General features: G+C 37.8%; 5 protein-coding genes and 2 non-coding genes across 19 annotated transcripts in view; 3 read left to right on the top strand and 4 right to left on the bottom strand.

Annotated features, from left to right (window-relative positions):
• Positions 1-13,721, top strand: part of LOC148817932 (tumor protein D54-like) — a 14,107-nt gene extending 386 nt beyond the window's left edge. Inside the window, exons 2-9 of one of the 13 annotated variants that reach the window (XM_088937132.1) lie at positions 1,491-1,612; positions 2,034-2,182; positions 2,760-2,819; positions 5,221-5,268; positions 7,980-8,081; positions 11,386-11,427; positions 11,937-11,985; positions 12,326-13,721. In XM_088937132.1, coding sequence (XP_088793258.1) covers positions 1,491-1,612; positions 2,034-2,182; positions 2,760-2,819; positions 5,221-5,268; positions 7,980-8,081; positions 11,386-11,427; positions 11,937-11,985; positions 12,326-12,412 — 659 coding nt within the window. In that variant the 3' untranslated portion in view covers positions 12,413-13,721. Of the gene's footprint in view, positions 1-1,463; positions 1,613-2,033; positions 2,183-2,759; positions 2,820-5,220; positions 5,269-7,979; positions 8,082-11,385; positions 11,428-11,936; positions 11,986-12,325 lie in introns of all 13 variants that reach the window. The other 12 variants (XM_088937131.1, XM_088937136.1, XM_088937135.1 and 9 more) reach the window with 12 other exon arrangements.
• A 1,055-nt stretch (positions 13,722-14,776) lies between these two features.
• trnae-cuc (transfer RNA glutamic acid (anticodon CUC)) lies at positions 14,777-14,848 on the top strand. Its single transcript has one exon. It is a non-coding gene; the product is annotated as a tRNA-Glu (tRNA).
• A 3,548-nt stretch (positions 14,849-18,396) lies between these two features.
• trnae-cuc (transfer RNA glutamic acid (anticodon CUC)) lies at positions 18,397-18,468 on the bottom strand. Its single transcript has one exon. It is a non-coding gene; the product is annotated as a tRNA-Glu (tRNA).
• Positions 18,469-19,154: 686 nt separating this feature from the next.
• LOC148817929 (pancreatic progenitor cell differentiation and proliferation factor A-like) lies at positions 19,155-22,793 on the top strand. Its single transcript, XM_088937129.1, has 6 exons — positions 19,155-19,236; positions 19,919-20,018; positions 21,156-21,248; positions 21,538-21,615; positions 22,165-22,264; positions 22,437-22,793. The coding sequence occupies exons 3-6, from the start codon at positions 21,194-21,196 to the stop codon at positions 22,555-22,557; spliced, it is 354 nt and encodes a 117-aa protein (XP_088793255.1). The 5' UTR covers positions 19,155-19,236; positions 19,919-20,018; positions 21,156-21,193; the 3' UTR covers positions 22,558-22,793.
• A 2,739-nt stretch (positions 22,794-25,532) lies between these two features.
• Positions 25,533-30,883, bottom strand: LOC148817928 (pancreatic progenitor cell differentiation and proliferation factor-like protein). The gene is made up of 4 exons (XM_088937130.1): positions 30,759-30,883; positions 28,055-28,142; positions 27,393-27,488; positions 25,533-26,569 (listed from the first exon to the last, which is right to left on the bottom strand). The coding sequence occupies exons 2-4, from the start codon at positions 28,107-28,109 to the stop codon at positions 26,469-26,471; spliced, it is 252 nt and encodes an 83-aa protein (XP_088793256.1). The 5' UTR covers positions 28,110-28,142; positions 30,759-30,883; the 3' UTR covers positions 25,533-26,468.
• A 6,610-nt stretch (positions 30,884-37,493) lies between these two features.
• On the bottom strand, positions 37,494-47,379 carry ptk6a (PTK6 protein tyrosine kinase 6a). The gene is made up of 8 exons (XM_088937504.1): positions 46,765-47,379; positions 44,654-44,775; positions 42,782-42,945; positions 42,086-42,254; positions 41,106-41,264; positions 40,783-40,964; positions 39,676-39,829; positions 37,494-38,985 (listed from the first exon to the last, which is right to left on the bottom strand). Exons 1-8 carry the CDS (start codon positions 47,154-47,156, stop codon positions 38,801-38,803), a joined length of 1,527 nt encoding a protein of 508 aa, XP_088793630.1. The 5' UTR covers positions 47,157-47,379; the 3' UTR covers positions 37,494-38,800.
• A 470-nt stretch (positions 47,380-47,849) lies between these two features.
• On the bottom strand, positions 47,850-64,193 carry srms (src-related kinase lacking C-terminal regulatory tyrosine and N-terminal myristylation sites). Its single transcript, XM_088937506.1, has 8 exons — positions 59,901-64,193; positions 56,375-56,496; positions 55,305-55,471; positions 53,680-53,827; positions 51,632-51,790; positions 51,037-51,218; positions 50,296-50,452; positions 47,850-49,772 (listed from the first exon to the last, which is right to left on the bottom strand). Exons 1-8 carry the CDS (start codon positions 60,242-60,244, stop codon positions 49,573-49,575), a joined length of 1,479 nt encoding a protein of 492 aa, XP_088793632.1. The 5' UTR covers positions 60,245-64,193; the 3' UTR covers positions 47,850-49,572.
• Positions 64,194-65,389: the final 1,196 nt, after the last annotated feature.

The following is a 65,389-nucleotide window of genomic DNA, read 5'->3' as shown; positions in this document are numbered from 1 at the left end:
GACTTTTTCTCGCTACATCATGGACACGTCGTCATAATATTCTTCCCTTTCGTTCCGATCGTGAGTAAACAATAGGTTGTTTGTTTTGCAGGATACTCTCAAGGGATTTGTCGTTGTCGTGTTTTTTTTATGTGTCAACGATCCCAAATGTCGCATTTTAAAAATGTCACAGTTTTAAAATACGGACACGAATCTAATTCATTTTTAAATATTCTTCAAAGCGAGGATTTTGTCGCATTTTGTAACTTTTTAAGTTTCGCTTCCGCCGTAACACGTTATTGCTTAAAGAGCATTTCTCCCAACTGTTAGTGTCGTTGACCATTGGAAGTAATTTTTTATTTAAAATAGTCACAGGTGCATAGCATGACTTCTGAGTTCTGAAGTCGAAGGCGATTCGAGAAGGATAGTATTCTAAAATATCTCGAAAGCTTGTGTCATTGCCGAGGTTGCAAGTTTGTAACATATTCATATGTCATCTTTGCGACAGAGCGTTAACGGATGACCGTGTAATTAATTTCATTTTTGTGATGAGAGTGTGAGGTATCGTACTGGGAACGATTTAAAATTAAAATGGTGACTTTAAAATATTTTTTCTTTGACTTGCCTAGTCTTCACTCTCTCTTTTGTAGCTAATGGTCAAATTTAAATGGATGATTAAGAATAGCATTGTAGCTGGAATGGAAAGAGGTGGAATTTATTCCAGTATTCTCCAGTAGTTCCCTAATTAATTTAGAACAACAATGCTTAACAGCTGTTGAAGACTTGTGGTTAATTTGAACTTCCTTCTTAAAAGCTCTATTTCAAAGAAATAACACTTTAAAATCAGTTGAAGGGGAAGTTGGTGAAAATGAGAAAATGACTGTGGTTAGTAATAGAACAATTGAATTTCACCATACTGTAAAATGATAGTATTGCTGTTGAGCTTAGAAGTATATATTGGATTCTGTTGTTTGTGACATATCCACATCCCACAATAACATCTGGAACATTTATGAAAATGATAGTGAAAATGATCATTATTGGTGTTTTATTTATGCAAATGCATTTTGTTATAACAAGCACCAGTCTAGCACTTTGTATATTTGTAAATTATATCTTACTCATGCACTCACTATTTACTTCCTGTTACCGCGCATTGCAGTGTCATCTCATGGCATGCTCTCATTGCACTCATGTAGGCCTCAATCAAGACATTTGGACAGTGATTTAATGCCTGAAAAATGTCATGTTGTTCCATTTTATGATTTTGTTGCACAAAGGTGCTTATTGATTTGTTTACATGGACTTTTGCTGGAGATATGTCTGCTCTGTGTGTCAGTCTGAACTACTGCACTGTTTTAATATTGATAACAACATGCAAACATTCAATAAACCTTTTTAAAAACAAGTCTATGTAGCTTCTTTATGTCAATGATATGCAAGACGTCTAAACCACTCTCTTTATGTATGTGCTGGGCATGCAGATATCAATCTCAACTCTCCCAACAAAGGTCTGGGGCCAGACACCATGACAGATGTGCCAGTAGAAGGAGCTGCGGGTAACCCCGGTACCACATTGCCTCCAGGCTTGAGTGAAGAGGAGACAGAAGAATTAAAGACTGAACTGAACAAGGCAATCTTGATTTTTTTTCTCTGTTTGTATTAGTCCTTTGTGTCTGAAAAGTCATACAAGAAGAAAACTTTTGCACAGACCTTAGGACAAAGTAACAAGGACTGATTTCCATGTCCTTGATCTATTTTTCTTTTCTCCGACCTATTCTAGAGTATTAATATTATCTCATCTGCATTACCTTGCCTGTGACCAATGCTTAGAATGATACAGTTTATTCCACTACTGTGTATTGTATAGTTTATACCACTGACTTTTTGTCACTACTAGCAAATCTGTGGTATTTAAGTTTCAGAATTTGAACCTGGGTCATAAATTATGAGGGGGTTTTAGCTGACTTTTAAAACCCGATTGTACACTTTTCTTTCCTGTTTGTGCCCTTTATTGAAATCTGTGGTATGTAAGTATCTGCTGTGCTTTCTAGGTGGAAGAGGAGATACACACTCTGCGCCAGGTGCTTTCTGCCAAAGAGAAACATGCTTATGAGCTCAAAAGAAAACTGGGACTCACTCCATTGAATGAGCTGAAACAAAACTTAACCAAAGGCTGGCAAGATGTTCAGACCTCTACAGCGTACGTACTGTCAACATATACATTAATGCAAAAATTCCATTCCTTGCAGGTTAATCTTGCTTGCTGAAAGGTCTTTTGTATTGTATGGTGTTGGAGTGACGATCGTCCTAATAGCTGTTAGGATCTTGAAAAAGCTGCTTGAGTCATGCTAGAATAGTCTTAGAGGCTTCCTAGCAACTCGAAAGCAATTCAGTGTGTGTCCACAAGTGGCTAGAAAATCATGTCATTGTGGTAAGTGGTTAATTGCTTTTTCTACGTACAATATAATTTGTCTTGCCTCATTAAAAACACTTGCATAGGGAAATCTATGGAGAGAAGACAACACTGCTGAAGTGGTTTTCCTGACATTGTGGATTCCTGGAATGAAGAACTTAACAGCTGTCTTCCTTAGCTTAGAGCAAGGCACAGCATGGATGTCCTCTCTGCAGACAATTTCTGTACATTGGTTTTGAAATTTACAGTGGCGTGGGAAGAGACTTATTGCTTTAAATTGCTAATGCAGTATGTTTTCCAAAAAAGTACCACTGCCTGAAAAAAAACCAAGTGCCATTCTGGTTAACAATATTTCTGTTTTTAGCTTTGTGAAAACCACAGAGAAACTTGGAGAGTGGAATGAGAAAGTTACCAGTTCTGATTTGTGAGTCGCTTGTATAGTCAAACCTTGTCTTGTCCGCTCTGCTCTTTGCCTGCTTGCTGTACCTCTTTTCCAGGTTTGAGGTGGCTGTGTTAACCATTGAGACCCGTTTCACAGTACGGACTTCTTCACATTCTAGAAGCACAGTTGTTAGGCTGACCCAATTTGAACCAGGCTTGCATCTTGACAAATTTTCTTTTTTTCTTTTGACGTTGTGTAGCAAATCATTGCAAGCAATTGTTGGTATTTTATTTTGTGTGATTGGTTCGAGTGGTGTGATATTGGTCTCACGGTTACACTGGTGATATAACAGGACTAATAAGCAAGCTTTGAAGTCTGTTTGAGCTAACAGTGTGTTCAATTAAAAGTTTCAGATAGGACTTTAACCTCTTTTCTAACCTGAATTTTCTTTGTTGTGCTTCCATTTTTACATACTTGTAGTTACTGTGAATTGGAATTTATGATAAGTGTAGTTACTGCTAAGTATTTGTCTTTAACTACTCCTGAAAATATTTTCACCTGCTGGGTTTTTGGTGCTGTCTTCTTGTGGTGTCTCATGGGTATATTCTAGTGTACTTTTCATCTCAAGTTGATATTTCTCTATTTTTTTTTAACTTGTTCCGATTACAAGCCTCTTGACTTTTACTGTATCAGGTAAATGTTTCAAATTGACAATACTGGTCTAAACGAAAGGTATTATGTGACAGTTAATACAAGATTAGAATATCACTATCTTTAAACCTAATCATTTCATAACTTGTACAGAATAAATTCAAGAGGTCAGTAAGTAAACTTATCTCATAATGAAATGTGACTTTCTCATTTACACAACCGCTTAAAACTCTACCCTACAGGACCTGTAGTTGAAAACATAGTAATCCAATAATATTAATAGAATACTGGAGGCTAACAACTTGTCTTCATAGTTTGAGAAATTTCACCTATATTGTATATGTTCAGCCAAAGTAACAGGTTCTTGCGAGCTTTGTTTTTAAAGTAGTTTTGTCATTCACTTTCAGTTTGTTGAGCTCCTGATAAAATAACTCCATAAAAGCTACTCCATATTACATGTACTAACTTACAGTAGCTCAGTACTCAGTATATTCACCACCACTACCCCCATAAGGAAAACTTCCAAAATATATTAATTTTGTCACTGTAATTAAAAACAAATGATGGCATAAATCCATTAATATGACATATATTTAAATAAAAACACCTGGAAAATTATTTAAATGGTAAGTGGTTTAACTGGCTTTTTAGAATGTGTTCTCTTCTGATGTATGAAGAACATGGCATGCAGAAAGAAAATTCCAGTGAAGAAGTGTGGTTTGTTCAAAGATTTAAGAATCATTCAGAGTAAGAGAAGAAACTTTCAGTAGCGACAATCTGTTGTACACTACACTTTAAACTACAGTTCTTGAAACATGTAATGCAAGGGTTGGGCATAATTATTGCATCATGTGCAGTGAGTGACAAGTAATTCTAAGTCTTAAAAGTTTTTTTTTTCCTTCAGTGACACTCTAGAACATCTTATCCTTTTTTTAAAAGACCCAGTATAGTCTCAGCTGTATACTTGTGACATTTACCTAAGAAAGGTACTTGTTTAAAAACATAATTAATGGAAAAAACATGCAGTTAATGGAGATTCGTTAAAATAAAAAAAACAAAGCTGTCCATTGCTTCACATGACCTGCAAACTGTACATTGTCATCTGTTTAAAACCATATCGGTGTCTTGTCTTTCTTCCTTTTCAGAGCATTTTTGGAAAAATCCCTCTCAATTTAGAGTACATAAAATTGGATCAAATAAGTTTGAATTCTTTGATTTTTTTTATAGTGTTAAACGACTTCTGTTAATTTTTTACCGATCATAAGCTAAATGTTTTAAAATTAAATGAGAAATGCTTTTTGTGACTTGGTTCTTTCTTTGGTGATAAGGAATGCAGATCAGTGCCTTTACAAACCACAAACAACATAAGTTCAGCCAAGCATAAATTGTTAGTGGTCCTCTACTATTGTATATGTTCCCTTCTGCCTGATAAGATCCTATTCAGCTGGTCATTTTATGGTTATTCTTATCACGATATCCACGACACCTAAGACATTATGGTGCTGTTGTTTCAATATAAGTGAGTGTAAAATCTCACCATCCCATTTTATAGACAGAAGTACACACATGGCACACCATGAATTTATGATTTTTCATTACAATGATTTAACTACATACAGTATAATATAATATCAGTGAAAATGTTTAGATGTTCACACTACTTCTTGATGAGCAGAGAATTTTGCCTTTATGTATCCTTATATTGCAGGTTTAATAGCTTTTTTCCAGTGACTAACCTGGAACTTCTCGCTTAAAGGGTTTTTGAATTTAATGTTACACTGTATGTTTATAGATATGTATCAGCGAGGGAAACTTTGGAGGACATAAGCCAGTCTGAAGCGTGAGTTAGAATTTTTTATGCCTGTTTCTGTTGCTAAAACCTTCCATGGCTGAAGGGCAGTCAGTTTGCATTAACCTTGACTTTCTCTTGTGTCTGTGTGTTTTAGGGGAATGTGGGTCAATTTAAAATTTAGCCTACCCCTTTTTTTATATAGTGATGCGCCTAAAATGTTCATGTTTTCTAAAAACTCTTTATCAGGCAGGTTTTAATAAGGTAAATTTATTTTTTTTGATATTGGTTATATTACAGCTATAGGGATTCTTGTGTTTGTGTTAATTGTATGTCTTCTGTGTTAGGAGTATTCAAGTTAACAGACAAATCTTTTTACTTAACACTGTTAGATAAAGGGCGTAATCAGGTATTGGCACAGAAGACTGAAAAGTGAAATCTTTAATGTTATACAACTGCGGGTTTATTCAGTTTAGACTCACATTTGTTTCATGTAAATTAGTTCTTACACAAAAAGAAGGAATTAGCTGCTAGTCCTGTTTTTTTTCTAGAGGTTTTTACAGTTACCAATAAGCTTGAATGCCTGCTGCTAGGCAAATAACTTATCTTGAATAAGGTTTTCTTTTCCTCACTAGAAACACAAAACACACTTTGCTTCCTAATGTCACTACAAAGTTAAGTGATGTCATGCAATCATTTTTTGCTATGTTGATCTAATGTAACAGCTTCCTGCAAACTTCATTTTAATGTAGTTTCATTATTCAGTTACAATTAGTTGAACTCCTGATAAAATATGCTATACCTTACAGCCTGCACTACCTATACAGTAGCTCACTATTCACTATAAATTATTTGTAGAAAATATAAAAGGGATCAGTATTTTGAATTGGTTTATAGTTTTTTCACAAATAATTTAGTCTTCTAAACAATGATCTTTGATAACTCAAAGATATATATTTTAAAGTTACTAGGGCCACAAGAATTTTCCTTAAAATTGAGTCAACTTTGTAACTAAGACCCATTATACCTTTAAAATGAAACCTGATATGTTAAAAAGGATACCAGAAATCCCTGTGATTTGACTTGCCCAATGACAAGAACTTCACAGAAGCGCATGTAAAGTTTTGCCTGAAAAGATTTGAGAAATATTTACCATTTTGCTCTTCTGTAGTTGGTATATATTTCATGCTGTGCTTTGTTGCTGCTCCCTAGTGTTACAATATGCATATTTGAAAAGCAGCATGAAGTATTTTTAAGTACAAGTCATTGTCATAGTTTTCTATGATGCTTTATATGCTAACTACATCTGTGTACATGTAGTGCTGTGTAAATGTATAAGTATTGTATTACATGTATCTTTAGGATTATGTAGGATAATACCATACCGTTTCTGTTTTTTCTCATTAACAAAAATGTCCAGTGTTAAATGTAGGATTTCTGTGTGTTGACGTTTAAGGTCCTACTGATTTCACAGCAGCTCTCAGCTGGCTATGTTTATTTTTCTCAAGTGACACCTTTTTGCAAATACCTTTTATATTTGTTGACTGTTTAATCCTTTCCATTTCAGACTCATTCCTGAGCTTATTTAGTCATCTCTTTTGTTCATGGAGAAAATTCTTGACCTTTGAGTATAAATACGACTGTCTAGTATATTTTTATGATTTGGTTTCAGTAAGTGTGAAGGAGACCTACATTTAACTCATGCTGTCTTGGCCGATGTCCATTCGTATCCATTCATGACAGATATACTAGTTACCACACCTTTGTGGACTCAGCACTAGCTAAACAGTGTTTCACAAAGTCTTAAACGCCCATGTTTAAAGTTGTTTTGAGTACATTTAAGGTAAATGCTTTTACAACCTATAGACTTGTGCCTTTGGTCTTGTCTAACTTAACCATGTGATTTAAATTTTCTGGATGTTTAGCCTATATTGCAGAATTGTTTTCATCTAAATCTGGGGTGTCAAGACTGTGAATGTTATTTTTACACCATAGAAAAGATTAAGAAGTGCTGGACCAAGGGTTTGGAGTCTGAGATATCCAAAAAACCTTGAAAAGGCTGTTAAATTCTAACCTGTTTCTTTATGGATATTTTGTTTGTTAAATAGCACTCTGTTCTACAGTTATTGCAAAGTGTCTGTGTAATAGGGAATGTTTGAAAGTGAGTAAAGTTGTGTATTACAAGATCAGTACAGGAAACTTCTAGTGTGCATTCTGGTAATAAGTGGAATCTTTTTTAAAAATCTGATTATAATTAATACATTTTCTAAATTTGTAATTACTTTTTTAATAGCTGACTTCTCGGACAGCATTCAGTATACATGTGCTGTAAAATGCTGCAAACTATAAGGGTACATGAATTGCTAAAATAGTTTAAAAGACACTTTTTAAGCTGGGTACAATATGAAAGTAAAATGCTTGATACAGTTATTAATTTTAAATAAACTCCAAGGTTTAACATCTTTTTCCATGGCATAAGATCTGAAATGGTGTATAAAGCACGTTGTAATTCCCTTTAAAAAAGGATCGTGGTTTTTCGGCTTTGCTGGGATGCTGGGATGTTTTTGGTGGCTGCTTCAGTGCCTTGCTTTCTATTTTAGGGTTTGATTCTTTATTGATATTCTAACTTTGTTCTTTGTAGGTTTCCCATGATGCTTGTGTCAACTAACCCATTGTGTGGAGTAGCTTGTGACACAGATTTCCACCTAGTATCCTCATTGAAATACAAACAGACGTATACAAGGTTTCCTTATTTCCTGTAGGTATAAGAAGACTCAGGAGACACTTTCTCAGGCAGGCCAGAAGACCTCTGCAGCCCTGTCCACTGTTGGCACTGCTATCAGCAGAAAGATTGGAGATATGAGGTAACACTATAGACTTATCTGTAAACGCATACGTGCAAGTCATAAAGCTAAATCAGGTAAGCCTGGTGTTTAGAGACCCACCTTTGTTTAACAATACTGGACCCACAATAGATCATATAGAAATAGTGCACAGTGGCTAATATCTGTGTATGATGGCCTTTTCTGTGATTTATACTAGCGTATTGTTTGGTTTAGTCATGTTCAGTGGTAGAGCTAGCATTCTTTTGTTAAGCTACTTAAATATAGCAAATTATAAGACTATAGTTGAGAAATCTCTAATATTGCTAATGAATAAGTGTAAATTACCATTTTGTTTTCTACGAGTGTTTCGGTTACAATTATCAAGCATGCTCTAAACCTAGTTGTTGGGCTGAATCACTTTTCAGTTTCACTTCTCACTTTTGAGCATGAATTCAGCTGTGCCTTAAACATGTTTAATTTGAAAAGGCTAATAGTAATATCTAAAACTGGGTGCAATTAAACTACCAAAGACCTTTGGAGTTCTTGGCTGCCTACCTCTCCAAATGAAGCTGGTTATAGAATGAATAAGTTCTTAAATGCAAGGAAATATGCTCATTATTAAAATGGTAAAATGTAACCTGTAAAGGAGACCATCCAGGTAGTTTTACTTTTACTCAACTGTATTCTTTTTACTCATGCAAACTGGGAGAGTTTTTAATAACCAGACACTTAAAACCAAAGAGATTGCAACTGAATAGTAGTATAGGTTGAAAGAGAAGTTGCTGTAGGAGAGGGATTCAAAGGAAGGGGATTGATTTCAATCAGTTTATCTTGGGAGAGTTTACTGAAGTTATACAACTCTGCTGTAAGCCTCAGTGCCACACAGAAAACATAAGATATAAAACATGCTGACACCCCAGAATAATCCTCTTCATCTGGGCAATCCTACAGCAACGGTGATGTGTATGGCTCTCCATTAATTACATAAAGTAGAATTTAATATCTCTCTTCTGGCCTCCAGAATACCAAAACAGCTTGTGGTTTTTGCTGTTTCACTGAATCAGATCATCTGCCTTGCTGAGAAATTCAAGCCTGTGCTGTATCTATGAATGAAATGAGGGGGGCAGGTCCAGCTCTTGTCTAGCAGTAAAATACAGTCATCCACTAGCTAGTTATTGCTCCTCTGCAGCTCGGAGATGAATTTTTCCACTTCACTTGACTTGTGGAACAGCCTGCATTGGCCAGCATGGAGGATTGTCACCTTGGCTGGGTATAACAGGAAGCTTTGCACTATCAGCTGGTAAAGGGACTTCTGCACTGTGGCAAAACACTGTGCCTTGAGACTTGAATGTTTTGGAATGAACTGCAGTGATGCTTCTTCATGTCAGAAAGGCGCATCTTAATTTACGACTGCCTGAATCATGACTTATTAATCACTATAGCAAAGGAATTAAAAAAATAAAGGTACAAGGTCTCTCTAAGCACTGTTGCCATCCTGTATATCCCAGGTATGCACATGACGTTAACGGACCTGGTGGTTGCGGGCAAGAGCAGGCATTTTAGTAGATGTTTATGTAAAAAGTACATAGAATTGTCTACCTCGTTACTAGCTGGCAGGGCAGTATATAAGTTTGATGGCTTTTGTCCTGCGGTCCAGCAACATGGGACTTAAAAAAGGTTATCTCCTTCTCCAACACTCTGGTACTGCGGGCACCTGGACATCCACTAGCTTACTTTTTTTGTTGACAGATCACGGAGCAGTTGCATAATTCTCCGCTCAAGCTGAGACTGGAGGGTCTCCAGAGTGGACATCAGTGAAGAGATCAGTTTTATCAATGTCCCTGAGACAACTGACAGTAAAATCCCTCTCCAGTTGGAGCTGAGCATTGTAGAGTCATGGTCGTAGCACTGTTCAGGAAAGAGCAGTGACCGCTCTGGCCTCAGAAGGAAAGGTTGATTTCTGGATTTCTTGCCCTTGACTGTGGGGAGGATCAGCCATGCTTCCCATGGACTTCATAAACCGCTTGTAGCTGTAAAGGCTGCACCAAACTAAATGTTAACTATTTTTAGAAAACAATGTGTGAAAGATCTTTACTATGCTGTGATTTTAGCTGCAAGCCACGTTATTTTATGTGTAAAATGTTTGTTTATGCATAGAGCTTCAATTGCTCTAGTACAATGGCCATAGATAAATCTGTCAATTTATCCTTCCCTTGTTATGAATTCTAATCAAAATTAGATCATGCAATTCTTAACCTGGATTTGGAAAGCACAGGCTTCGATTTTAGAACTCAGCTAAGGGATTGCACTCATGCAATGGCTCGTGGATCTGTTCAGCTTTGTACTTGTTTGTCATGGTGCATTCAAACATTTTGTGGTTAGTAACAGTAACCCGTGACATTCCGATATTGAGAGGCATTGGTCACTGATTGTTAGTGTTGTTTTCCAGTGTAGACATCAAAAGCCTTCCCAAACATTTGAGACTGTTAAAAAAACACGTCATTACCTCCACTTGACTGAGCACCAGCAAGTTCAAAACTGATTTATTGTGGTCAGTCTTAAATGTTATTCATGATCTTTCATGTGACTCTGCTTCTTCTGGCATGATGCACACAATTTAACCAGTTCTTTCTTGATTTTATAGAGCTAAATGCAGTTGTTTGTCCAATCAGTATCAATGCTGACCAATTCTGTGTGTATTTTGTAGTAATTGGCATGCAGCTGCTATGTGTTTCCTCATTTTTATTTGGCTAGAAATGGCTTTGCTTACCTTTTATTTTTCTCCCTTTTTTGCTGCCTATTGGTTCTTCAGGGCCCTACCTTTCTCACATTCATTTGGGTAAGATAAAGGTGTAGTAGTACAAGCCTGGGTGGAAGAGTTAAATGTGTGTTTTTCATCAATCAGAAAAAGACCTGCTGTGTTTAACTGGCATGCAGGGAGAGAAATATTTTTGCTTCCGTTTTTTAACTGCATTTTTCCCCAAAAAGAAGCAGACGGAAAGGACTTTCCCTTTTTTGTCATTGGCAGATTTTCCTGCTGTTCATTATTTTCATTTTGGGGTTTGAATTCATATTAAAAATATCCAAATATGAGTTAATGAATGATTTTACTTTTGGCTGCTTATTGATATGTACATATTTAACATTGTGCAACACTTTAGAGAGTACAGTAAAACTGATTTTAATTATTTGAATATTAATAACTCCTTATTTCTATTTGCAGTTAGATTGCCTAGATTTTCTACCTTTACTGTTTACTGCAGTTTACTGCATTACTTACTGCCTTTCTGTTCTTGCCTGTCTTAACACTCACTTCTTTGTCTCCTTAATGCATTCCAAATAGCAGTTACTCCATTCGCCACTCAATAAGTATGCCTGCTATGAGGTAAAGTACTTGGTAGATTTGTAGTTAATTCCATTTCATAGTGATAAAAAAAACATTCACAGTCAGACTTCACTTCAGGACAGGTTTCTCGTTGGCTCTTTAAATTTGATATTAATGATGCTGGCATTTCAAAATGGAAATTGCAAGGGCAACATTTTTGGTCACCTGGTTCAGCAGCACTTTCTAAAAGGTCACAGAGATCAAAACACTAAGTTTTTTTTTCTTGCAGTATTTTTTCATTGTTTTCATTTGAATTTCAGATTTAATCTTGAAGTAAGTATTACTGATGTCACACTGACCAATTAAGTGGTATATAAATTCTTAAGACTTCAATTTTAATGTTAAAGAACTATTTAAAACTGAACCAGGTGCTCTTTTAGGTGTTATTACTATAATGTCAGTTCAAGTTTTTGCATGAAAGACTACTTATTTTATTGTAGTTATGTTTTAAGTTTATATATGCTTTTCTTTTAGTCCTTTGTCCAACATAACTTCCTTTATTTTTGTAGGAATTCGCCAACATTCAAATCGTTTGAAGATAAAGTTGGAAACTTGAAGGTAATACCAAGCTGCAGTGATGTAGTGGTAGATTAGCTTCTGAGAAGACTGGCCCTAGGCGTGCATGTGTTTGTGTGTGCCTTGGAATGGAATGGTGTCCCATCCAGGGTGAACCCTGCCTTGTGCCCGTTGCTTGCTGGGCTGAGCTCTAACTCCCCTGCAACCCTCAATTGGAAGAAGTTACAAAATGGAGATGGATCAGTTATAGCACATCTAGATGTTTATTCTATGTTTAGACAGTTATTATGAGCATAGAAGAGACATGTAGAAATTTGGCTTACCACACTTGCATATCTGTTCAAGCTAATATTTTTTTTCCTCCTTTTTTTTTCCTGTGTAGCTGAAGGTCGTTGGAGGCACTGGGAATGGGGAAGGTGCACGCTCGCCATCTGAAACCAGTCCTGTTCAAGACAAGGCTCCCTTCTAAAGCACATCTCCTAGGACTGTGTTCTCACTTTATCTGAAGCCCTTATGTAACATCTCAGCTGCAATGACACCCCCCAGTACAAACGCATGTGCATATATCTGTTGATTTGATTGTACAAATACAAATAGGATTATATACGATTGCCACAAATTGTAAAAATGTTAACCATTTTGTATTATAAACAATTTTACACTGCATTGCATAATGTTTTTACATAACTTTTATCAATATACTGCCTCCTTACTGGCACTTGTGGGTGAGGGCTTAAGAAAAAATAATTTAAAAGGTTGGTTATCTGCATTTTGTACTTGTAATAATACTCACACCAAACATTAACTTTAGTCCCTTTTTTACACTTAATAATATGAAGCAATGCTTTGATCTTTAAGAGGTGAATGTGGGATCTAATGCCTTTTATTTCACATTGTATCACTTTATGCTTTCTCAGTTTCATTTTAAAGGAGAGTAATTCAGTTTGGAAGGTATTCAGTTTAATAATAAGAATTACTGGGCAGAGGACCAGCTTGTGTAGCAGTAGGTTCAGTTGTGTGCCTCACACCCACTTTATGGTTAAGTAACAATTAGACCCCTACCATTGCTTGAAGCTTAATTAGAATGCCTTCACAAACGGGCACATCAGGGCAGTTTCCCTCATATACCAGTGCCACCTTTTGTTTTCTGCCTTAAGTCTTTATGATGTTAAAGTGCACTTTGGCCAACTTTTAACACAAAAAATTGTTTAAAAAAAACATGCTCGTGAAGGGCTGATCTTGCAGTTTGTTGAGTTGCTTTTTTAAAAAAACAATTGTCATGAATGGCTTCTTTTCATTCGGATGTTATGTTGAATCCTTCCAGAGCATTTCCTTTTCTGTTTGTTCCTGTTTTGTAGTTTAAAACAGTTAGGAAGTGTCGGTTGTAGTGAGTTGGGGCTTTAATGTCAGGTTGCCATCTCTGTATACTGCTGCCAATGTAAGTTACTTGATATAGTTTGCTTACTTTCCTCACTAAAACTACTAACTATGCCAACAAAATACAAGGCAGATTTATTGCTAGTTCATCTAGACCTGCGAAATATGATGCTCAGTAAGTTGCAAATACACTATGGGATGCTAAGGGTGAAAATATTAAACGTATACAAGATGAACTACATAGCCACTGTAGGCACAATGAGAATAGTTTTATTAGGTTGTGTGGGTATCATTAGAAATTAAAGGGATCAGTTTATGGTTCGGAGGTAAGATTGCTGGTTGAATTATGGTTTTGTTTTGACGTATATTTGAAGGTAAATAAAGCATTCCTTTAAACAATTGTTTCGTGTTTTTCTTTTGCGTTGACAACGAACCACATGATGCCATAGTGCAGCAGACTGAAGTGTTGAACAGAAGCTTTCCCACTTTCTAACCCGATATTGGCATGTCTCAGACGCTAAGCAAGGCTGCTGCTTTATTCCCAGTGGACCAGAATTTGCAAACAAATTCCCGAGCATCTCTCTGAGTAGAGACACTGGCCTGTATGAGGTGCTGTCCTTTGGATGAGATGTTAAGCCAAGGTCTTACCAACTTGTTTGTTAAACGTTTCTATTGCATGGTGTTAATCCCAGTGTCCTGGATCAGTTTCACATTGGGATTGTGCAATCCCAGTTTCCCTTTTAATTCTTTGTTAATGTCTTTTTTTCCTCAGTCTCATCAGCTTTTGAGGCTTCCCTGCAGCAGTATGGCCGCCGAGTCATCACCATCAGAACTTCAGCCCCTCAGAGGTGGAAGAAGTGGGTTAGAGTGTCTCTTTCTATACTTGAAACTGTTGGGGATATTTGGGATGTGAATTGTTAAAATGCAAGCAAACTGACAGTGTAAAACAATGTGATGAGTTGGTGTTCAGTACCTTGATGTTTAGAAAAAATAAAAATAAAAGGTCTGAGACGATCTAGGGGATAATTGCAGCGTAATAAAGGCTTCGAACGGCTGGAGGTAGTCTCGTAAAGTTAGGGAATTCGGAATTGTTTTTTTTTTTAAAAGCTGCCCCTCGATTTTTCTTGCAAACGACTGGGTTTTTAAAAAAACTGGGAGATGCGGTCTATGTTCTTAGCTTCATGCAAGTGGAAGAACCGGTTCGGTGACACGTTTCTATTTGCTCATTCCCGACCGCTTTCTAGGTGAGTCGCATCTCGCCTATAAATAGCTCGTTGACGTGATGGCGTCTGCGCATCACATGTAGCTCACCGGTCGTCTGGGATGTCAGGGGAGAGAAAGACTCCAAATTATCAAACGAAGAAGAAATATTATAGCGATCTAAAACGGTAGTTATGAAGACTATATGAATTGTTCTTCGAAATGTTGATCTACTCTAGAGCGAAGTGCTGCAAGTTCCCTGGTGGTCTAGTGGTTAGGATTCGGCGCTCTCACCGCCGCGGCCCGGGTTCGATTCCCGGTCAGGGAAGAGTTACATTTTTAAAAAAAAAAGTAGTCGTAATTATAGCTGTTGACTCTTCCTTCTTCATTAAAAATGTGCATAAACAATCAAGAAAAAAAATCATCTTTGTAAATACAGGTATTCACGTTAGACAGGGTGTATTGCCCTTTATCGCCGCTAGGGGGGGCTCGAAGAAGGATCTTTATACCATCTGCTACCCTGATAGTTCAGGGGGGGAGCTGCGTCAGCATGCGTAGGCTGTAAAGGAATAAGTAATAGGTTTATTCCATGCTGAAAAAAAGAAGAGAACACAACGTTTCGGCCGTGGAGCCTGGCTTCCCGAATACAAGTGTTTCTAGAACGCAAGCGGCAGTGCACGCGTTTGCTTGTAGCACCTCGATACACGCTCGACCTGTAGGAGTTTAGCACGAAGAGGTTCTACAATTTCACCTGTTAACAAATTACAAGTTCTGGAATGCATGAATAACATTTAGATAGTATTGACGGATAGATGCGAGTGTGCATTTTACAGATAACTATTCAGATCGCCTCTAAATGCCCTGCAGTATTTTTTAAGTGAACGACGTTTAGAGAACTAAAATACATCCAAAGTATGTATTTGACGCTTTTATTAGCAGACCATTCTTGCAATTAAAGGTACGATGAATTGGTTAGCACTGTAATGCGATTATAACAATTCAGTGTTAAGTCTTGTGGGAAGTCACGAATTTCTAAATTAGGTGCCTTTTGGCATCGAAAACTGTATACTATTTTCGTGGGTTTCATACAAGTTTAAAAGCATCATGAAGGATCAAACATGATCTTCAGAACTTAATATTTGAATACCGTCGCAGTTTTTATTCTCATGGCGCCTCACTCGATATTACCCTTGGGGCGATGCATTTACTCCAACCTCGGAAACCCATACGTGCGTGCACGTTCTTCTGGTATGTTATGCTCAAATCCGCTGAATATTTAAAGGCAAGGTAAAAGCTCCGTCAAGCTGTCCCCATTAAAGACAGCACAAACGATGAATCCCACCTCATTCGTTAGTGCTACGTTTGTGCTGTTGAAAGTAGCGTTTGTGTTGCTTTCGTTACCGAGATATAGCACTTTGTTTTTCCGGTAATCACCTGACCATGCACGGTGACTTTGACCTCCAGTGACCCCGTCTGTCGGGTTCAAGCGCTCTGTTACAGTTTAGCTCGTACCCTTAACATTTTAAAGACAATCAATGTCCATAAACATATAAGCCTCCTTAGATGTGAATAATACAAAGACATGACGCATACCAACAAGTTAACCATCTATGACATAAACCTGTGGTTGTGATGTATGTAAAATCACCGTGATTGTAAGATCTATGGTTTTTATTTTCTAAGGCACGTTTTCCTTTTCTTTCCCTACCGTGACACGCTGTTGCCAAACGCGTAACTGTGGGATACCATCGCGACAAGACCTCCGCAGCATGTCATGATAGGGACCCAATGTATATCGCATGTATATTGCGGCAGTGTATATCACGACTAGCGCCTTGCTTCCATGCCACCCTGGCACCGCTGTCGCAACAAAGGTCTCATATCAGGACATGATATACCAGATAGGCCGTGTAGCTATGTATAGACTTTGTGCCGTGACATGGGGTCAGCATATCCTGTCAGGATATGTCCTATCGCAACACATCGACTCCATGTCGCGACATGGGGGCAGCGCATTTTGTCGGGGTATGTCATATCGCGATATATGGGCTTCATGTCGCGACATGGGAGGGTGGGCGTTTTGGCTGGGCATGTCATATCGCGATATAGGGCCTTTCATGTCGCGACATGGGGCGGGGCACTTTTGTCGGGGTATGCCATATCGCGATATATGGGCTTCATGTCGCGACATGGGGCGGGGCACTTTTGTCAGGGTATGTCATATCGCGATATATGGGTTTCATGTCGCGACATGGTCGTGTCGGTTTTTGTCATATCGCGATATATAGACTCCATGTCGCGACATGGGGGTGGGCGTTTTGGCTGGGCATGTCATATCGCGATATAGGGCCTTCCATGTCGCGACATGAGCGCGGGGCGGTGGGGGGGGGGCGTTTGTCCGATATGTGGACTCCGTGATGCGACAGGGGGGGCGTTTTGTCGGGGGTGCGCAAAATAGCGACGGTGGCGCCATGAGAGGGATGCGCCAGTCGCAATGGGTATCGCGGTGTGATCCTATCGTGACATGCTATCGGAGTCGTGAACGCGCTGTGGATGCCATGACATTCTTTGTCTGCTATTCAGTTTTGACCTCATTGCGACGGCTCTTCGATTGTTTAGTAACTGGAAACCTATGGATGTGTTACTGTATATCCAGCGTGCTCATACAGCACACACGATACACACAGAACTTCCGCTGTGGCGCTTTACCCAATCAGAGTGTCGATTCTCACTCTTCACCCAATCGCGGCCCGAACTGTTCGGGGGTTTAGCCAATCACGGGGCTGAGAGCTGTTCAAGCCAGCAGCACCTGCAGGATCTGCTTGTTTACAGTCAATGAGAATCTAGTTTTAAAGTGATTTACTTCTTTGTAAAATAACTACATCGGCTTATTTTTTTAACGTCTTTATTGATTCACAGTGTCCCGTTCTATTCGAAATAAATACATTTTATATTTGCAATTTAACTGTCTCCGCTGCTTTCTGTAATGAAATATTACAGATATTTGAACAATTTTAATCGTATATATTTAAGGTAGGGGAAACACCTTCTGCTTTGTACTTAAAAAATGAATAGAAATGTAAAGTCTATGATAATTATATTATCATGCTCGTGCTTTCAATTTTATTTTTTATTGTTAAATTATATCGATCTTGAAACTAACACCTAAAAATGTGAATATGGGCTCTCGTGTTGTACCAGCGGTAATTTGGAAACTGGTGTCTCTTCACCAATGAAAGGACAAGCGGTACATTTTCGAGAACATGGTTAAAAATTAAAAGAAAACACCTAAACCAATGAACTAACATAGTAACTCCTCCCTAAATGTAAGACTGTTTATGTGTGTAAAGGCTGCAAAGTCTGGGGTCAACTGATCAAAAGATCACAACTGAAATAATAATAATAATAATCACTTTATTGATGTTATTCATGTCTCATGGAGAGCAAGCTGGGGTATGCGAAAAGATAATTCCTAATGCAAGAAATTGTAATAAAGTGATGTTGTTATTATTATTATTATTATTATTATTATTATAATAAATAAGGTTCCGCTAATTCTGCTGTTTGTATATACCGCTCGAAGACTGCATTGCATATTGGAAGGGTGCCCCTATGCTGGCAGGACGGTCAGTTAGAGCCCGGGCCACCCACCTTTGCGCAGGCCCACCCAAAAATCAATTTTTTGGCTACGCCCCTGATACAAACCTTCATGTTAAGAGTTGTTCAATAAATACACAGCAGGTGGCAATACAGTATAGCGAAAACATCATTCCCGCACATTCGGGTTTAATTTAAAATTTAAACTGCTTTTAAATTAAAGCATCAAATCATACAGTTGTTGATATTATTGTATTAGAATTAATAAAAGACCAACCATTCCCTGACCGGGAATCGAACCCGGGCCGCGGCGGTGAGAGCGCCGAATCCTAACCACTAGACCACCAGGGAAGTTGTGCGTTACAATCGCCCTGCTCGCCACCTATGTGGAGCTCAAGACTTGTGTTCCATATTAGTGGTGTTATTTTTGTTTCTGCTAATGGCATTTAGCACGGGGAAGTTTCCTCTAGTGAATTAGTACAAAATGCTTCATAATAACATCAGTATTATAACGAATAATCATTGTGTATAATTACATTGGGTTCGAAAATAGAAGAAGCAAAATGCCGGAGCAATGAAAAAGACCTCTATTGAAGCGAACGTAACAGAAGATAAATAGTTGGTGTTAATGTCGGATATGTGTGCAGTTGGCTAGATAGTGGTTAAGCCTTGTGCACAAACAGGGATTTTTTTTTTGTTTAAATGACCTCAACTAGCAAGGAGCCAATCGCGACTTTAGCGGCGGTGTCCGGCTGTTCTTCTGTTTTATTTTTTATCAGTAGTCACAGTGTCACCCAACACTTTCTCACAGCCCCACAGCCCTGCTCCCCTTCTCTGTCAGTCCCGGAGCAGAAGAAACTCTCCGCCTCCCCGCAGTCTGAGCCATCAGCCGATGACGTCACCCCCCCCCCCCCACAGCATATAAGAGCGTGCTCTGAGCGCAAGGAGACAGAAGGTACAGTGTAGCTGAGCCTTGCAAAGGACGTGGAGGGTTTTACCCAAAATCATCATTTCAAATGGGCCCCGTCGCCTAGCGTTTATTTTCCCGAGCCTTGCCAACTGAGATCTTAGATTCGGTGTGCAGTTCAAGATCAGCACCACCAACGAGTTAAGAATCAGGTAAGCGTGTGGGTGAGGGGGAGATAGAGAAGATGTCGTGTCTGCCTTTGTAATAATGTGAGCTAAAAATGGAGTCAAAATGGAGGAGAAGGGGAGCCATTATACATTAAACTGGTTTAATCTGGTGGGTAGGGCATTGTAATTATAAACCTGTGTGGATAAACTATTGCATTGTATGGAGTTCGCGGGGTATAATTTGAAAATTGGTTTAATTATGTTAAGAGTGGGACTGAAGCTATTTCGAGATTTAGTCTATAATTTAAGAGTTTTGGGCTGCTTTAGAGTTCATGCTGTACGTGACGGCTCTGAGCCCTGAGAAGGAAGTGGCAAGGAAATGGGTTTGTTGTGAAGGATAGTGCCGACATTTTATGTATATTAACATGTATTTGCTTTAAAAAGTGTCATATTACCGCAGTATTTTATGACAACTTATTTCTACTGGCACGGCGTGTGATGCTTTTTATTGAAAGTGCAGTCTTTATAATCGAGTAAATTTTGTGAGTTCATGGGGGTCCCCAGTTTGTTAACTTGACATTGGACTTTCTACTGTGTATGTTAAGTTGCTCTCTTGATTGTAGAAAATCGTTTCAAATTTGGAGGAGTCATGTTCTACATATTTTAAGATCATGTGTTTTATTTCTCAGAGTACCGTTGTTTAAAACTGATTCTGTTTTTTTTTCAGCTTGGTGATATATAGTATGAATTTCAACATTCATAACTCTATATCAAGGCTTATTATCATCTCCCCGGCACTGAGTAGTAAAAAGCTTTAAATTGACGAGGTAAGGTGTATTTTAATTTAGACCCCGAGTCTGTCAACAAATAATGCTATCGTCTCCTGTCCTAAATTTCAAATCCTCGCTTGCAAATCTCTCTTCAGATTATATTGCGCTTGTTAGGATAATCCCATTTTTTCAGTGTAGCTAATCATTAATAAACTCCACACTTGGTCTCAGCCCGTGGCTTGTTTCTGTTTTAAAGAAAGTGGGTTACTTTTGTTTAGCTGTTTCTTTAATACTGTTTAAACAATAAAGGGGTTTTATTTACCTTTGTTTCTACTGTTCGTTTTTTTCCCTGTTTTTGAAATGTCTTGTCCATACGAAAACGCAAGCTGGACACATTTTTCCTAGCCCAGGACATCTGTACCGTTGCATGGACTTGCATAACACCTACGTTGTTTATAATAGGGCACACAGTTTCTTAAAACCGTGGTAGGTAGTGGCACAGGATATTGAATTTATTCTATTCAAGCTTTGTTTGCCAGTGTATCCAAATGTAATGAATATTATATTACTGCCTCCGAGTTGTCCAAGAACTTGGAAACGGTACAGTTGTTGGCAGTCCCTTCCTGTCCAATTTTGGGGGTAGGGGAGCAGACTGGAGTGCCCAGCTGTTCCTGTGTAACCTCACACTGTTCTGCTCGATGTGGAATGCTGGGACTTGTTGGTTGGTTGTGCAACACTGCGGTACTGTTGCATAGTTACAGCCCTTACGTTGTGCTAACAGTGTTAGTTTTTTTTCTTCTGTGGAAAGATGTAATAATGAGCATCTTTCAACATCAAACCCTGTTTGCGCTATTGTTTAATGTCTTAGCTGTTTTTTTTCATACAGTAGCTATAGCTGTGCTATTTTATTTTTCCTGAAGTAGCGGTCACCTTGATCTGACTTGGATCAACATTAGGTTCTAAAGATGATTAATCGCAATAAGGGATGTCAGGATTCCTGTTGAATGCGTCTTGTGTTGAGAACATACTTAAAACTTCTGTGTGGCTCACAGGGAAGCATGTGGCAAGAAAATCCTTGTTTTATAAAGCCGACCAGCTTCAAACACGTGCGGTTTCTGCTAATCTGTATTCAATTAATATACCAGGCATGTGTCAATTACAGCCACTTTTCCCTTGTCAACGATGTCATTCCAGGGTTTACCATCAAAGTACAGTGAAGAAAGATCTGAAGGATGGCCGCAATCCCATCAAGTGGCTCACTCATCGCAACCCATGACTACTACAGGAGTAAGTTGCTTTGACCCATACGGACTAAAGGACTAACCCCTAGTGCTGACAGCAGACCTTCCCAATCAATTCCATTACTCCAGTTTGGCACGATGGCTTACCAAGGACTATGAATAAATTATAGTTCAATCGTATGATTCGTGCCCTGCCTATACTAAACGTGACATTGAAGTGGACTGTGTACCCCTGTCCTGTCGCCTCCTTTATAATACTGTTGTCTTATTGAAGAGATCTAGTCGGAAGTGGGCTGTTGTCCGATATGCATCCTTATAGAATCTATTCATTCCAGGGCGTTTAGGTTCCACCTCAAGTAACAGCTCCTGTGGAAGTTCGGAGTATGCTGGGGAGGTCATTCCACATCATCCTGGTAAGATTTGCATCTTAGGAAGAACCTGGAGGTGTAGAGTTCATCACACAGAAGTGTCTCCATTTTTTATTTCCTGTGTCAGAAGGGTGAAACAGTTCTCAGATTCTGCTTAAGAACCTGGCTGAGAGTGAGGAGTGGAGGTTCAGATTTGGTTTTTGGCTGCCTTATTCCTCGTGCAGTATCGCTTCTTAAGCATGTGTAGTGCCTGGGGCTGGTTGTTTGGCTGCTTGCAGGATGTCGAGTTAGTTTTGAGTGTTCAGTCTTAGATAGGGCATTGTTTGCTGTTGGATGCCTTGACTCAAAGGGAGCAGACAGCATAGGACTTACCTTGGCCTCTCACTGGGCTCTCATTCATGGCTATACAGATTAGACACCTTGCCATTAATTTCTGTCTGAAAATGGGCGGTTGATCTTATTTTGGATACTGGGAAATTGTTTCCTCCTTATTCTGCTTATGATTTAAGATAATCCTGGGCATGTTTGTGTGTAACTAATTACAGTGCACATGGAGCTAAAATGAAGACCTTGAATCCTCTTGCCTGTTCACAGGTCTGCCCAAACACCAAGATCCTGGACACTGGTGGTCCAGCTTCTTCTTTGGGAAGCATAACCAACCAACTATGACCACACTTACTGAATCTCCTCAGAAGTGAGTAGAATGATCAGGAATGCAAATTAATCATACATAGCCTAGTTTTTAGCTAGGCCATTTTTGTTTATGGGGTTTGTAAGTGGTGGTTTAAGGATTTAGTGGTGTTATTAACCATTTCAGTTCAAGCTTTCTTGGCGGCTTCTCACCCGTTGTCCTGCCTGTCTCGTAGCTCGGGGACCTTCAGCGTGACCAATGAGAAGGTGACCTGTGGGCTGGCCCAGGAGGTGATGAAGAGGCAGCTCAGTGATGCCAGCGAGTCTGGCAAGCCGGAGGCCGGGAGTTCTGCCTGAAGCCGGGGCAGAACGGGACAACGCTAGGTGGCGGAGCAACCCATTTTTACCGTAGATTAGTTTAGGCTGCTTTAGTCCTTTTTTTTTAAAAATGCTAACATAAAAGTAAAAAAAAAAAAGACGAAAAAAAAGACACCTTTTTATCTTTTTACATCTGTAACACATTTATAACCATACTATCACTTTGTCATCCTGTGTTTGCAGATTAATAAAATAGCCTCAAGCAGCCTACTTAAGTGTGTCACCTGCTTCTTTGCAATGCTGAAAAGACCATCCATTTATTTTTTTTTAAACCGCTTTATCTGATGCGGGGTCGTGGGAGAGCTGGAGCCTATTTCAGAAAGCAGTGGGCGCTAGGCAGGATACACCCTGGATGGGATGAAGGGCACACATGACACAAACAAACCTTCACCAGGGCCAGTTTTGCCAGAAGACCGTTATCTTACCATTTTGTCTCTGGCCTGTGGGAGGGCACTGGAGCATCTGAAGGAAGCTCATTCAAACACGGGTAGAGCATGCAGGCTGTACACGGGCAGCAGGCACCCCAGGAATTGAACCCAGGACCCTAGTGCTGGGAGGCAGCCATGCGAAACACTGCACTGTCTTCCTTGAATATCATTTTAACCCCACCACACAAACGAGACCACCTTGGAGTTATGTTGTGTAGAACATCCTGAATGTACTTAAGAGAAGCTTATCAGACCGCTTCTAGCATAGAGTTTGCATAAATGTGAGTGTGCCAGCTCAGTCTAAGAACTGAGTGCAATTGCAAGCACTGCATTCACAGTATTTGCTTTATCTGGCAGTTCTTTTAAACCCCCTGGCATCTATTTTTCAGGATATAGTAGCAGAACCCCCCCCGCTCTCCCCAAAACCTTTAAGTTTTGTGGTGATAAAAATCTATATTGCTCCTCTTGACAGTTCTCTTGGTTTATTTGAGGCGATGGCAGCGTTTATTCCAGAGAGCTTTGCCCCTCGTGCTGAGCACTGGCAATCCAATCAAGATGGATAATGGCGGCTATCCTGGTGCACATTAACACATGCTGCCCGTGCCTGTGTGTCTTTCCTGGCTCTGTGAGGAAGGGGGATCAGAAGTGCAAAGTCCTATTGATCCAGGTCGGCTAAGGTTAAACAACCTGTGGGAAAAATCCCTTTTTCATTGAGGTGAAGGGCAGATATACTTCTTTGCCTAATTAAAATGGTATGATGTTGTCACAGGGAGGGGTGCCCAAGTAAGTTCTTTTAAAACGGAACGATGGCTCAGCTGCAATAGCACCTAGGTGCAAAAGTGATGATTTATTAGGACAGTGCTCCCCACAAACTAAAGCAATTATATATAGATGGAACAAATATACACAAAAAAAAATTAACCCTTTCTCTAAGAATTACAAACCAGGAGTCCCACCACATTTAAGTACTATCAGCTCCCCTTTAGCTTAGCGAAGACGCCTCCTAAAAAGGTACAGTATAGCCCTGCCCCCTCGGACTGTACCACTGTTACATAAGAATGATTGAGCTGCATTTTCCATCATAAACTTATTTCCAGCCATAGCAATCCATTTATTCCTTTAAACAGTAAAATATAGAGAATGTACAAAAAAACCCCAACCCCGAACAAAACATTTGACACATTTTTAACTGTATCTGTAAAAATGGTACTTCCTTTACTGGAAAATGTGCGCATGCACCACTCAGCCTTGACACTACAAAGCCAAGCTGAAAAGACGTGTCGGGTTTGGACCAATGAGGCCACCATACCTGGAAGTCAGACTGCAACAACATGGAAAAAGAAGACAGAGCATTCTCACACAGCTAAGTACAAACAAACAGAAAACATAACGTTAGACCTTCAGAGTTTGTGTCTGAGTTTCTACAGATAATAGGAACTCATTTCGAAATAAAATGTGGTTATGTTTTGCGTGTATGAAATGGGAAACTGCTACCCAAGCCCCGAATGTGTACCCTCGTGAGCTAGCGAGCTGACAGGAAAGTGGATGCATGAACGTGTGTATCTTAAGAGTGATAATGTGTGTCGTGTAGTGTACCATCTGCGGACGGTGACAGAGATCCCTCTGTCACAGATGAATTCATACTGTCATAGTAACCTCTGTTAGTGCCCTGTGCTAAATAACATTGAGTTTGATCATGGCGTCTGTCAGTCTTTTTCTCTGGTACTTTTCTATCTCTGGAGCTCGTCAGTGCTTTAGTTTTATGCAGCCAGTATTTTAGGTAAACCGATGTTGTGCGTTGTACCAGAACATTTGTTCCTACAGCATGTTTTAAAAAAAACAAAACAAGTTGAGTCCAGAGACTATCTTAATACTCTGATCGCATTCTGCTAGGCTGCTAATGCGCTGAGTTTACAGTATTAATTAAAATAGGCTTACTGTACGGTAAGGTATACTGAAAATACAAAGGACCAGTGGAGATTAGATGACTACCTCCTGTCTTACTCCTGCCTGAATTCTGCAGACCTGCTATTTGAAGATGCCATCTGTGTGAAACGAGCACTAATACAATCTCAGCTGCTGTTGTTTTCTTTAACTGTTGCAGAGCAGATGTCCTTGTGTTCCAAAGTAGCTTAGCTGGTGTGTTTTCGACGCTGAAAACCTGTGAGGAACAAAATGACTTTCCCATCCCTGTTAATGTAAGAGTTGCCCCTTCATTGCAAACAATGTAGTTTGGTTTCTCAAATGTTTCTTTGTTCAATTGGTGTACAGTATGTTTAAAGAGTATACATCACCTGTGCACCTTTTTTATTGAAATATTTTCATAGTTTAGTTTGATGCTGTATAAAAGGAATGAAAGTATTAGCTATCACTTATTGGTTTTAGTCCTGATTCAGATGTGACATCTGCTTCAGGCTGATTTTAAAACTATATACATAAGTCTGGCGGAAGTGGGCCTACTGTGTTTGTACTCTGTCAAGAAGCATTTTTTTTAAAGTGAGCTTTTAAAAAATGAAAGACAGAAACTTTTATTTTCAATATCCATACATTTTATCATATGTACATAGTCACAATATTTTGGGTTAGTAAATGAAGCCCCTGATTTATACAGGAGAAGAATGTACTACACTTAAACATTAAGATGATGTTATAACTGAATTTTAAAATCTACTTCATGGAAGATTGAAACTGGATAATGCAAAGTATGAGTTAATCCTCAATTCTATATTTAGCAAACACTTTTTGCAATGTTAGAGATTTAAAAGCTGTTGCTAATAAGCATTACAATATACAACTTTACAAAATTTACTCTTTAGAATTGATACACTTTTTTCCTCCAGGAAGATGTTTGAAGGGTTACTACATTCATTATTGACATAACTTTTCCTTCTTTGTAGTTTGTATTTAAATGGCAGCTTCATTATTGTTTTTGTTTTACATAATATTGCCACATAAGCAGAACAAACTGATGCCAAATGAGTTAAAAGGTTTGCTTTCTGCAACTAAAAGGCTTAAATTGTTCATTTCTGAGTTATTTAAAATCAGCAAACCCATTGTACGGACTTTCCATCTCATTTAATGGAGACCGTGTGACTGCATTTATGCTGACTCAACAATCTGGCACTGTTTGCTTGTTCTCAGCCCAGTGACAGTGGTGAAGAACATACCCACTGAGACGTGCAGTGGCCTAACAGGACATCTATAAAACGTAATCAGTCAAGCGCTGAAAGGAAGTTAATCAAATAAACCAGCCTGTATCCACAAAGATGATATCCATTTTTTTTACCCCAGTACACAGTTGGAATCTTGGACTATTGCCTTGTTTTCCAAATGGAAAGACATTCAGTCCTTCAAAGACTTGGCAAAATAATTAGAGGTAAAACTTTCTCCCGTTATTAGTTGGTGTCCTATGGGAGTGTCTGGGTAGTTTTGCCTCGAAGGGCTGACAACTTTTTTGAAGTTCTACTTCATCCCTCTTTCAGCAGAGCTGAGACTCTTTGTGTCCAGGGTGTTTCTTGAAAGCATGTTCATCCACCACTGGCGGTCCATTATGGCTGGCAGTCCTGTTAGAAAAGTCCATAAGCATAAAGGATTCTCATTTGTTGATAAAATAAGTGTCTTATAAATTGTATAAGCCTTGAACTAGCAAGTCAAGTTTACTTTCAAGCTCTTTATAAAAATATTTTTAGTACAGTGCTTTTTTTGTTCAATCTTTAAGACCAAGAGTGACGTACTGTACCACAAGAAACACTGTACAAATTGAATGCAGCTTTTTAAATCTCTTAAAGGATCACATATAGAGACTGGAAGAAGTCTGATTTTCATACTAAAAGGTGATTTCTTTAAAGCCTGTACTAAGTACCATGCTTCAGCTAATGTTTAATCGTCTCAACTTTCGGAGTCACTAAGCAGCATGTTAATCAAGTGATCCTTTATCACATTTGTTCAGCTTACTATTAAACTGGAAGGCTCTGCCTAGGAACCAAAGATAAAGCCAGTATCTCTATGGCAAAGTAATTGGTTGGTTTAAGGAGTCACTTAGTTCAGTATTTTCCAGCCTCTCCAATATTGTCCCCACCCCAGACGTTTGGTGTGCTAAGAAGAAGATTTCCTTGTTCGCAAGTGCTTGTAATTGTAACCATTCCTCTAAAATGAAGTCAGATGCAAAGTGTGTTTTGGATGAAAACACTGAAGCAGCCACCTGCAAATATCATTTCCGCGCAACAACAACTTCTTTAAAACAAATTTCACAGGGCTAGAGTGCTGGTGGGGGGGTTGCTTAGTGACTGTTTGGAAGACTGTTTGGAAGACAGGAAGACAGACGATGGAGTGTGTTGGGTGGGGATACCAACCACAAGAAAGCCTTTCAGGTATAGATACCATTACCTTGATATGGAGATGTATTCAGGGAAAGTGCCTCTTGTGTCTCTTTTAGTTGAGATGAGCACCCAGAGGAATGACTGCAAGAAGATTTGATTCGGCCTAGGAGAAAATAACACTTGTTTTAAAACATACAGAGCATTAATGTAATGAATCGCATCTTTATGTAACAGATTGAAGTGTATGATTTTTTTTTTGCTTGTCCCCTTCATATTTTGCAATGGCCCACTTTATGCATGAGTTAATATACAGTATACATGCAGGCACATTGTTCTTTCAATAATCATATGTGCAGGAAGTGTCTGTCAGATTTTGCTACTTTATTTTGTCTTGTCTTTTTTAATTAGTGGCTCAACAGGTGGATCTCTTTGCTTTATCTAAAAAACAGCAAAAGAAAGTAAAGTGAATTACCAATAGATGACAGAGATCTAATCCAAAACTGCCGGTTAGATATTGCCAAAAATACTTATTGACACAAAACGGGTTAAAACTACGAGTGTTTCTTTCTAATCTTGGTTGTCACAAAGCTGCCAAAACAGGGTATATTTGTGGAACTCTGTGCAACACTTTTTCCAATGCTGTTGCATAATCCTTAAATAAAGAAAGCCTTTTCCTGTTCCAGGTATTTTTTATCCAAAGATAGACAGCTGCAGCACAGCATAGCTTACTTCTGTAAAACTGATTTCTTGCTAGGAGGCAACCTGGAGAGGGGACAGTGGCCATGTTGGGGAAAATCTGGTCCCAAATCTTCCGTTACTGAGGTGAAAACAAAACTTGCTGGTAAAAAAACACACACACACAATTCTCTCCCACCAGTTCTTGACATTAAACATCAAAACACTGAAACATTTAAAACTGCAATAAAACATTTTATTGAACAGACATGACTTAGGTAAACTCATTACACTGATTAACATTTGTCATCAATTGAGGGATGACTCTGAAAGTCAGTAGCCAAGTTAGTAGCAAGTGTGGCCACTGTTTAAGTGCAATATATGCTGTACATCTGTAAAATATACTGTGCATCAGGTTACAGAGCATATACTGTATGTTATTCTGACCCATTCCTATTGCAGAGCCTGGGCGAACATGTGCCTGTTCACTGGTCTTTGAGCCCTAGATGCCTCTACTTGTCCCTGCTCATAACACAAATGTACACTGGGGCTCAGGTCTTGTCATCAGTGCATTCATGGCATAACTGTCTATTTCTCACCTTGCATGTAAGCCAACTAGCATGGCGATGTGTATTATTTTTCTGGAATGATGTCCCACTTGCCATCATTCACTACCAGCAGAGCTCTGTAGTGTCTAGAAACTCCTGCCACTACTATCGGACTTGGTGCTCCTCAACAATTAGTCTGATTTACATAACAATCAACCTACAGTTCTACACGTTCCACACTTGCTTTGTAAATCAGATCTACACAAAACCTTGATATATAGGATAACAGGACTTTCATTACAGACAAGTGCGCCTGAGGTGCAGTTCCAACATAAAAGTGACACAATGTTCTCATTTTCAGCAGGGGATGTTTGCTCCTTTCTGTGCTTTTCTTCCTTGATTTTCAGTGGGCTTGACATTGAAAAGCTTAAATCATATCATCACGTGCACAATCAACACTGTCGAATGAGGCCTATGTAAGGCCAAAAGTCCCTCAAATGTATCATACCAAAATCAAAATTATGACAAAACATTGATTCAATATCCAAAAACCCTTTTGAGTACATTTAAAAAAAATAAAAATATAAATTAATAGAGTGATAAGTTTGTTGATAAGTTGATCAGAAAACATGTCTTCCAGGCCTCTTACTATAATGATTACTATACTATGCTTACTATAATGAACACAAACTATATTACTATAATGAACACAAGTAATATTTCCTGTGCTCTGTACGCTGTGAAACACCACCAATTTAAAAAGAAAAATAAACATAATTGAATACACCCTCACTCCTGGGATCATTTAAAGTTGAGAAAGTAACCAGAAGTGATCTCAAAATCCTAAAAGGTCTTTATTTAGGAGAAATTGGAATTGTATTGGTAACCATGCTTCAGAAAAAGCTTAGGAGCCCCCACATCATTAAAGATTTATCTGATTTTTCAAGCTTGTTCACACTCAATGGCTGGGTGAATTACTGCAGTGTCAAGGTTTTTGCAACCAAGAAAAAACAAAAACATTGACGGGGAAAAAAACGTTATACGGAATTGAACAATTTATATTGTAAAACAAGGCAGAGCCCCTCCAGAACACATCACTACCTTTGTTTTTCTCTGTTTTTTTACATTCTGTACTTTTAATATTTTTAATGAGGACTAAACACCCAGGAATAAAATGTGTTTGCGGTGATTTAATGAGTATTTAGGTATTGTAATATTTGGCTTAACCTGCTAGGCTAAGGGCCAGCCCCTTGGACACAGGATAAGAAGGCTGGGACTACACTGAAGAGTGAGGAGTTAACCAAAGGGTAGCTCTAAAGGTGGAGATGGGATGCAAGAGAGTAAATGTGAAAAAGAAGGATGTGCAGATGATATACACTATATAGATTTCAAGAATGATCATGATTTAGAACAGCAGGGGCAAAAGTGGCTTGGTTCTCTCCTTCCTAGACTTAAGGTAAGAACTTCCACAGCCTGTAAATTATTTCATGAAACAGTGAAGCAAATTTCAACCTGGAGTAAAGAGTCTTGCAAACACACTTTCATATCCTACAACTTACAGTACCTAAAATAGGAAAAGTAGCTGAAGCAGGCTGGGTAAATGATTAATCAACTGTTATGATGTGCAATGCAGACACTGAGTCCAGATGGTTCTCATCAGGATCTATAATCTACTGTGATATAACAAAGTCAACACATCAAAGCTAAAGTCCATATAGCCCCTGGTAAACAACAGTGATCTAATGCAAATAACACATCACTACAAAATAATCTAATAACAAACAAAAAAAACTAACATTAAGGGCATGTCAATATGCTCCAGAAAAGGCTGTTAACATTTCCTTTCAGGAATTAGGTATACAAGTACATGATCCTTGGTTACTTCTTAAAATCCCTTGTGCAATTGAACAGACTTGTGTTTTATCTTTAAACATTTCTGTGATACCCCACATGTTAAAAGCTTTGTCTAGAAAGTTGTCCACAGTTTTCCAAACTACTTGCATTGAATAGACTCAAATCAAATGCCAACATACAGGAAAGCATTGGGTTTCACAGTTAACCCATTTGGCTTGCGGTGTTACAGCACACTATAATAAACAAAAGAAGGGAATAATACAGCAGTGACTGCTTTCTTAGGGTTGCACTCCGTACACTTTCAAATTCCAGCAGAGTTGCAAAGGAGCAGTGTTAAAGAAAAACACAAACCTTACCTCTGTACTTCTTTTTCTCTCCTTTTATTGAAGATTCCTTCGCTCCAGTCTTCTGTAAATTACGAACATATTTGCAACAGGGGAATAAGCAAGAGACTGTCTCTGAGAAAGGCCGATCATAGCACTTCAGGAAGACCAAGAGAGGGTTTTCTGTTCAGCTGCAAAAAAAAACATTTCATGATTGGCTGAGGATGAGAAAGGCCACCCCTTTAACTTTCTGCAAGATCCTAGCAACAGGCATAAGAGGAAGCTGTGAGCAGATGAGGGACTACAGTCGAACTTTTCTTCTAAAAACCCTCCTCTCAGGCTTGGGTGTTTATGAAAGGTCAGCAAAAAATACAGCCTAAGAGGCTCATGTTTTCTACTAATAAGTCAGTGCAAGAAGACAGCACCCTGCTGATTACAAGCAATCAATATCTTATAAGCAAAGTGACAGAACATGAATGTGTTGCTACACTGTCAATCTGAGGGGACAGATCATTTCAATGAGGTGGAGTTTGGGTGACTATGGGGATATTTAGAAGAGGAGAACAAGATACTAATGAAATAGTATCCTTCTATTCCAACACTAGCCCTGCTTCTGCTTCTGAAGCTAAAACAATACAAAATGATAACAGGCAGAGAATATATCACGTTTACACTATGTAGGCCTTGTTTTAGACATTTAGGCCTCTCCTACTTTGGGAAGCTCAGTGTTATCCATGCTGATAAGCCTCCTGGTGTTTCCTTTCTTTTTATTTTGATGCTGCAATGTTTCCATGACGCAACAACCACCAAGGATTTCAATAGGGGCAAGAAAAATATGCCTTGTGCTGGGGTGTTTTAATACAACAACCAAAAAAAGGAGAACATTCTGCATGCATGCAATAAAAATATTACAAGAACACCCAGGAATGTTACACAATCAGTACTATAATTCCAGTGATATGAACAACAATGCAGAGACTTTATTTACTGACTGGCTCGTGCAGAATCCTGTGGGGTTTTTTGCCTGCATGCTTTAGAAACAAAGGTTTTAGAACCTGATTTCACACAAATCCTTGAAAAAGCTCATTTTAAACCAAAGAGACGCCACAAGTTGTTATACACTTTCTTTCACAGTCACAAAGTGTAAATCATGCCACCATAGTCTGCCAAGTGCAAAACAAATCCACCACAACAGAGATAAAGTCCTTCAGCAGGTGCACGTATGCCTGTGTTAGAGGGAGAAGGGCAGAGAAAACACTCTCCGACACAGCAGGCTGAGGGAGAGGAAGGGCACAAGAATATGAAGTGTGTGACTGCCTTAAGATTACTGCATTTTCTCAAAAAACAATTACCGTATATCAGAGGGAATAATGATAATTATTTGCATTTGTAATGAGGTTTTCACTCCAAAGGGACCCAAAGCACTTTACATATAAGAATATATATATAACCTCACGTCCTATTTCATTCACGACTGAAGTTCAAGACCACTTGGGTGACACATAGCAGCATTTCTGCACCAGCAGCCCCGTGAAACTGCAGATCAAGAGGAGACGTTATACAGAAATCATGAAATATGAAATAAGAAGAGCATGAAAATTATTTTGTACAGTTCTTTTCCATTCAGATTTTTTTAAACAACCAAATGTTTTGTGATTTAGGGCTTCCTAAAATAACATTATGGGGAACAATGTCTTTTTGTATACCTATGTACAGTATGGCTTCTTCATATCCTAGAGTAATTTGTTTATATTATCTCTAAAACGAATATAAAATGGCCAGCGGGTTATGTTGCAAGCTCCCATCCCCCCATGTATTTTTCATAAACAGACAAGTCTAAAAGTGCTGTAAAGCTATATAACATCAGAACATGAAACAAACACGTGATCCAGCCTCCTGCACAGTTTCACACAGTGGAGGATACTGAGCATGCTCAGTGCCTGTTCCTTTTGTTTACCACTGTACAGTAAGTGGAGCAAAGGTCACCCTGCACAGAGGTGAACAGATTCTACAAAAGGAAATCAGAAATGTCTTAATTTAGAATTTAAAAGGCATTTTCCTAGACTGTTTAAAATTAAAGTTCTGCTGTCCAAGAAAGCTAAGGGTCTTGAGATTCTTCAGAGGAGACTTTTTTATTATTTGTAACATTTCTTTCTAGCTTTTGTCAAGGACTCAGACATTTATTTTACACTCATATAGCAGTAATATTGGCAAAGTGTACAAAACTGCCTTCAGAACAGTGCGATTGTGGTTCCTTTTATAGAAGTATTGTTTGCTGTTCCTTTTTCCGATGCTTCATAACTCTTGACTTTTGTACGAAGCTTAGCTTGTCATATTTACATTCTTAAAAGGCAGTTTCAGCTACTGGAAATTTTCAGGAAATCGTTGACTGTGTTTGTGGAAATAGATGCAAAAAAAACAATTCCTCCACGAACAGCAGTCTCACCTGTTTCCCATTTCCATTTCAGAAAGCAAACACCTCTTAGTTCAGCTGACTGAATGATAGATAAGGCTGAGTGTAGTTTGTAACAAATCTTTAGAAATGTACAAATGTAATTTATAAACAAAATGTAAACTGTAACTCTGATTCTAAGCTGAAACAGGCTCATGCATGCTTTGAAAAAGCTACTATAACAAACAAATGACCTTATATGATGTATAACCTTCCTTATTTTGCAAGTTATCTAATATCTACAGAAAAAAAACAATATAAGCTTAATTAATTGTTATTTCAGAAACAGAGGCAAATCTGACTGATTTTTTTCTAATGTATGACACCAAGGATATTTTCAGCTGTCTTTCCTGGGAAAGGGTGTTATTAGGCAATAGCTGTACAGTTTGTGCAAAGAACTGATATGATGCTCAGAGAAATACATGATACTAATGAGAAAGTACAAAATGTTCACCTATGACACTTGCTTTCACTCTGTGACAAATGTAAACTTTCCTTTTTATCTCTGTCTATGGTGATGAACGGAAAATAGAAAAAATGTCTTCATTAGGGTTTATCTGGATGTTAAATAATACTAAACTATTTTTTGTTTGAAGGGATATGTTTTTGTGTTTTTTAATTAAATATAAGTAAAAACTAATTGTATTATATTGTTTGTAACTGAATATCAGAATCTTTATATTCTTTTAACAAGGCAAAGGCACACTTGACTGTAATTGCAAATTGGAATAACAAAAAATATTTTACTTAAAGGGCACTCTTTTATGGTCTTTATACATTTGCATTTTATCATGATCTGAAGTGATCATATTATCAAATTTATCCTGACTAAAAGAACAATGACAAATTGGAACAGAGATTATACAAAAAAGAGATGGGAAAAGAGAAATATTTCTGCTGAGAAACTGCATAGATACTACATTACAGATAGTGTACAGTTTGAAATGATAAAGTTTGGAATATGGCCCCTTGTCTCCATAAATTAAACTCTGTGGTCTTGAGATGTATACCTTTCTTTTTTTTGTGTCAAATTCAGTATAATTATGGTCACATCATTCATTTAAAACTGAATAGGTGTCACCAACTAGCCGAAGATGTTACCAGGCGAGTGGTGAGTAGTCCCTCTCCTGCAACTAGCTAAAAGAAAGAAGGCAGACATTTATCAGCTCAACCCTTTTATCACTTGGTATATTTAGAGAGCTATAAATTGACAGCCTCTGCCCAGCCTCGGGTATCTCTCTTGGCCCATCACACATTTAGACATCCATTTTCTAAATCTACTGTGGAAAGGCAACGGGTTTACGCCAACCCCATGAAGCCAGCAGTTGTTGAGCGTTATATCATTGACGGAGATTAAGCTCATTCTTGGCACGACTGTACATTGCTGATCCATGCACCAGCATGCTGAAACGTTGACCTACTTTTTGTGAAGGCAAGAATTTTGACTGAGCTGCACAGGCCAGAGAAGAGGGTTGCAGGCCAATCGCATTGTGCCAACTCAGATGAGCTGTACTTTGCGAGTCTGTCACCTTTGGTTTTAGCTTGCCAGAGGTGAAAAGGCAGCACAACACCTCTTAGGAATTATAATCTGCGTGATCTAAATCTGGTTATTAGGAAGGTATTCAATAAAAAATTTCATTTTCAGCAAGAACTGTATTGATACACTTTTTCTGTAGTATGATTATTAATATTCACATTCTTTAGGTTATAATTTGACTTAATTTATAAACTGCTTGTACAAAATACCTTTCTTTATATAAATGAATAATTTATCATTACATAATAAGCTAATAATAAATGTGCTATGAAAAGTAAATTTAAGGGTATAAGGTTTCAGGTCTCTAATTTGTATTTTAAGAATCTAAATTAAGATTAAGATAAATTAAAATTAAGATTTACATTGTCATTCAAGGCCACCATATGATTCCAGAACTATAATAATCTAGAGGACAGCTTTGTTCAACTGTTAACTTTGTCACTTAGTGCTTAGAAATAAATGCATGCCAAAAACCTTCTCAACACAGACGTATGAATGGATGGTCACTTGCCATCTTACTTCTGGTTACCTAAAGGTCATTGTGTATGAGTGGTAACTAAAAGTTTTCTGTTAAATGTAATAGCACATTTTTTTCATTGCACTTCATAAACATTTTATAGATTTTCCAATAATGATAGTTATACAGGAGTTATATGAATCCTTGCCTCAGTGACCCAACATTAATCATTCCCGTTAAAAACACACAAACACACGCCAAGTTATGACAAAAATAATCTTTTCATCCAGCATCACAAGCTGTGCTGTTGTAGTGACATTGGTCCTTTTTGAAGGTTTTCCTTGCAGCCTAGTCTTTCCTAGGCTGTTATAACTGTAGTTCTTTGATAAAGTTCTATTTTTCGTACTTTTTTATTCATGAAAATGAATTTTTGCGTGGAAGATAGATATGTATTTAAATGTAGCATACATTCCTGTAATTTGTAAAAATAGCAGAATGGTTTGTTAAAGCCTTCCCAAGCAGACGGAATGGATGTTCTCCTTAAGCAATTATTTAGGAACAAAAAGAAGCATCTGAATTTTGGACACATCATTACAGCTCCTTGCCTTCTAATATATTCCTGTACATTTCTTCATTAATGATGCCTTTCAGGAGCACGAGTCTTTGCAACTAAAGTCCCAGAACAACCCCCGAGTTTTGGCAACCTATTCAGGATGTGCTGCCAAGACCTTTTTAGATTCTTCTCATACAGTAGGTTTCTCCATGTTCTCACTCCCCTGACTTAGCCTAACCAGAAATACTTTTCTATTCTAATCAACGAAGGGGTTATTTCTGGCCACGCTTGTCATTGAACCCCTTCTTACCCATACTGTTCTTGCTGTTAGTGCAGACGACTCTATTTCTTCATATAGTTTGTCCTGCACAGTCTGTGAAACCTTCACGTTTCTTTCCCCTCCTGATCAGGATAGTGGATATATCTATAGAATAAGAACAGAGGTGTGCTTTGGTGACATACATTGCTAATTACAGGCACTTAGAACATTACTCGGCCAACTCAAACAACTGTGTTGCGAAATCTGTAATGTAGAACACTGACATGTGTGACACATGTATGCAAATGGAACCATGGAGATCAGACTAAGCTGTATCAGCGGGCGTGCTGGAGATTTTACAGCCTCGGAATTCTCTGCATGCCCCCTGGTGGAGACAGGTGATATTGATGCTGGTGCTATGAAGCCTGTTAGGTGAGTACAATCCCTGTCCTTGAAAAGGTGCTCCCATTTTTTATTTTGTATGCAGATCATATTTCATTGTTGCACAGTCTGTTGTTATGCTACACCTGTTGTTAAATGTTACACCTTATACATTTTCCTGAAAAGGGCAATGACCTTGATAAGTAACCTTTATAAACTTAGCAGCCTATTCCGTGTGCCTGTTTTGCCAGGTCATCTACTGAGCTAATTAGTAGTAATAGAAAACAGAACTTTTTGATAAACAACATTAGTGCAGCTCATGTCAAATATACATGTGTTTTTTAATGACAGGTCTGAATCTCCTGTCGCATGGAGTCGTTCAATTAGTCCAATTAAGCCAATAACGAACTGATGAGGTCCATTAGGAAATGAGTTTAAGTGAAAGTCTGCAGACACTGTAGCGTCCCAAAGAAGACTGAGACAGCCCTGTTCATGATCAGAAGATTAATTAGATCAGTGATGCTCATGTTCAGTCTTGGAGATGTGCGGCCCTGAAGGACTTCTAGTTTGACAAACGTTAAGAAAAAACCTATACTATATTTGATCTCATGGCACAAAATAGATTTTTCACATCAGATTGCAAATGATCTACTCCATGTAAGTGTAAAGACATACAACTCCCTTGCATACTACGTATTATTACAGATAGATTTTAAGTCAATGGAATTGATAGTTCAATTGCAAATCATTTCTGGAATTGAAATCAGCCAGACCGAATAGTAGTAGAACTGGAATTGTAATTGTAATAAAACACAAGAGATTGACCCCACAGTTAAAAGTGTTTAAACAAAAATATGCAAATCTTCAATTTAGGTGCGCAGATGAATGTTAATTCTGCCCACCAGTTTTTTAGTTGTGTTTGAGGTGTTTTTCCTGCTGCATATACTACATAACTTTGTTATATACTGGATCATATTCAGAATCACATTTTCCCCTTTAATAGTTTTCTCATTATGGCTTTTGAATAAAATATACACTTTTACTCTAAAAATTGTGAGCTGAATGTACAAATGTACAATATACAAATGCTCCGTGACAACTATTGAAATAGCAAAGAGAGACACAAAGGTTACAAACTGGGAGGATTTATTAGGCATTATTTATTGATTGTCAAAGTCACACTTACTTTATAATGATGTATGAATTGTAAGAACCAAACAGAACCAGAAAAATCATGATCTGGGTGTGTAAAATCATATAGTGTATGAAACAATTTGTGCTTTTATGACTTTGTATAAACGTAGGCACGGTATGGCTTACACCTGAAGTCGTTTTGAACGAGAATATTAACTAGTTTAGGCACTCCTGTGTCTCCTTAGGCAGCAGTGAAACCCCAAAAAGACCTTCCTGTCATAGAGAGCTCTACCAACATTTGTCCCAGATCCCAAAAGTCATCCGGGATCAAAGACAAACCTAAGGGAGCAACGTGCCTTCATAAAAGCCAGATTTTTTACAATGGAAATTGTGGTTTTGACTGTTTCTCACTTTTTATAAATATACCACTCACTGAATTTCAACAGAAAGGCAACCAGAATGGTTTTGAAATTTGATGGAAGTAGGGTTATACAAAGTCTGTATGTTTTCATAATGTATAGATGTTTTCATAATACTGTCAACTGTAATAATACATTTGTACAAATCTGTCAATTCCACTGTTTTTTACCATTATCTCCTAAAACATTAATAAAGCTTTATTAGAGTGACATATTTTACACTTTGAGTTGGAATAAGCACCAAATTGGCAATATTATATACATTATTGTGATATTTTATATATGCTTTAAAACATTACCTACCGGAGTTCATGGACCTGAAATGCAACAACTGCAGACACTTCATTTCAAAGTAATTGTGGACATTTCAGGGCCATCTTTAAGATGAACACATTGCATTTGAATTCCCCTTGTACAAGATGTACCTTTTACAAGGTCATGATTACCTTATAAAGAATCTTCCAAAATGTACTTCAGCAAAACGTACTTCATCCTGACTATAATTAAGACCAATATCTGTAGGTTTAATGCAGGTCTTAGGAAAAAGTTTCTTTCTTACTGATTGCTGGACCCACAGATTAAAAACATGAACTAAATCTAAATTTAAATGGTGTACAATGCTTATATAGGTGGAAAGGCTTATATCACTATTTCTTTATCCTTAGGGATGGGAATACCAAACCACCTTGTTGTGGATCAGATGGTCACATGAGAACAGTTTAAGATAATCAAGAGCTGTCATGAATAAGTACGTCCTCCTCCAGTTTAAAGTCCTATGATTTATGCTCTTGGAAAGTTGAGATCCTTTCCAGGCAAATGAAATCCATCTGCTCAAGACGTCAGATCCATTCCTGTGGCAGGTCCAGGCTGGTGCAAGTACCTTCTAATCCATGTCATATTTGTTGAATTTTTCCAACTGCTGCCTAAGGAATGGGAAGGGTGGACGGTCTTCTGGAGAATCCCTCCAGCAGGACAGCATGATGTTGTAAACAGATTTAGGGCAGTTTTCTGGGCAAGGCATCCGGTATCCTGAGGTTATAAGCTTGTAAACTTCATTGTTGTTATAAACTAAATAAAACAACAACATGAAAATGGTTACAGTTAGAGACTAGAGGTGATGAAGTCTGACATGTCAAACAGGTTTCTGTTATGAAAAACATGGGTTCTTGTCTTTGAATATAAAAAATGCACATTAGAAAATAACTTTAATCTCACAGCTAAACCCATATATGGGCTCAGAGATATCAGAATAACTAAAGCCCCTCCAATTCTAAAGTTTTACCACTTTTTCCTTTTATCCCAATAAGAAGATATTTGCTGCTACTGAGAATTCTGAATAATTGAGATTGGCTTGGATCATCCTTTCTAGAAATTATACAATAGATCTCTAACTTTATCACTGTAATACTGTGTCAGAGCAAGAGAACCCAACTGCAGCTGATAATTGCAGTTTGCACACAACTGTGTAACACCAGGCAGTGCCAGTCATCAGTGAGGGGTTAGTTTGATAAAACCTAGTGGTTGTGATAAGCAGAATCAACACAAAAATGAAAAAGGACCATTACCTATGTGGCTAAAAGAAAAAATAGTTTAACTCAAGAGTTGATTGTCTCTTGAAAGACAATCATGTGATGAATCCTGTTGGTTTGAGATTTGTGTACATGTCATTGCTGTTTGGAGAATGAAAATGTTGCAAAAGAACATGCAGGGATGCAGAAGTACAATTGAACAGAGAGCAAGGTTGAGCATGGCAGGTACCTGGGTATGGAACTCCACCATAGGTGAGGATTTCATACAGAAGAACTCCGAAAGACCACACGTCTGATTTAGTTGAAAAGCACCCATGACTGATTGCTTCTGGAGCACACCATTTGTAGGGGATTTTCTTGTCTTCAGAGATATAAAAAGGCTCCTGAAAAAGAAAAATAGCAGCGCCCCTTTATTTTCCTGTATTGCCTGATTTCCCTACCTCTGATTTTAAAAATGCAATTCTTTTTCTTGTCATTAATCCAAACTCTTGCAAGGTTAAATGTACAGTTGTTGTTTGCGTGAAGAACAATCAGATTGTTGCTAAATACGTCAGCTCCTTTGAAAAAGCAAGATGGCAATCCAATGTTTTAACGCAGCTGGAAAAGTAAATTATATGGTTTCAGTGGAGCAGATAAGAGTTAAGGCACAGAGTGAAAATGTGCCCAATGATATTTGTGCTGGTCAGCTTAGACTTTCAACAAGGAAATGCTATAGACAAAGTGCAGAGTGATTTCTCAAGCATTCCAAGCTCACACAGGAAATTAACCAAATAACGGCATATAAACTTTCACTGTAACAGAGGGAGCTCTATTGAAAAACTGTCTTAGAGTAGAATATAATGGTTTTATTTTTAATAGTTTTGAAAGACAATTTTGTGCATACAGTATGCATACAAATATATTGTATTATGTTGCAGTAAATATAAATGAAAAGGTAAAGGTTTATGCTATGCTGAAAGGAAAAGAAAAGAGACACAAAGTTTTGGCTGTGGAGCCTTCTTCAGGTGTCACAAGCAGTACTTATAAACACTGCTTGTGATAGAGGTACCTACAAGTTACATGTTTTGCCAGTTTTGCAAATGTGTATAACAGCTAAAAAAGAAAAAGAACTGTTGAACCTCTGTAAACAGTTTTAATAGATTTGTTCCAAACAGGTTTCTTGGAAGAACTTGGATTGCAAGATTGACCTAATGCATCGTCTATATTTTTATATTCCAGAGTAATTGTTTGCCAATTGCAATACGCACAATGGGTAGAATGCCCCCCTCTTTGCAACCTTTCTTACTTTATTTGATTTTATTATTTTGTTAACTAGAATTAACATTAATTCATCTACCTTTGTCACCCGAGCCAACCCAAAATCAGCCACTTTGCAGATGAGATTGTCTCCAACTAAAACGTTCCGTGCTGCCAGATCTCTGTGGATGCTTTTCTGGGATTCCAGATGGGCCATCCCATCAGCAACCTGACAGGCCATGTCTAAGAGTGAGGTCATATCCAACCGCCTGCCTTCTGTACCTACAGATGACAGAAAAAAAGGAACAATTTCAGAGACTGTCTTTATGCCGTATTAGTACTGTGAATAACTAATGTAAATAGCAATTTCACAAGGTTTAAAGGAAAATGAAAGTCATAAACCCACACAATAAAAGTGCTAACCTCTGAGAAAATTCAGTAAGTTCCCCTTTTCCATCAGTTCGGTGACAATGTAGTAGGAGTCTTCAGTTGTGCAAATTGCAAGAAGAGAGATAAGATGTTTATGGCGAAGCTTCTTTAGTATCTGTGTCTCTAACTGGAACTCTCTGTAATTCATGTTCTCTGTAGCAGAGGAAAATAAGACTGTATCAATAGGGCTCTGGTAGAAAAGACTTTAAGCTTCTGATAATGCAGGAAAGCTAGCATTCGGTTTGATTGAGATGTACAAACAACTTAAAAAGTTTAATGGTAGATTCTGAGACAAAAATGGATCAATGTAATTTAATACATATAGCTCAAAACATACACCTGAAATATGTTTCAAAGAATCATGCTGAATCCCAGTGGGAGACAGTGTTAAACCAGATAGACTGCATACCACAAAATACTTTTGTTGTGTAAACATAAACAAAAAGGCTTGGTATGACAACTTTAAGAATCATGTCTGCCGCAGTGTTTTGGAATGATGGTGCTCTGGGACGTATTTTAATAACACGTGCTTCATAAATGAATAATGGATTGATTGAAGCCTTATCCTTACACCAAAGTAAGTACTACTCAGGTTCTTCAGCGTGTCCTATACGTTCTCAATTATGTTGATTACTTCAACGGGCATTCTCCAATCTCCAGGTTTATGAAGGAAATTAAGTACTCAAACAATGGCCATTTTGTGCTCTCAAAGCTCCTGGTGTTTAGTTTTACTTTTAAAAATGGCAATCAGCAATTATTTTTGTAAGAGCCACCCAATTTGGAATCAGCAATTGTGAATCACTTTTTCTTGCTGCTTCAACCCTTGTATCATACAGGGGAGATTGAGGTGATGGTGACTGTGAGGACATCTCACACCCACACATCTCTAGCAGCACTGTTGCTTTAATAACCCCAGTCCCAATGAACGCATGAGGCATGAATCATACACTATGCATAACCCTGTTAATCCTCACCTTTATTTTTTAAGACTTTTATTGCGACTCTAACTTGATTTTTCCAGAGTCCTTCATAGACATCCGCAAAATATCCAGTTCCCAGCAATTTGCCGAGTGTAAACTCTTCTTTAGGAAGCTCCCATTCGTCTACAGTGGAGTGTGATAAATCCTGTGGTTTAGGTTCTTTCTGTTGGGAGAATGAGCATTATGTTACAGGCTCTACAGTCTGGATGGGGTAACCCAAAGTCACTCAAAAAGCTGTTGATTATGTATTTAATAATGTTAAAGTCCACAAAAACTGCAGAGAAATAGATATATTCATGTAAAGGATAAGCAAAATTAAATTATTTTAAAAATGATTTTCTAAATTGCCCCTACCAAAAACACATCCTATAGAGTGCCTAGAAGTTCCTGAAGGTCATTTTATCCTTAAAGACTAAAGCCATCATTGTCAAAGTGACACTAATCGAGTTCCGTTTATCCAGGCTTCATGATCGTACACACCACGTTTAGATGAGATTCATATAAAGCCTGTGCATGCACATATTTGAAAAGTACCCAAGAAAACAGTGTAAAATCTCCAGAACAACAATTAGACTGATCTCTAATTTCACAAAATAAAATGACCACTACTGTTGTACTACACGCAAATGATATTTTGCATAAAAAAACACTTCCTTGTCTCACACAGTTCTCATGGCTAACAGCACTTACTCTCCTGCATCCTTCTGTCAGTTTCTCTATGATGGAAAAGGAGTGAGTCTTGTAGTAGTCAATGAGACCCATCAGGGTGGTGAAGCTGTTTCTCTCATTTAAACAGTACAGCCCTTCTGCGTTTTGCAAGATTTTGAAGTGTTTCACTTTGTTGTCAGATTTAACTGTGGAGAACATTACAAATTGAAGATTATAAATCCTCATCCTTAACCCAGACTAGAAATCCTATTCATCACAGTGGACCACATACAGTAGCTTCCAATTAATCTTGGGAGACAACACCTAATGTCAGTTGAAAGTTCCAATTTCAGATAATTTCTGTACATATTCTATAAAAACAAAATTTGAGGAAGTGTCCCAAATGTGGTAATAATTTCCTTCCTGTTAACTTTTATTTTGAAAACAAGACTATGCCTGAATTGCAACATAGTGTTTTCCTTAGAAGGAATCCCGTATTTTAAACATGCCCACATCCTCCTTTAAAAAGTGCAGGATAGGAGGTATGTTATACAAACATTCAAAATAAACCTTTTCATCCATTTCATATGTTTGACATTAATGATATATTGTATGTTTACCAATATTTTTTGGAAATAACGTATTAACCACAGGAATATTTAACATGCAAATTGATTGATTTGTGCTTAAAAAACAGGATAAGCTCTGGCCTGAGGAATCAGTGTGTGTGGCTCAGATAGAAATATCTTGCTTGTGGATTTTCTAATTTATAATTTGCAATTGCAAGTGGTTAAATGTTTGTATGTAATCAAAGACCTAAGCAGATTTCATTATGTAAAACATGAATTTAATGGCAGACACAAGGTTACATATTGAACTGCAGTATGTCTACACATGCAAATTGGGAGTGGTTGACTAAACTTTGTAATGATTATATGCAACAAAAGAGAATTGCATTTGCACAATGAGGTGTCAGGCTGGCATTGCTCTGTTAATTACACTTCCTGTCTGACAGTCAGTGTCACACCTGCCTCAGCCTTTGAATTATTTAAAAATATTACTGAAACCAGAAAGGAGAAGTATAATACATCAGAAATATATGGTCCCTCGAAAGAAGTAAAGATACTGAAATATCAAATGAATTAAGTGTTAAAGAATGAATTAAGCTGAGGTGTTCAGGAATGTCATCACTTTTAAAATGACTGAAATCTAAAGTTAATTGCACGTAAGTGTGGGCAAGAAGCAACTTTTAAATGATTTCAGCTTTTGTACCACAACTACAGTAATGTATGTTCTACAAAATCAAGACTGCTATTACTGAAATTACTGATACGTTTCACTAACCTGTCTTATGCTGAGCAAACTGACAGGCAGTGCAAAAAAACATTAAAATCATTCAAGTCCAAACAAAATCATTTATTACAAGGAAAGTTCACTAGCAGTTACAACTACAGGTAAATGATTTCCAGCTGAGGATTTCTTAAGCAAGTGCTTCCACTTAGCAAAGCAAACATGAATCTTCAGAAGCACTTAAAAATGGTGTTTAATACCAGTCTCCCTGCAATCTACACATCTCTGTGCTCCTATAGTGCCTTTTAAAAATTGAATCCCCTTCCCTTTGCTTCAATTAATATTTAGTCCCCATATGAATGCAATTTTACCCCAATTACATCATGATAAAGATAACTGAAGAGCATAGGAAGGCAAGGATATTTCATTCGTCTGAGAATACAGTATGTTCAGAATCTTCTCCATGTCTGAATACCATGCCATTGAAAACCAATAGCTAACAAAACTGGAAGCATCCACTTTCAAGTCCTGGTGTTATGGCCCCTTTCCCCAAACAGTCAACTGATAATATAAAGTGCTATGAATGAGCTCAGCACGTGTCTTTGCTAGATGAGTAGGACCCACCAGACAGGACATAGTCCACATGCTCTCTCTCGCTGAGACGCACCAGGAATGTTCCATTGCCATTTTCAGGTGAGAGGAGGTGGTTCACAGCCTCTAACCGGTTCATCTTCCCAAAGTACCACCTGAAATCATGGTTTTCAAAGTGATTTGTGATACTCCGAAAGACACATTGGGTTCAGAAAGATTAGAAGTTTAGAAATGACAGTGCCTATTGATTGTGAATCTTAGGATTCCATTGCTAACCGACAACAACAGCAATGAAAAGAAAAACGCCCTCAAAGTATCTTTAAACATTTTTGTTAGTTATAGTATTGAAATGAAGAATGTGATTAACATTTTGTCCATTTTTTTTAAATCTGTGATGATAATCGTATGAACTGCGTATAATAAATAGATGGAAAATTCCATTGTGCATCTAAGAACTAAGAACTTAATCTCAACACCTGTAGAGATCATAGGAAGCACCAAGCAGATTATGTTTCTTGATATGTGAATTATAAATGGACTTATTTAAGTTTTTAAAGGGCTGTCTCACAAATCAACAAGTTTAAGGAGACGATTATAAATATATGGAAGATATTAAATTTTTGGAGACATTCCATTTACGAAATACCTCTGAAATACATTATTTTTGTTTAGTTGACAATGGTCCAATAACCCAGGAAACCCAAGTTTTATATTCAGAACAGCAGCATGAATGACAAAATATATTTACGGCACTAGATCAAGACTTCCTTAGTTCCAGTTTGGATTTGAAAGAAGTACATACAAACTGGGAATTGTTAAAAAATAATTTAACATTTAAGCGTAATTTAGCCTATGATATAAATTACTAACAGCACTGTGAATGGGTCTAGTTTCACTTGTATATGTAACGTAATATTCTCTTTCCCGTTCGTCACCTGAAATTCCCCATTAGTTTCGTTCAGTTATTAGGCTCTTTTGTCATTAGGAAAGCAGTGTCAGTTTTCATTCACTTTTCACGTCTCCTAGATTAGTTATAAAAACTTCATCCAACCACTTTATTTTGCAAGAGAGGTGTTAGATATGTCGTGATATCAGAAGAGAGTCATCAATTAGTGTTAGGTTGCCTCGTTGATTGGCTATTTGAAGTAAGGGTGAGTATGCTGGTAAACAAAATTGGATACACTAATTTAAAAGTAATCTTTTCACTTTGGTCACGTTTTCCAAATAAGGGCTTGCTTTTCATGTCTATGAAATGTATATGGTTTCTGCAAAAAAAAAAGACCTCGAATACTACTCCTTTTAAATAAACTGTAAATCTAAAATTATAGAATTTATATAAATCCAAAATAGTTCTACAATTATTACTGTACATGTATTAATGAATCATCATTACCATAGAAAATATCGACACTGTAAATAAATAGCCTATTTGTATTTGCTTAATGCATTTAACATACTGCTAAAATATCTTTACGGCTTCAGTTTCCGGGTATTATTTTAACCAAAAAAACTAAAGTTACCTTGAAACAGTTTACGCGTTACTAGTGAAGCTCTAAGGTGAGACAACCTTTATTCATGGAAGCGAATTTTTTTTTTGTTGTTGTTTACCTTTACATAAGCTGAAGCAGTTTTAAAGTTCACGTGGAAAAGGAAGTAGCGGGTTATTAAAGCAGAAGAATTTTATTAGGTCATTCAGTTTAGCAAAATACCACTCATACCTTCCTGCTGGTTTTATCACTAATCATCAAAAGCAGGTTGCATTCGAGATTTGATTTACTAATCATTATGGCATTCTTATCGTTAAATAACTCACTATAGCAATATATAGCAACATTAAACCTTAAAAAAGAAATTATCGTTGTCCATTCATACGATATAGAAATGCCCAAAAATCTACAACGAATCCCAACGCCATTCTTTACTACTGTTAAACACTGTTTGCCTGTACTGAACCTATCATTAGACACCTGTCTTTGAATCAATCGCTTAATAAAAAAAAGTGGGATTTCAAAAAAACAACGTGTACTAATAGAGAATCTGAACAGAGAATGCATTATGCGCTAAAAACTATTTACAGTAACTAGTTACAAAGCATTTGGCCCCTATTCAGAAGTGTCCACAAATGAATTTGTCCTAGTACTTACGGCTGCGCTTCTGCAGTCTCCCCTCTAGCGAGGTAATTATAGGGCACAAATCCCGTGCCCACAATTTGCCCATTGGGAGTCACCTTCGCTGCATTCCACCATTCACCTGTACGACTCAGTATCTTAAACCGGTCACCCATTTCAAACGATAATTCCTCTTCAGCTCTAGCGTGAAACGTCCAGAGAGCCGTGTACATGTCTCTGTCCGGAGTTTCTCCCTTGGACGCGGGTACCGGCGGTGGCTTGAGTCGGGGTGTACTCGGCGGCTGCCGCACCGCTTCACCGTTCTCCGTCTCGTCAGGTTGGACTTCGCTTGCGTGACGCTTGCCATAACACCTGTCCAGCAGGCTAAGCAGGCAGGGGCATTTATCACCCCCAACTGTTTCACCCATAGGGCAGTCCTCGAGAAAACTGCGGTCTGTAATTTCCAACAAATTTTGAGAGCTTCCCGGTTCTCAGCCTAGTTCCAGTTGAAGGCGCAAGTTAAGAAGTCGACCACAAAATAATCATTGCAGCGTATTTCTCTCTCGTCACAGGAGCGGATAGTATTTTCAGTAAACTACTTTTTTTTCCCGGACTTCTGCTTCCTCGTTATGCGGCGTTCGGCATTCACTTTAGAACCACGCCTGTTTTGCATGTTTAGAATGCCAAGAGCAGTAATGCTACTAATAATGTATGGCCCCAGCAGGACGCAGGTAAAATCTTACGAAGCTGACGATTTGATAACTACCAGCTAAAGACTGTTGTACTTGTAAAAAAGTGCCGGCAATAGAAACGCTCTTTTGCTCATTTACTTACCGATTAAATAACATATAGTACAGCAGCTACACCCATCTAAAAGCTATTTGAAACTTTGCAGGCAAAACAAAACACGTTCACAAAACAAACTTCATTGCAGCTACTGTTTGGCGATAGCGGTAAAGAGGTTAACTACAGCAAATTAAAAATACTTAACACATCGTTCAAGTTCAGTTCCCCATTACAGACACCCGTTCTGCGGCAACATCCCCACACAAAATGCTAATTTGGGGAATCTGTTCATAGAATAGCGCGTTTTTTTTAATAAACTGTAATCCAAAATTGTATTTCTTTATGGACAACTGAATTTAATGAACATTTTTACAAAAACAGCTTTTAAATCCCCCCCCAAATCAAGTCAAAGGTGAAGCTTTAATTGTTAATGTACAATCTTGTAATAAAGTACTTGCACAGTCCTATTAAAAAAAATACGCCATCATCACAAGTATTTTCATCATAATATAAATACTGCCTGTATTGCACTAAATTACTGGATTATTCTTCATGTCTGGGAAAAATACAAACAAGCAGCTAAGTAATTAGTGATACAGACATGCTCAGTCACAAAGTTCTTATTTTTTTCAAATAAAAAATATGCATTACCATTTTTAAGTAGTAATGTATTTCCTGAGAGATAAAGAACAAACCATACAAAACACTCATTTGGCTTTTTCATTCATTTTGTTTTCCATTTATATTAATGTGTACACTGCATGGAGTTTGTATGTTCTCCTCGAGTTCACATAGGTTTCCTTTGAACGGTCTGTTTTCTCCAGCTGTCCAAAAACATACTGGTGGGTTAATTGGCTTCTGGGAAACTTGGCCCTAGTGCAAGTGTGTGTCTGTGTCTGTGTCTGTGTCTGTCCCATCTAGGGAGCTCTCTGCCTTCTACGTGTTGCTTGCCCGGACAGGCTCTGGCTTCTCTGCTTTCCCTTCACCATAATAGAGGGAGAGTGGCTTGAGTAAGTTATAATAATTGCTCCCAGTCCATACCTTACCAACAAGTTTGGATTTTGTCTTCTCAACCAGTCTAACCCAAGCTTCGTCATTGCCTGTGTGGTTAATTAACGTCACAGATTAACGTCACAGAAACTTTGCCGATATAAAAATTGTAACAATGAAATTCCACCATACACATTTCCACTCTGTTTTGTGCTCCATAGCACAACTTCATTAAATTCTGTAGCAGTGCTGTTTTGAATTTGTCACACAAAATACTTAAATAATTATTCCAGATACATGGAAAGGGCCTATTTAAATTAAATGTTGTGACCTTTTAAAAATAAGTTCAATTGCACACTAAGAGGTTTCAAAGTGTTCAGAATGTTCACATTTCATAAATAACAGTTAAATCTGTTCACATTACAGAAATCACACCTTGGGAATTAATAGCCTATAGGCATGGGATAAACTGATTTTTATCTGCACTAGCTGGTAAAGTTAAAATAGTTCAATTAAAATAAATGATATAAAGTACTAAAGAAGTACATTGGAGCTCAAGGAAATGCCAAGAAATTACGTTAGGCACGTTCTACAAAGCCCAATGTGTAATAAAGTACTGAATGTGTTGTTTGTCCAGTGAGAACATTTTCCTTCTGTTTCATGCCACTGGTTTCTATTGATAGATATTTTGAAGAGTCAGTAAAAAAAAATCAGTACAATATTTTCTCAAGGAAATAATGGTTTCTCCTGGTGTTAAAAAAAAAACAAACAAGAGGTGGAAACCTTCTACCTTACATTTTCCTGCATATTTGAGAAGAGCCGGTTCCTGGGCTAGCGAGAATGTTGAATTAGAATACACCATAGCGGTATGACATAATGGCTCTGGTCGCAGTTTTCTTTCTCATCCTTACAGAGCAGACCATGTGACAGCTTTTATGATTTAAACTCACCGGATCCTTTTTAGGTATGAAAATCATTATACATATCTCTTCATAAAAAAAAGTATAAATCTGCAAATTTTCAGCCCAGTCCCCTGGTCTTTATGTTACCCCAACAGTCTTCTACTCTTTAGACTTCTATAGTCTTGATGTTCATTTTGGTGTAGATGGTGTCAAGTTGGCTTCGTAAGGCATGGAAAGACGGCCTGTTTGTGCTCACTTTATTCCAGCAGCTTAACATTATTTTGTAAATTGTCTGGCTGCATCTTGCAGGACAAGGGAGCCTATAGCCTTTACCCAGAGCTTCCAAAACGTCCCGGTTACTCATGCCTGTGGAAAGACAGGAAAGCAACATGAAGGAATGGTTTCGTGGTGCATTAGAAAAGATGAGGTCTCTAGCGTGAATGTAGCATTTTTTTTGACAGATTTAGACCATGCACTTCTAAGTGCACAGATCAAACAGGCACTGCACCTATTACACCACAAGACTGGTCCTGTTTAGACATGGTAACTGTCAGAACTAACTCAATGAGATCTGTTTCACAGAGTAAGCAGCAGGCAAAGGAACACAACTGAAGGACACCCCTTGCTGCATTATCTCAGGGAATGCTTAGAAAAGAAACCCAGTTAACTGCTGAATTAGCCCATGAGAGACTATATATTTAATTTGTTTGCCTGTTTCCAATATTCTGTAAACAGTATGTACACCTAAACCTATATAATACTTGTGTGAATGCACTTAGATTCTACACACCCTATATCTGAAACATTAGGTATTAGAGAAAGCATCAGAGTGTGGTAAAAAGTTTGTGTTCATGTGCGATTTCTGAGGATCTGGAAGACTTGTACACACCATCGTAAGGCAGCTTTCCATGGGTGATCATCTCATACAGCAGGATACCAAAAGACCACACGTCAGATTTAGGAGAAAACTGCTGGTGAACAGCAGCCTCTGGGGCCGTCCATCTCACTGGGATTTGCATACTTTTGTTTGAAATGTAGACATTATCCTGTAGGAAACCGAGATGCCCAGACAGGCAACATGCTTCACTGGAGATAAAGCAGGGCTTCTGATACACAGGACTATATATATTTTTTAGATTCTATGTTACAGCTTTAGTACAATATTTAAGTTATAGCTGGGGTCAGTGTGGGAGAAAAGTGAAGTGAAAACACAAACAAAATCAATGCAGCAAAACAAAATCAATATCATTTAAAAAAATAAGCACTGCATTTAAAAAATGTTTTTTTCTGATAATGCTTGCTAGCTTTGATTTTTTTTAACTTCCCCTCCCAGGTCCTGACTTTTTTCTTGCACTTAGCTTTGGATTTCTACTAATAATTTGACAGAGTTACTAGAATTTAAACCGTGTTGCTATATACTGTAGTATAGCGGTGTATTTAAATAAATGAAAAAGGGTATTTACCAATATTTTAATATTATTGTTGATCCCTGACATTTCCTCCTTTCTATTAGAATCTCAGTTCTGCAATAGTTTATAGAAATTCTTTAGCTGAAAAGTCATGGTTTGGTGACAAAGCACATGAAGTGAAATCAAATGAAAGAGAAATCTTTGGGGTGCATTCATGTTACCTTAATGATACGAGCAAGCCCAAAATCAGCAACTTTGCACACCAGGTCGTCCCCCACAAGAATGTTTCGTGCTGCAAGGTCTCTGTGGACAATGTTCCGGTCCTCCAGGTACGCCATTCCTTCAGCCACCTGGCTAGCCATGTAAACCAGGTGAGCCGAGGACAGTCTGTGTCCCTCGGGTGCTGGGAATAAGGGAAAAAAACAAAACCAGTATGAAACAGGCAATACAAAGGACAAAGAATTACAATTAAAATGTGCTATTTGGAGAGAATGATATAAAAATTCAAGAACATTACTGTAATATGGATAATTTCACTGTACTTTTAACACAACATAATAGAATTGCTTCCATCTTTTTTATAGATCAGTTGTTAAAATACTATAGAAAGACCATTTTCAAACTCCACACTTACAGCAGAAAGCAGGTTTCAAACATCTACACAATTACAGCATATGCTGGTATTTTTTAACTCTTTTTTTTAGTTTTAGTTTGACAACTGAGATTTCCGCAATCCCGCGGCTATTTATTTAGGTAACTTTGTGTATTTCTGACTGTTTCTGTATGAGCTCATTTTCTGAGCCCTCATTTACTCACTGGTCAGGTAGTTCTTCAGGTTGCCCCTCGTCATGAGCTCAGTGATGATGTAGACAGGCTCACCCTTGGAGCAGATCGCAACCAGCTGGATCAGTTTGGGGTGGTGGAGGCTCTTCAGTGCTTGAACCTCCTTCACAAACTCATCCTGTTTCATATCCTCTGCAGAGAACGCAGAACAAAGAAAGTGCACTTTTGTACATTTTAATCGTGTCAACCTGAAATGCAATCATTACTTTATCAAGACCAAATCAAAGAGGGTGGAAAATGAGTGGGATCATCACCAATTAGCAAGCTTCAATTCACATGCACTCAGCTATTTGTATTTTTTATACTGAGTGTGATTCTTCAAAAAATATTGCCTACACTAGCCATTTGATGACAGGAAATCACCATGGTTAGGGGATCTAGAGAAGTCTAACCGTGCCCAACAACTACTGCTCCTCTCTTGACATTCACCAAAAAACACACCTCAGACATTGGATTTTCTCAACATCATGACTTTAATTGTGTGTCCCCAGGTTACGTTTATCTTTATCTAAAGTCTGGGATTGTAGGATTTTGTCTTCTTGGGTGAAATGAAGACATGCAAGCTTGTTTCACATTACAGACTCACACCTGTCTCCTGGGGACTGTACAAAGCCACCATTCCAGAAAGGTCTCCCGACTTTTTGGAGACATCAGTATGAAAAAGTATTTCAGCGATGTATCTTGTGCATCTGACATTTAAGAGGCTTTGGTACAGTGTGTGTCTGGTTTTGATGAGATGATGTTCAATCTTCACTACATTATTATACCAAAATAACAAACAGAAATTAAATGAACAAAATGAAATGACTTCTACTCTGTATATCATGAACCTCTTGCAAGGGTGAAGAAGGAGTGGGAGGTAGCTTATGAGATTAACCAAAAGAGTTGTCGCTGAACTGAGCCAAACATACCTCTGTACATCTGTCACACTGAATCCTTGCACTGTATAAATTATAAATCTGACTCAGTGAAAGTTGGTAATAGACTAGTTTTTACTGAAGACATTATTAAGTGAAACACTAAAAGAGGAACAAATTGCATCTCATAGCACACATATCTGGGAAACTTCCTTAAAACTACACTGACATCATATTTTCCTTAAAATAACTACACTCAAAACACATTTTTCATAGATTACTACCAGAAGTACAATGTTCAGAAAATGTTGTTTTACAAGCTTTAAAATATACTGTAACCTTTCTGCAAGTGTGTAGGTTACGTAACAAGGAAGAAAAACAAAAATGAGAAAGATATAAATTAACACTTATCAACGTATACGTATCAATGTATGTGTAATGAGTTACCCAATTCCAAGTGGTAATTTAGCAGAAAAAACCTGCTGACGAGAAGGATTTGAAACCACATTGCACAAAATCAGAGATCATAGTCAATGTTGCACTATTATTCCCAGCAACAAGTTTTACAGAGGTACTTCCCGTAATAACACATACTAATTCCTTCCAGCAGAGATTTTATTGCAGTAATCAAGTAAGGGCCAACCTATCGTGTATTATGTGCAGTTTCCTGAGATATTACCATAACCTTTTAGACTGTGCTCTGCTGTTCATCTTCATGTCTGACTCGTCTGACATGTCTGATTCATGTGGGTCGGGTAACAAACAAATAGGGAATTGGAACAATAGGTTTATTCCATGTTGAAAAGAGAAGAAAGAAAACTCCACAGCCAAAATGTTTTGTTTTCTTCTCTTTTCAGCATGGAATAAACCTATTACTTGTTCCTTGGCAGCCTGCGCATGCTGACACAGCTACCCACCTGAAATAGGGAATTGGTTAGACTGACAGCCTTACCCCATGTATCTAAAACTGAAAAGTCCCAGGCCGGAGACAGACAGTTAAACAATGACAAAGTTATTTTCACCGTGAGTACTTTTTACATTTATATCAATATGGATGTATTAATCCTTTTAAAAAGGCAAAAAAGTTGGACTTTTTTCTGTAACTATATGAATTACAGTGGGGGTGACAGACATCTCCACATTTCTCCCACATTAAGAGCTCACCTTGTTTTAATATTTTAATAGCCACCTTTTGTTTTTTTGGTGTCCAGATTCCTTGCCACACCTCTCCAAAGTGGCCTTCCCCAAGCTTCCTCTGGAGCACAAACTCTTCCCGAGGTTTTTCCCAGGAGTCCGCATTTAAATGCTCCCTCTGTAGAAACAATGTACATGAAGACAGAGCACTGCAAGTAAGCATCAACAGAAGTTCTTATTTTACCAAGCATCTGTTGAAATAAATCAGATTGAGGCACAAATACAAACTCTCCAGGTGGATTCCCTCACAATTAGAACCCTGAAGCTTTCTTACATAGATTCAAGTTTTTTTTTTCTTTCCCCAATACAAAGAAGAATGTGTGTTAGCCATTCAAACATATTCATCACAGCCTTGCTGGGCTTTATTATTGTGATTGACAAGCGATAACAGACATGCTGCTGTAGTTCAGCCACACTCATGCACAATGGGTTTAAAAAGATCTGATCATGTCACACAGTTCATTAACTGTGAAATTAGTAGTCAGATTTTAAGTGAGTCACCAGTCGACCAGCTATTCTGCCATTGTGCAGTTGGATTGTATAAAAGATATTTGCAAGATTTCTATGTCTTCAGTTTTCTACCCTTTAGACTGGTACTGGTTACTTTCAGTTTTCATTCTTATTACATTTGCATTGCTGTTTTGTGTATGTGGACAGTCTTCACAAAGTTTACAAAGTACAGCAGAGGTTTATTAAAGTGATATGTCTCAGAGACACAGAATAAAATGAATTAGTGAGTACATCAAAGGCTTAAGGTTAAATACAGTATACATGACACTTTGTATGTAAAATGCCATATTTTTATCAGTGTAGTGCCTTTACAGCAAACACAAAGTGTAAAATTAAAATGATAATCAGTGGTGTGGACATCAATGGATTAACACATGAAATTATCTCACAACAAAGCTCCTTTCTTTCAAAGTAGAAGAAAAAGCGATTGAAACAATGGCCAAAGTGTTATAAGGTAATTTACTCACTCCACATCCAGAACACTGGCAGGAATTGAAGAAAAAACACTGAACTACAGCAAGTGGCAACCGTTTTAATGATTCAGTTCTCTTGTTGTTATTTACAGTATTTCAGCACAAACTAGCTGTAGCACTGGTGTTATGTTAAATGCATTCATACATAAAGTAGGAAAAACTGATAAGGCACTTAGTAAATAGCTTTATGATTTAAATTAAAAAATAACTATTTGTACAACTTAACACAATGTTATCGTGGTTGTGAGCTACCAGTCCAAGTAAGATACCAATTCATAATAATAAAATATTTTCAACAGTTATTTGCTTGCCAACAGTTTTATTTTGCTTGCATGTGAACTTAGTAACTCAAAACATTGAAATTCATAAACAGTATCAAATCCGGAGTAATATAAAATGCTTAGTCAAGTATCGCTTTTAAAGAGCAACTTCACTTAAAGGCTTCATAACAAGACATGAAGATTAACAACATACAGTATCAATTCTTCCATTTGTGTGATAATGACAGTTTTCTCTACATTGTTAATGTAAATGTTAGGAATGTATCAATTAAAATGGGCTGCAAAGCTCTCAAAATATATCTTTGCTGTAGTAATCAGTGAATGTACATACCTGTTGCACACAAGCTTGTGTAAAAGGCACTCCTAAACTCTTACAGTTGGCCTGGTAGTGGCAGATCAGCTCCTCTAGAGTAGCAAACTGCTTTTTGTTAGAAACATAGTATGCACCATACGATGAGCGATACACTCGGAAATGCTGCACTTTTCCCTCATTCCGAGCTGCAGAAAGGAAGACACAGCACTTAGTTCAATTCTCATTTCTAGTTTATTTTCATTTCAATTCACCTCTCCATGCTGTTCTGATTGAAAAAGCATGGTGTTACTGCTGCCTTTTGAGAATGTGAAAACTGTTGTATGCTGTCAGGTAATTTGGTTTCAGTTTAACTGTGCAATGTGAATCCGTTTTTTCTGGTAACATAACAGAGCTTAATTCATGTTTCCAGGTGGAGCACTTTACAACCGCTAATGTATAGTAATATATAGTCTAACCACTTATGTATAGTCTCACTATTTGTTTTGTGAGAGCAAAATCATTAAATTCAATTATTCTCACCTGACAGGTATTTATTTCTCTTTATTCTCTTATTTATTCATTTCCCAAGAAAGCAGCATTTACAGAAATATGGGACATTTCCAGTATTGAATACCTAAGTCCCAGGTTTGTATAAGAGTAACAAGTACTCTTCTGCCATCTTATGGCTATGAACAGTTCTGTATGTGAGTAGAGTCAGTTTTGTTAAAACAGAGATGATAACCATGGGTTTTCTTCTAATCACATTTTTGTCTCAATAATAATCTGTTATTATTTGTGGAGTAGTATCCTATTTTCCAAAAATCAAATAATGTCTGGACATTGGGACAATCAAATGCCTCAAATAAAAATGTAACTATCTGAAATTTGCTGAAACCTCCTCTGTGAAAGGGCCTGTAAACCTACTGTATAGACTAATTAAGTCCTGCTATGATGTATGGTAACGGATCCCATCTTGGAATTATTCACTGTACTCTTTTCCCATATGAAGCTGATTTTAATCCAAATGGAAAGACTGAAAGCAACCATGCATTTTCCCCAAGCGTACAGCAGCTGTGTACTCCAAAAGAACATGGCAGGAAAAGGCTCACCCGATATAGAATATTCATCACTGTTACTCTCGCTGATCCGGACAAGGAAAGAGCCACTTTTATTTGGAGATGACAAAAGCAGCTTCTCTGCCTGCTGTCTGCTAATGTTCCCATAATACCACCTGAAAGAAGACACGCCCACCAACACACACAGCCGGGTTACACTTCGTCACATAGGGCCATTCAGCACAATTTCTGGAAACCTATGAGATAAACACAGCTAATTTCAAGGTGATTTCTGAAAAGCAAATGGAAACAAAAGTATTCACTTTAAAAGTATTTTAAAGTTAAAAGTATTTACTTTTAACGGTAAATATGAAACACTGATCTGGTAATTACACCTAAAAATATGTGTATTTCAACAAAGGTCAGAAGAGCAACAGTTTCTATACCAAGCAATACAAAAGCAAACAGAATGTTGCTATGTAATTATAACTGTAGAATTTAATTCAAGCGATGTTATGTTGAAATTCGACAGTTCCCCAACAAGACCTCATCTAGAGCATTGTCCACAGGGCTGGTCAAGATGTTACAAAATAACATTGCTACTCTGGAATCAGTCCAAAGAACAGCAACCAGAAAAGTTCAACAGAATGTCCTACTCTAACAGGGAAAAAGAACCTTATCTTGGTCTCCAACACACAAGCCAGAGTACATAAGCGGAAACTGCAGGGAACTGCATTTAACACTGAGAACAGGACTCTCTCCTTCACACAAAGGCACGTGGGAGTCAGGAATAAGCTTTCTAGGCATGTTGTTGAAGCTGTCGCCCTGGCTTCTTTCCAGAGAAAAGCTGGGTGAGATCTTCAGATCAATCAACTACTAGCAACCAAATGAGCTGAATGTGCAAATGGCCTCCTTTTGCTTGTACTTTTCTTATGTTCTTATGCTGTAATTGCCTTTGGCTAATAGATAGCATTTATTAAAATTGGTACAATGGGTTTGTTTCACCCACAGGCAGAGTGTAATTCACACTGTGTGGCTCTTCAAACATTATCTCTAGTGGAAATATGCATGAACAAGTTGCCAAGGAATGATCTGTTAGGAGTACAACTTTCAAGTGGTTAAAAGTTATTAAATAATTCTTAAAACTGAACTTTGGCATCCAACCTTAAAAATGCCTGCAATTGACAATACAGCTAAATATGTTGTGATGACTTGAGAGTCGGTTGCTGGTATTGACTTACACATAGCACTTATAATGATGCTGTGTTCTGTAAACACAAGACTTAAAGTTTAGAGTGCAAAGCCTTTCTTGAAATGTGACTGGCTGGGAGGAATCCCTATTAATACAGAATAGACTCTCAGAGAGGAGGATATCAAAACTAACTCCCTCATTTTCTCTGTAAACATAATAAAGAAGAACTTAACTCTAACATTAAATCTAACTAATTACTTACATAGCAGCCAGGGGGAGTATAACTCTGAATGTTTGTGTAGCCAGTGTAAGTCATTTAACAGCTTAAGTAAAATGCTGCCACATATAATTTTGACATGAGATCAGGCCTGATTGTGTGTTATCCACATTGTTTTAGTTAACGGGGAAGATTTTCATTCACAGTTAAATGAGCAAAAACCTTAAAAAGTGCCTTGAAATTATGCATCTAGTCTTTTTCTAGGTTTACCACAAGGCAAGTGCTCTAGTGTATGTTTTCTCCAAAAACATTTTGCTTTCATCCAGACAGTGAAGCTTCCTCTTACAATTGATAAACAAGTTATCGAGGACTCTTTAGAAATACAGTGTATAGAATAATTCTCTTCAACAAAATCCTGCATATCTAGCCCTAAGAGCTGAGCCTAAGAACATCTCCCAGCTTTTAGGTACAAAAATGTAACAGTGTCGAGATAAGACAGACACCTCATTCTTTATTCCAGAGTGTGACATGTACTTGAACTCAGAACATCAGAATAGCATTACAGTGACACATTATTGTTCTGTAGGTATTTGGCAGAGCTCCATGAAATTAAAGAGGTTTCACTGAAACTCTGAATTTGCAGTGTTTCCATTTAAAGGTCCCAAACAATATAAGACTACGCAGTCGTTAAAGGCATGTTTACCAATAAAATTGATTAATAATGTTTAGTTTCAAATCAAATAAAACAAAAATGGTTACAAGTTACTGTACATGATGGCTGTTTTGTGGAGTGTGGATTTGGAGCTACTGAGTTTTAAACACAGTTGTGTTTCTTCTCTTAAAATCAGATATAATTGATTTTTTTTTATAATTGTTTTATAATTGTCTCAGAAAGAGTTTCAAGATTTGTAGACCTCTCAGTTTAAAGTCTGGTGCACTTGAGTATACACAATAAACCTCCCCAATATTCATCAAAGTGTGCCCTAATTGTGGAGTTCAGTTTCACAGAGGCCATAAGTGAATTTCAAGGCTTTACTTTTTTATTTTCCAAGTAAATCCAGCATCAGCATAAACTTCAAGGGCTGTAACACTGCTGCTTGTACTCAGTATTTGCACTGACTAAAAAGGTTTGTTTTATTCGTTAGTTCTTATCGTTTCTAAGAAAAAAAATGAACCTAACAAACTGCATGTTGTTGGTGCTACGTGCCAACTGGATTAATTAAATGTTAAATATGGTTCTATGATTGCAATACAATTCCAAATTGTGTAGTTAAGTTTAGTTCATCAATTGTGGTCATTAAGACTGAAAGTAACAGTTTAGCCTAACATGAACTTAAACCAGTGGTTTTAACAGGTCATATTGATCTTTAATACTGGACCGCCTACAGCTAATCTAGATAAGCAAGTCTAAGACTATTATTATTCAGGTTATGTGAAACTACTGTAGTTCCTGGCATATTTCCCACTTTGTTTTGGAGGGGTTACTTGATATCACAGAATTTTCCAGTCTGCAATGAAACAGACTTTTGTAGACACTACTGCACCTATTAATATACAGTACCTGGACTTCATTGGGTAGGAAGCTCACAAGCATAAAAATATTAGAAAGGTGAAGTAATCGTCATCATCATCTCTGTGATTCAAAAGGAGAGTTATGCATGTTGTCATGGTCATAGCACTGTTTCTCTTTGCTCTTATTTTGTGTTGCTCAAGTGAATCATGAAACCATGATGGTTCTAGAGACTCTGCAAGACTTGTCAAGGAGATACATGATAAGTCCTAAAGCCATGATAACTGACCCCAAATCATTTCATTAACACAATCAGCAGTTTCCTTTGGAATAATAATATATATATCTTAATATATATATATCTTTTTAGTTGTACCAGGAATATTTAATGTAATAATAATATTAATGATATATGGAGATAATATCTGAAAAGCAATAGATGGTTGCATGTTTATCAGTTCAATAAAACTTCATGCGTGCGTACTTGATTCATAGTTGCATGTTCATTTGTCAACGAATCAGTTACAGAAACTTTTAAATTACAGTCGACACATCATTAGTAAATAATCGGCTCTTGCAAAAGTTTTTTTTAAAAAAAAAACAAGCAAAAAGTAAATTAACAAGAAGACACATAACAGTCAAGGCGACAAGGTGCGCTCACCGGTGATTTGTAAATTCATCTCGAATCACAGTCACGTAGTTGGCCGGCACTAACCCAGACTCCAAAGACCCAGAGAGTTTTTGGGCGAATACGTAATCTCCAAGCTTTTCGATGACAGATAATTTATCCCCTTCTTTCACGCTGAGTTCCTCCTCGCTCCTGGCTTCGAAATCATACAGAGCCTCGTAGAACTGGGCTGGCTTCTCTTTCGGCAATGGTATCTTGACATCACCTGAGACGGTGCGGATTTCGGCCGGGCGGCTCACCGGATAATGAAATTCGGGCCAGATCCGGTCCCAAAAAACCCTGAAACACGGCATGCATTTTCTACAACAGTTCTCCATCCCGAATATAGCGCAGTCACCTCGGGCGAAGACGAAGGGACTGAAATACGTCTGCCGAGAGAAAGCAAACAGATTTTATCAGAACATTCTCATCATCACGAGTAATTGCCGAAACATGGCTAAAGTGTGTTTTCTCTGGGACTGCACTTGCCCGGGCTGCAGATCAGGCTCAACCTGTTTTGGTGAGAGATGGAAACTGAGGTCTTGGTGAATGCGGAAGCGACCGCTTGGGGACTCGTCTGCTTAAAAAAAAAGGTAAAGAAATAATGGGAAATTTGGATAACTGAGATGTCGGCGGTAACCATCTATATTTATTAACGAACTATAGACGAAAAATTATTATTCATGTCATTCGATATTAGCTATATACTGTATAAATGTTGTGGCTGCAACTTTCATTGTGCAATTTAAGGGTTTTGGGGGGAATGTATTTGGTTATATGGTTACCGTGCACGCCAACGCAGATACTGTGGAATATTTTAAAACAATCGCACATATCTAGATGTCCATAGCATTATGATCTTCATTATTATTGTTAAAAGGCTGACTTGAAACTGCTAAGGCGGAAATTGGAGGCATTCGATAACGCTATTTGCACTCCGAAAGTGGAGAGCTAATTCAGTGACCCAGATAAAATGATCTCACGTGTCACAAAACAAAACAAGGGCGTGAGAAGTAATGGAACAAATCTCACCTTGTTCCAGAAATACCCAAGAACGGATGTAGTTCACGGGTCTTTTTTCTTTGTATTAATACGACAGGCATATCGTTCAGACAGAAAAGGCAGACCGCACAAATGTATTTTAGCCTACTGTTGTGAACGCGTTAAGAGCCTAGAAAAGTGAAGAAGCAACTGAATTGTTAAAATTTCTCTCGAACCTCTCATTTTCCTTCTTAGCTAGGAGCACAGCAGGGTATCCTGCCTACTGTAACATCTCCTCACATTAAGACATTTACCTGTTGAGACGGCAGATTTATGTCTGGTTGTGGATTTTTATTTTTCTTACGAGAAGACGAATTAAAATAATTGTCTACTCAGACGTATGAGATACACTATGTCGAGGTTAACGTTATCCAAACAGAGAAGTACTGAAGCTTTGAGTTTACAGTATTTGACAAAAGTCTCCTAAAATCCCCTTCCTTCACAGAAGTATTTCCTAACGTCTCCACTAGATGTCAAGGTATTGTTTTATAATTTTTATGAGCTTCTTTTTTTTTTGTGTGCTGTAAAATGCACAAACAAGCAGTGATAGCACTAAACCAAATACTATCAGAAGAACATCTTCTAGAAATGTACTAGGCAACCCAAACATTGAGCATTTAACAGTTTTATAGAGCACTTCAGTCAAAACGTGAACAGTCACAAATTCTGCATGGGCTTCAATATTTCGTTTCAGCAGAAGGAGAGACTCAGTCTCACTCCTAAGGAGTCATGGGATAGCTTCTGGACTGGAACTCGCTCGGTGTGCAATTTGTGTAGTCTCCCCTGTGTTCCTGTGGGAATTTACCAGGTGTTATGGCTTCCTCCCTCCTTTCAAAAACATGCTGGTTAGTGTATGCTGGTTTCTCTAAATCCCTCCTGTGTATGCGCTCATGTGCATGGTGACGCATAGGCTAGCACTCTTGTCTCACCGCACTGGGGACCTGGGGTATTATCTGTGTGGAGTTTGTATGTTCTTCCAGTATTCATGTAGGTATCCTTGCAGTGCTCCGGTTTCCTCCCCCCAGTCCAAAGACATACTGGCAGGTTAATTGGCTTCTGTGCAAATTGGCCCTGGTGCATGTGTCTATGACTGCTCTGTGATGGACTGGCATTCTGTCCAGGGTGTATCCTGCCTTGCTCCTGTTGTTGGCCAGTATAGGCTCTGGCTCCTCCGTGACCATGTATTGGATAAAGCAGTTAGTGCAGGGGTGGATGGGTGTGTCCATGCGTGTAGACTAAACAAAATTATTTTGAGAAGATTATTTCACACAAGGCCTTGTGATTAATAGATGACCTCTGAAAACATGCTCTCTACTCAACACAGTTCTATTTTTACATGAAACTGTTTTGTTTTTGTAAATAAATGTTTAGGTTAATGTAAATTATAAAGCAGTTGCAATTATGTAAACTGTTACATCCATGTAGCTGCTAAAATGCACATTAAAGGCATACAAGTTTGACTTTCAGTGAGGATGTCAGTTTTATTTTTATGGTTGTTGTGTATGGGAATGTTTGCATTCTGTGTTTGATCTGTTTTGAAAATAAAAATGTGTTCACAAAATACATTTTATGCATTTAATGTTTTTTTAGTTGGTTAATACAGAACTCTTTGTTGAAAAATCCTGCTTCATACATTTTAGAATATTGTTAATTAACTAATAATGTTAATAAACAAAACTGCTGTAACTATGTGCAGTATAGTTTGTTTTACAGTACTGTAGGTTTATGAAAAAGGTTTTCAGAACTAAACATCTGGATTAACATAGAGTTTGATTGTAAATAAAACACTGAGAAGCATTCAAATGCAACAGATGCTTCTGGTTCCAATACTACTTTGTTGTGTGTTGCTTCTCTGTATATTTGCCTTAAGTGAGTAGAATAAAGAAGTTAAATTGAAAGGAAAAGAAGATACATTTCTAAAATATTTGTAAATCTAAAAATCAATACAACCAAGATGCATATATTTGGATGTCAAATTCAGATTATCACGGAGCAGGGATAGCAAGAAGTTGCACTTGGCTAACTTGCAGGAGTAAAGAAGGCATGGAATATGTGAATGCATGTATTTATGTGAACATCAAGAACATCATTATTTCATTAACATAATTGTGAGAGATGATTAATTCTCACAGATCGAACACTGATGCTCAACAGCTAAGGGTTCACACTCCTCCCACCAGCAGTCCATCAGCACACACGGGCTTTCCTCCAGTAAACCACAAAGCATGAGTGTTGTGCTGCAGCTGGACAGTGCACCGCAGCTGTTGAAATGCCAAGCTGAGATCCAAGCGCGGGAATCCGTTTTCTCCGTGAGGTCGCAGCGCTATCTGTGGTAGCTCAATGTCAGAGCACCGTTCCAGTGGTGCTTCAGAGAATAAACAGGGTGTGCATTTGCAGGTTTGATTAGCTGATTGCCTGCCTAGTTGGGGGAAGGGCACATTGACAGGTGGCCTGACTGTGTCCTAGCAGGCTTGGGAAAAATACGTGCACTCCTGGGAAAGCTGTGGTTTCCCGTAGCAACAGAAGGTTATGGTTGCTGCCAGCCAAAGCTTGACAGTGAGGAATTGGAGATTTGCTCACGCTCTGTGGATTCCTCTTGTTTTTGCAGTTTCAGCTCACATTCACCATCCCCCTTCATGATGTGTGTGCACTCCAGGTGACTGCGATAGCTCCCCAAACCCTACGTGCTTCGGTCAGCCATGCGTGCTGTCATACGGAAGTGATTGCTTGTTTCTGATCTGTTCTGGAGGCTGCTACCCTTTGGTATCCATTCAGCTCTTAAAAGCCTCAGGGTGGATCTTATCCCTTCTTAACTTAATTCATCTGTTAAAGTGGTCATGGTGAAAAAATGCTTTAAGCTCTGGCTATGACAATGATAAAGAAATATTGAAAACAGTAGAGTGGTGTTGTTTTTATTCAATTTCAGTGAGACTAGATTATCTCAGGCTTCTGCTGTACTTTGAGGGGAAAAAACTTACCCCCTTAAACAGGCTGCAGCATCATTGGGTTCTGAGACATCGTTTGGTTTAACTTCAGGCACTAACAGAAGAACTTCTAAGTGAAATCAATAAATGATAGATATCAAGAGCAAATGATGAGGAACAAATACTTATGCCTTAATTAAGGATGATTTCATAAATGATAAAGGTGTAACTAACAATGAAATGGAAGATTTATGTTTGATGTCTTTAGTAACATATAGCTGAGTCAAAAGAAAATAAATGGAGCCAACCTTAGGAAAACAAAAGAAAATTATTAATTATTCATATTTAAAATGTATACAGTATATATATATATGTGATAAGGGTAAAGTGCAATAGAGAAGTTAATAAAATCCTGTATCTCTAAACAATTGATTTTCAAATTTGTTTGCTAGAGCATGAATGGATTTTGTTGGGAATTCAGAATAAACATGAAACAGATGAAAGCAACTGAAACTGAAGCAATTAGAGACTGTTTTTTTCACATTTTATCAATTCTGTAGCAAAGGGGCTAATTTACAGAAAGAAATCAGGGAACTTGTAAAGGTGGTTGCAGCCATGCGTGTCTCAGAACAAACAGGCTTGTCTATAAAGAGACCACTAATCTGCCATTCTGTGATGAATGCAATACTTACCAGAAGAAAGCTGACATCTATAACATTCAATCACTGGCTTTCATCCCCAAGGGAGGATTTGAAAAAGCATTGAAATCTGAACCCCAAACACTCCCAAACAGACAATTCTTATTTTGTGAAGATAAGAAAGCAATACTTGTAAATAGGGAAGCATTTGTTCTATTTTACTTTCACCTTGAATGTGCCCTTGTGCAAAGAGTCTTCCTGTCCTCCAGCATTTTATGCTCCAAAAATATTCGAACGAATTAAAATAAACTATTAACATTACTATTGCAGTATTACATTTTAATCTTTTGGCACAGTGCTGCAAGAGACCAGGGAATCCCAACCCTTAAGTATCAAGAATTATTTTTTTGCACAGCTATCTTCTTTTTACTTCTAAGTTGGTTAACAATCAATTTTGGTAACTGTTCAAAGACAATACTGTATTTCACTATCCAGATCATTTTAATGTAAGAAACCTAAATCTTAAAACAAGGTAATATTTACTAAATCAGCAGCAGCTCTATCACCCTGCAATTCACAACTGGCAGCCCACTGAAGATAAGCAGATGTGAGCTGGCCAGTACCTGCTGGAAGAGGTGTTTGTGGGACCAGTAGGGGGCACTCACCCTGCAGTCTGTGTGAGTCCTAATGTCCCACTACAGTGATGGGGACAGTCTACTGTAAAAAAGCCACTGTCCTTCGGATGAGACATTAAACCAAGGTCTTGACTCTCCATGGTCAGTAAAACTCCCAGGGCTTTGTAATGATTAAGCAAAAAGAGTAGGAGTGTAACCCTGTTGTACTGGCTAAATTTCCTCCGTCTTGTACGAATCATGTCCTT

Source organism: Atractosteus spatula, chromosome 19, assembly GCF_055471065.1.
Source record: "Atractosteus spatula isolate fAtrSpa1 chromosome 19, fAtrSpa1.hap1, whole genome shotgun sequence".
Lineage (NCBI taxonomy): Eukaryota > Metazoa > Chordata > Actinopteri > Semionotiformes > Lepisosteidae > Atractosteus > Atractosteus spatula.
The sequence above is the reverse complement of the archived record's forward strand: the minus strand, read 5'-3'. Positions and strand labels throughout refer to the sequence as shown.

What these genes read in the sequence shown, in the direction of transcription:
- LOC148817929 (XM_088937129.1), top strand. Translation starts at nt 21,194, where the DNA reads ATGGCCGCAATCCCATCAAGTGGCTCACTCATCGCAACCCATGACTAC. An exon ending in AACCCATGACTACTACAGGA is followed by an intron (nt 21,249 to 21,537) that starts GTAAGTTGCTTT and finishes TATTCATTCCAG; the next exon opens with GGCGTTTAGGTTCCACCTCA. An exon ending in GGTCATTCCACATCATCCTG is followed by an intron (nt 21,616 to 22,164) that starts GTAAGATTTGCA and finishes GCCTGTTCACAG; the next exon opens with GTCTGCCCAAACACCAAGAT.
- srms (XM_088937506.1), bottom strand. Translation starts at nt 60,244, where the DNA reads ATGGAGAACTGTTGTAGAAAATGCATGCCGTGTTTCAGGGTTTTTTGG. An exon ending in GATGAATTTACAAATCACCG is followed by an intron (nt 56,497 to 59,900) that starts GTGAGCGCACCT and finishes GTCTTCTTTCAG; the next exon opens with GTGGTATTATGGGAACATTA. An exon ending in GGCTTGCTCGTATCATTAAG is followed by an intron (nt 50,453 to 51,036) that starts GTAACATGAATG and finishes GGTTTCCTACAG; the next exon opens with GATAATGTCTACATTTCAAA.
- LOC148817928 (XM_088937130.1), bottom strand. Translation starts at nt 28,109, where the DNA reads ATGGCCACTGTCCCCTCTCCAGGTTGCCTCCTAGCAAGAAATCAGTTT. An exon ending in AAGAAATCAGTTTTACAGAA is followed by an intron (nt 27,489 to 28,054) that starts GTAAGCTATGCT and finishes ATTTTCTCCTAG; the next exon opens with GCCGAATCAAATCTTCTTGC. An exon ending in GAATACATCTCCATATCAAG is followed by an intron (nt 26,570 to 27,392) that starts GTAATGGTATCT and finishes CTTTTCTAACAG; the next exon opens with GACTGCCAGCCATAATGGAC.
- ptk6a (XM_088937504.1), bottom strand. Translation starts at nt 47,156, where the DNA reads ATGGGTGAAACAGTTGGGGGTGATAAATGCCCCTGCCTGCTTAGCCTG. An exon ending in GAGACTGCAGAAGCGCAGCC is followed by an intron (nt 44,776 to 46,764) that starts GTAAGTACTAGG and finishes CCATGATTTCAG; the next exon opens with GTGGTACTTTGGGAAGATGA. An exon ending in TGTGGACTATGTCCTGTCTG is followed by an intron (nt 42,946 to 44,653) that starts GTGGGTCCTACT and finishes TGTTCTCCACAG; the next exon opens with TTAAATCTGACAACAAAGTG.